The sequence below is a fragment of the Triticum aestivum genome, chromosome 2A, assembly GCF_018294505.1.
Source record: "Triticum aestivum cultivar Chinese Spring chromosome 2A, IWGSC CS RefSeq v2.1, whole genome shotgun sequence".
Lineage (NCBI taxonomy): Eukaryota > Viridiplantae > Streptophyta > Magnoliopsida > Poales > Poaceae > Triticum > Triticum aestivum.
Window position 1 is genome coordinate 749,648,793 of NC_057797.1, and position 72,089 is coordinate 749,720,881.

At 42.9% G+C, this 72,089-nt stretch overlaps 3 protein-coding genes across 4 annotated transcripts; 2 read left to right on the forward strand and 1 right to left on the reverse strand.

The window, feature by feature from the left end:
• The first annotated feature begins 12,540 nt into the window (after positions 1-12,540).
• Positions 12,541-15,522, forward strand: LOC123190850 (serine/threonine-protein kinase PCRK1). Its single transcript, XM_044603582.1, has 5 exons — positions 12,541-12,721; positions 13,436-13,914; positions 14,018-14,281; positions 14,391-14,513; positions 14,638-15,522. The coding sequence occupies exons 2-5, from the start codon at positions 13,483-13,485 to the stop codon at positions 15,145-15,147; spliced, it is 1,329 nt and encodes a 442-aa protein (XP_044459517.1). The 5' UTR covers positions 12,541-12,721; positions 13,436-13,482; the 3' UTR covers positions 15,148-15,522.
• A 5,767-nt stretch (positions 15,523-21,289) lies between these two features.
• On the forward strand, positions 21,290-24,862 carry LOC123190852 (uncharacterized). The gene is made up of 5 exons (XM_044603585.1): positions 21,290-21,850; positions 22,088-22,249; positions 22,439-22,482; positions 22,595-22,626; positions 24,278-24,862. The coding sequence occupies exons 1-5, from the start codon at positions 21,292-21,294 to the stop codon at positions 24,480-24,482; spliced, it is 1,002 nt and encodes a 333-aa protein (XP_044459520.1). The 5' UTR covers positions 21,290-21,291; the 3' UTR covers positions 24,483-24,862.
• LOC123190851 (linoleate 9S-lipoxygenase) lies at positions 24,855-28,975 on the reverse strand. Of its 2 annotated transcripts, XM_044603583.1 has the most exons (8): positions 28,533-28,975; positions 28,189-28,445; positions 27,665-28,106; positions 27,356-27,549; positions 26,643-26,998; positions 26,262-26,555; positions 25,807-25,935; positions 24,855-25,715 (listed from the first exon to the last, which is right to left on the reverse strand). In XM_044603583.1, the coding sequence occupies exons 1-8, from the start codon at positions 28,900-28,902 to the stop codon at positions 24,974-24,976; spliced, it is 2,784 nt and encodes a 927-aa protein (XP_044459518.1). In that variant the 5' UTR covers positions 28,903-28,975; the 3' UTR covers positions 24,855-24,973. The 2 variants fall into 2 exon arrangements, with proteins under 2 accessions (XP_044459518.1, XP_044459519.1); XM_044603584.1 differs by lacking the exon at positions 25,807-25,935 and having other exon boundaries at positions 28,533-28,974.
• Between the last annotated feature and the right edge of the window lie 43,114 nt (positions 28,976-72,089).

Here is a 72,089-nt window from a genome sequence, read left to right on the forward strand (position 1 = left end):
GGGACGATAATTTGCCATATGCAGAGTTTTCTTACAATAATAGCTATCAGACCAGTTTGAAGATGGCACCTTTCGAAGCTTTGTACGGAAGGAGGTGCAGGACACCGTTGTCATGGGACGAAGTTGGAGACCGCCAGTTGTTTGGACCAGATCTGATTAAAGAGTCTGAACAGAAGGTGAAGTTGATTCGCGATAGGCTCAAGGTAGCCCAGTCCAGGCAGAAGAGCTACGCAGATTCTAAACGCAAGGAGACAGTTTACGAAGTCGGAGACAGAGCTTATCTTCGAGTATCCCCACTTCGAGGGATTAAGCGCTTTGGAGTTAAGGGGAAGTTAGCGCCACGATTTGTAGGGCCATATCGAGTTTTGGAGCGTATGGGAGAAGTGGCCTACAAGTTGGAATTGCCAGAAGGATTGGCCGGAGTGCATGATGTGTTTCACGTTTCTCAGTTGAAGAAGTGTCACGCGGAGATGGCTGACATACCTTTGAGAGACACAGTGCCTTTGGAAGCAATTCAGTTGGATAACAATTTGACCTATGAGGAGAAACCAGTCAAGATTCTCGAGTTTGCCAGTCGAGTTACTCGCAAAAGGGTTATCAAGTTTTGCAAAGTTCAGTGGAGCCACCACATGGAGGATGAAGCCACCTGGGAGCGAGAGGAAGATTTGCTCAAAGACCACCCTCACCTATTTTCTAGCCAACCCGAATCTCGAGGGCGAGATTCATCTTAAGGGGGTAGGTTTGTAACATCCCAAATTTTCAATTTGAAATGTTATACATTAGATCATCATGCATATCATATTTTATTTCGCTTTTGGTTTTGATCCTAGAAAATCCTAAGCAACTCAAGGACCCACGGAGAGAGTTGGGGATTTCGTTATTTACATATTTGAGTTTTCCCAAATTATGTAAACAGGATCATTTGATTTTATTTATTTTATCATCAATTATTTCTATTACAAAAATATGAGAGAGGGAATAAAATGATTTTCCCAAAATATAGAAATATTTAAGATTTAATAAAAAAATCAAATAAGTTTTATTTCGGAGTTTTTCGGTATTTTTATTTGAATTTAGGAAAAATGCGCATTTTTCAAAGTTGTAGTTTGGGCCCAGATAAATGTTCACTTTATCAGGCTTGATTTTAGGAACCCGGCAAAATTTATATCATAATTTTTGGAGTCCGTTTAGTATTTCTTTTTATTTTTTCCCGAGCGGATTAAAAAAAAACGCGAACCGACTACGGGCCGTATTCGGCCTGGACTCTGCCGGCTGAGGCTATAAAAGCCGCCGCCCCGGGGCCCGAAAGCCCAGCCGCCCCCGCCACCTAAACTCTAACCCTAGCCCTGTCCCGCCGCCGTCGCCGCCCGCCGCCGCCGTCGCTGGAGCGCGTGCCTTTCGAGGTTCGCCGCCGCCACGTTTTCCGTGCAGTTTTTTTTTAAAAAAAAATCTGTTCGTCGTTTTTCTTTTTCGTCGGATTTTCCGCGGTTATTTTCTGATCGCGATTTCTGATCCGATTTTCGTTTTAGTATAACTTTTCGCTCGTTTATCGGAATCAGGCGATTCAAGCGCCTGGAGTTTCGTCTCGAAACCCTCTTTCCGAATAATCAACTTAAACAAGTTTTTGCTACAGTAAAATTTTCCCTAGATCCAGATTACTAGAACGAAGTTTTTTTCTTTCGCCGTTTGATTTCTTTCGCTTCGTTCGATTTGATTGTTTTTGCCAACCGGAGTTCTTAAGTTGAACCTTCTGGTTAGATCTTCTATTTGAGTTTTACCCGTGCATTAGATGAGTACTTATTGTATGCTTGTTGTTTGTCTGCGATAGAATACCCGGAGTGCGCCGCTTGTTACTTCGAATCTCTAGGTTTCGCGGATCATCAGCAAGGCAAGTAACACTTTGACCATACCTTTTCTACAACCCAGTTTTATTGCATTAGATCAACCCTCACACATTGCATGATTAGGATCTAATTAATCTGTGGGATGGGAAGTAGATGAGGTAGTACCTATTACCCATTTCTTATCAAACCTTTGGGAGTTACTTCTATGTTTGCTTATTATACAATGCTATGCTAGTAGACGTGGATTGGGTGAGTGAAATCCATGACAGATGTGAGATTGAAAAATTAAGGGTTTATCTAAGGTGGCAACCTAACACACATCTGGGTGGATTGAGGCACCTGGGGTTACCAGGACTTGCCTGTTTTATTGGACCGCCACCCAGGCCCAAAGGGATCATGAGATTATTCATACTAGAAACTTCCGTGTGCAGCCACAAGCCATTATGGGCTCTGGCATAGTTGACTAAGTTGTGCGAACTCTTACAGTGGTAGACTAGCAGATGTAGGGGAAAGTAGGTGTACCGGTCTACCCGTCGTAAGGTGCTAGCGCTTCTGAAAGACTGTGTCTCGGTCATCCGTCTTCTCAAACACCATGTAGTGCGAGAAACCAAACGGAGGCGATCGAGTCTTGTGGGGAAAAGTGCGCAAACCTCTGCAGAGTGTAACAAACTAATCATGGTTAGCCGTGTCCCCGGTTATGGACATCTTGAGTATCTAGTACCTGGATTATCATGTGAATCTCAACATGTTACTCTAAATTAATTTTGATGGGTTTTAATGATGTACTTTAATTGGGATTGAGAATGCTGTCAACCATTCTCAATGTTTCACAACCACCATGATAGTAATTAAATTTATTCCTTTGAAGTAGGGAAAAATTGGCTTTAGGCAAAAACTGTAACCATAGAGCTTTCCACCAGCCAAATATGCATATAGTATAGTTGTTGCATTCCATTACTCTCTATGTGTTACCTTGCCAGCATATTCCATGTGCTGACCCGTTTTCGGGCTGCAACGTTAATGTTGCAGACTTTTCAGACGACGATTAAGGAGTTTTTAGGTCGTGGTTCTATACTCAGTGATGCCGTTGGAGTTGATGGACTCACTTATCTTCCAAGCCTTCCGCTGTTATCGTCACTAGATGGCCTTAAGCCATATTTATTGTAATAAGTTCTCTTTTGAGACACTCGATGTAATAAGTGTGTGATTGCTACTCTGCTATAAATCCTTCGAGTACTGTGTGGTGTCAGCATTACTGATCCAGGGATGACACCGGAGCACAGAGATCAGACTGTTTGAGGTCTGGTCGCTACAGAGATGGTATCAAAGCACACGCTGACTGTAGGACACGACCACTAAGCTAAAGACCTAGATCACTCTCTTCTCTTCTGACTTCTCATCTTTTCTACTCTTTAGGATGGCAGATACAAGGAACAAGTTCACCCAACCGGATGAAGATACACCCTTTGGACGCCACTTGAAGGAAGTCACTAGATACCTGAACATAGGAATACCAAGCTTCACGGGAATCTACAACGCCACTTTACCTGAAGAAGAGCGCTGGATGATTCAAGTTCAAGTTCCAGGAAGGACGTTCATGCCAGTCACTGAGCCCATAGAGTTTTCTTTCGATGCACCAACTTGGAGTCTAGGAAAGAGCATGGCAGCTCACATCGCCATGGGACGCATTGGAGAAGTCTACCGCAAGGATCTCAAGGATACTATCTACCAGATTTGTGGGCGCCGAGATGAACACTGGGAGATGATCAACACCAGGAAAGACAGATCAATTGCAGCTTTTATTCAGGAGTTAAACCAGCACATTCGATGACAGGAGAATCAGATGTGCGCCGACATGATAGATCTGAAGAAGGCTAAGACTAGAATCAAGGAACTGGAGGAAGAACTCAAGGCTACACGTGAAGATTATGAAGAAGAAATTGAAGTATTGGTGGAGAAGAATGACGATCTGATCAAGAAGATTGGAATATTTATGGGAGGCCCGACACCAGTAGATGAAGACGAGGAACCCAAGGAGATTAGCCCGGAGGACTACATCATCATTGACGCCACCGACTCGGAACAAGATGGTAGCAATGATGACTATGTGGATGAAGCAGGAGCAGATATCATGGAGTCTACAACCGTAGGATATTTCTAGTAGACCACCTCATCAGTAGTAGTAGTCCACCATGTAAATATAGTAGTTCGAGCACTTTTTGCGATAGCTAGACCGATTGTATGCCTTTGTTTGATTGATTGAAGTGAATTGTGTGCTTTTGCCTCATGTGCATATGGGTAGTGTTTTCTCTTTAGACCCCCTCTATTCTTATATCTCATCCTTTCTAAAACCTCAGATGCCTCCGAGACGTGACCCCGGATTTGCCTTTCCGCCGGAGCTCACCCAGTTGATCCAGCAGCAGAACACCTTGATGCAGTTGCTAGTTCAGAATCAGAATCAGGGGAACAACAACAACAACCCACCACCACCACCACCTTTTGACCACTTAGCCCGTTTTCTTAGGATAAATCCGCCGGTGTTTTCCAGTAGCACCGAGCCGATAGTAGCAGATGATTGGCTCCGCAAGATAGCTAGGGAGTTGACCACAGCAGGATGCACAGATGTGGAGAAGGTGAAGTTTGCCGCACATCAGTCAGAAGGACCCGCATCATCTTGGTGGGATAATTTCACAGCCACCTTCCCAGTCGACACTGTCACATGGGACCAGTTTCAGCAAGCTTTTCGTACTGCCCATGTTTCAGCAGGAGCAATGGCCATGAAGAAGCGTGAGTTTCATAACTTGCGCCAAGGAGGACGGACAGTTGGCCAGTATGTGGAGGAGTTTAGTAAGTTAGCACGTTATGCCCCAGATGACGTTGCTACGGATGCAGCTAAGCGGGAGAAATTCCTGGAAGGATTGAATGATGAGTTGAGTATGCAGTTGATGGTAGCCACCTTCAACAACTACCAGGAGTTGGTAGATCGTGCTCTTATGATTGAAGGGAAGCAACAGCAAATTGAGAACCGCAAGAGGAAGTATGGACAAGGAAAGTATAACTCAGGAGCTCAGCAGAAGCCTCGTTTTACCCCTAGATCAGGAGGACATTTTCAGCATACCCATGGAGTAGGTAGCTCGCATAATCACAATGGCACCAAGAATGGTAATGGGAATGGAGGAAGCATTGGACAGAACCGCATCACCCCATCAAACCCAGCCAAGAAGGACTTGAGCCACATCACTTGCTATAAGTGTTCGAAGCCAGGACATTATGCAAATGACTGTCCCGAAGGACAAAACGGAAATGGAAGTTCTGGAAAGGAGCCGAACCCTTTCAACAGGGGATAGGTGAACCGCGTTAATGTGGAGGAGGTTGAAGCTCAGCCCGATGCAGTAATAGGTAAGTTTTTGGTTAAGTCATTTACTGCACTCGTTCTTTTTGATACTGGAGCATTGCATTCATACATATCAAGGGGGTTTGTGGAAAAGTATAGTTTGCCCACTAGGATTCTTAAAACACCTATGCTAGTAAGCTCACCAGGAGCGGAGTACATGGCCAGTCAAGGATGTTTTCAAGTGCCATTAAGTATAGGAAGGCATGTTTTCCCAACGGATTTAATTATTTTGAAATCCCAAGGTCTGGATGTGATTCTTGGTATGGATTGGCTGTCGATGTATGGAGGAAACATCGATTGCGCCAGTAAGACAATTTTGCTCACAACGCCAGAAGGAAGAAGGATCAAGTATGTATCCCGGCATGCGCCAAACAGGACACAAGTAAATTCCTTATCAGGAGTTGTGCAGGAGGAAGTACCAGTGGTAAAAGATTTTCCTGATGTATTTCCCGAAGAGTTGCCAGGCATGCCACCGGATAGAGATATTGAGTTTTTGATTGAGCTTTTGCTAGGCACTGGGCCAATATCAAAGAGACCATATAGGATGCCAGCAAAAGATTTGGTGGAAATTAAGAAGCAGATTAAGGAGTTACTGGATAAGGGATATATTCGCCCAAGTTCTTCGCCTTGGGGATCACCAGTACTTCTAGTGGAGAAGAAGGATGGATCGTTAAGGATGGTTGTTGACTATCGAGGATTGAATGAAGTAACGATCAAGAACAAGTACCCACTACCAATGATCAACGATTTGTTTGATTGATTGCAAGGAGCTAAAGTGTTTTCCAAGATCGATTTGCGATCAGGATACCACCAGTTGAAGATTCGAGAACAGGATATTCCAAAGACAGCTTTTACCACCAGGTATGGGCTGTATGAGTATACCGTTATGTCAATTGGACTGACTAACGCGCCTGCCTATTTTATGAACATGATGAACAAAGTGTTTATGGAGTTTTTGGATAAGTTTGTCGTAGTGTTCATTGATGATATCCTGGTATATTCGAAGAATGAAGAGGAGCATAAGGAGCATTTGCGTTTGATACTTGGAAAGCAGAGAACACCAATTATATGCCAAGTTCAGCAAATGTGATTTTTGGTTGAAGTAAGTAGGATTCCTCGGACATGTTATATCTGGAGAAGGTATAGCAGTAGATCCCGCTAAAGTTGAAACCGTGACCAAGTGGGAAGCACCAACAACAGTTGGAGAGATCCGGAGTTTTCTTGGACTTGCAGGATACTACCGGAGATTTATTGAGAATTTCTTGAAGATTGCAAAGCCTATGACGGAGTTGCTGAAGAAGGATACTAAGTTCAAATGGACTGAGGAGTGTGAGGCTAGTTTCCAGGAGTTGAAGAAACGTTTGGTTACCTCACCAGTGTTGATTTTGCCAGATCAAACCAAGGATTATGAGGTGTATTGCGACGCTTCACGTCGAGGACTTGGAGCAGTGCTTATGCAGGAAGGAAGAGTTGTTTCGTATGCTTCACGACAACTGAAGCCCCATGAATTGAATTATGCTACGCATGATTTGGAGTTAGCAGCCGTAGTGCATGCATTGAAGACATGGAGACATTTCCTCATTGGAAATCATTGTGAGGTGTACACGGATCATAAGAGTTTGAAGTACATTTTCACGCAGAAGGAGTTGAATCTCAGACAAAGGAGATGGTTGGAGCTCATCAAGGATTATGATATGAAATTGCATTATCATCCCAGAAAAGCTAATGTAGTAGCTGATGCATTAAGCCGTAAGAGCCATGTCAATACACTAATGACGGGAGAAATACCCAAGGAGTTAGCAGAAAATCTTCATGAACTATGTTTGCACACTAAAATCTTCATGAACTATGTTTGCACACTAAAGGAGAAAGGCCAAAAAAAGAAAGGCCAAAAAAAGAGAAAGGCCAAATAAAAAAAAGGCCCAAAAATATATATAAAGGGGCAATGCTACTATCCTTTTTTCCACACTTGTGCTTCAAAGTAGCACCATGATATAGCGAGTCTCATATATTGTGCTTCAAAGTAGCACCATGTTCTTCATATAGAGAGTCTCATATGTTGTCACTTTCATATACTAGTGGGAATTTTACATTATAGAACTTGGCTTGTATATTCCAATGATGTGCTTCCTCAAAATTGCCCTAGGTCTTCGTGAGCAAGCAAGTTGGATGCACACCCACTTAGTTTCTTTTTGAGCTTTCATACATTTATAGCTCTAGTGCATCCGTTGCATGGCAATCCCTACTCACTCACATTGATATCTATTGATGGGCATCTCCATAGCCCGTTGATACGCCTAGTTGATGTGAGACTATCTTCTCCTTTTTGTCTTCTCCACAACCACCATTCTATTCCACCTATAGTGCTATATCCATGGCTCACGCTCATGTATTGCATGAAGATTAAAAAAGTTAGAGTATGAAACAATTGCTTGGCTTGTCATCGGGGTTGTGCATGATTTAAATACTTTGTGTGGTGAAGATGGATAACTTTCTTTGGGATAACTTGCTTTGCCAGACTATATGATTTTGTAGGGATAACTTTCTTTGGGCATGTTATTTTGAGAAGACATAATTGCTTTGTGAGTATGCTTGAAGTATTATTATTTTTATATCAATATAAACTTTTGTCTTGAATCTTTCTAATCTGAATATTCATACCACAATTAAGAAGATTTGCATTGAAATTATGCCAAGTAGCACTCCGCATCAAAAATTCTCTTTTTATCATTTACCTACTCGAGGACGAGCAGGAATTAAGCTTGGAGATGCCTGATACGTCTCCAACGTATCTATAATTTTTGATTGCTCCATGCTATATTATCTACTGTTTTGGACTATACTGGGCTTTATTTTCCACTTTTATATTATTTTTGGGACTAACCTATTAACTGGAGGCCCATCCCAGAATTGCTGTTTTTTTGCCTATTTCAGTGTTTCGGAGAAACAGAATATCAAACGGAGTCCAAACGGAATAAAATCTTCGGGGACGTGATTTTCTCACCGAACGTGATCCAGGAGACTTGGACCCTACTCCAGGGGGTAAAAGAGGAGGTCACGAGGGTGGGGGGCGCCCCCCCCCCCCTAGGGCGCACCCCTGCCTCATGGGCCCCTCGGTGCTCCACCGACGTACTTCTTCCTCCTATATATACACACATACCCCCAAACGATCAGAACAGGAGCCAAAAACCTAATTCCACCACCGCAACTTTTTGTATCCACGAGATCCCATCTTGGGGCCTGTTCCGGAGCTCCGTCGGAAGAGAGCCGTCATCACGGAGGGCTTCTACATCATCCTTTCCCCTCCGATGAAGTGTGAGTAGTTTACCTCAGACCTTCGTGTCCATAGTTAGTAGCTAGATGGCTTCTTCTCTCTCTTTGAATATCAATACAAAGTTCTCCCCCTCTCTTGTGGAGATCTATTCGATGTAATCTTCTTTTTGCGGTGTGTTTGTTGAGACTGATGAATTGTGGGTTTATGATCAAGTCTATCTATGAATAATATTTGAATCTTCTCTGAATTCTTTTATGGATGATTGGTTATCTTTGCAAGTCTCTTCGAATTATCCGTTTGGTTTGGCCAACTAGATTGGTAGTTCTTGCCATGGGAGAAGTGCTTAGCTTTGGGTTCGATCTTGCGGTGTCCTTACCCAGTGACAGAAGGGGCAGCAAGGCACGTATTGTATCATTGCCATCGAGGATAACAAGATGGGGTTTATTTCATATTTCATGAATTTATCTCTCTACATCATGTCATCTTGCTTAAGGCGTTACTCTATTTTTAACTTAATACTCTAGATGCATGCTGGATAGCGGTCGATGAGTGGAGTAATAGTAGTAGATGTAGAATCGTTTCGGTTTACTTGTCACGGACGTGATGCCTATATACATGATCATGCCTAGATATTCTCATAACTATGCTCAATTCTGTCAATTGCTCAACAGTAATTTGTTCACCCACCGTAGAATACTTATGCTCTTGAGAGAAGCCACTAGTGAAACCTATGGCCCCCGGGTCTATTCTCATCATATCAATCTCCATCACTTTAATCTTGCTTTGCTTTTTTACTTTGCCTTTACTTTTTACTTTGCATCTTTATACCAAAAATACCAAAAATATTATATCTATCAGATCTCACTCTCGTAAGTGACCGTGAAGGGATTGACAACCCCTAATCGCGTTGGTTGTGAGTAGCTATCGTTTTGTGCGGGTACGAGGGACTTGAGCGTGGCCTCCTACTGGATTGATACCTTGGTTCTCAAAAACTGAGGGAAATACTTACGCTACTCTGCTGCATCATCCCTTCTTCTTCGGAGAAAACCAACGCAAGCTCAAGACGTAGCAATAATGCACCCTTTTATTTCGGACTAGGTTTGTATTCAGGGTCGGATTATCCCAAAAGTTTGTTTCGGTTTTCCAGGCACTTTCCATCGCACAGTACTTTCGTACTATGGACGCCAAGTCAGCGAAGCGTGTTATCTCGGTGATTTATGGCGTTAAGGATTCCCTTGTCCGTGCAATTATTGCAGAAAAATAGGATTGTGTCTTCCTCGCGACAGTCCTTAACCTTATTCATCGCAAGGAGGAATCTGGCCCAATAGTGATGTACTGTTTCCTGGGGCTCTTGCCTGATGTGGGAAAGATCGCTTATGTTTGGGTGGGTGGGTGGAATTGAATCCGAACCCTTACCTGATCTGGGATCCAGGGGCCGAGGAGTTTCCAATTTTGTAAGTTCCGGTTCCGGGGTGTTACCTGATAATCCTGGCCCGCTGCCTGACTCTAAGTTCAGGGATTGGATGTTGTCCTCCCGCGAACGGGCGTCCAGCTCGGAGAGCTCGGGAATCCGGATATAGTTGGTCCTCAAGATAGAGGAAAGGTCGTCGCATTGGTCCTCCACCACTGCAATATGATGGGTGACCGGTGGAGAGTTAATCTCCCTTTGATCGGGTTTAAGCCCAATCCGATCATAGTCCGTAGCGACTCCCAAGGCGGCGATGCGATCCAAGAGCTCGTTTAAGGAGGCGAGCTCCATTGGATCCATCTATTCAGCGAGTGCTGATTTGACGTGGATGCTGTTTTTGATGACCCGAGAAGTCATCGTTGGCGCGGCGGCCGAACAGGCGGTCATGATGAAACCGCCTAGCCGGAGAGTTTGGCCGACAGCCAAAGCTCCCCCAACAGTAGTACCATCTTTAAAGACGAGGCGAGACTTCCTTCCTTCTGGCGACGGCACAGAGGAACTCTCAATGAAAGCGCCAATGTCGGTGTCAAAACCGGCGGATCTCGGGTAGGGGGGTCCCAAACTGTGCGTCTAAGGCGGATGGTAACAGGAGGCAGGGGACACGATGTTTTACCCAGGTTCGGGCCCTCTTGATGGAGGTAAAACCCTACGTCATGCTTGATTAATATTGATGATATGAGTAATACAAGAGTTGATCAAGCTAGCCTATGGTATGATTGTATGTTGTCCTACGGACTAAAACCCTCCGGTTTATATAGACACCGGAGGGGGCTAGGGTTACACAAGGTTGGTTACAAAGGAGGAGATATACATATCCGTATTGCCTAGCTTGCCTTCCACGCCAAGTAGAGTCCCATCCGGACACGAGACGAAGTCTTCAATCTTGTATCTTCATAGTCCAACAGTCCGGCCAAATGATATAATCCGGCTGTTCGGATACCCCCTAATCCAGAACTCCCTCAATGATCGTGGGCTTCTTAACATGGTCATGATATTTTGGACAGTTCTTCCATCTTCAATGTATGCAGTCAAGAGATCCGAGCAAACATGTCCACGCTCTTGCTTCAGACATTACGCCTCTTGGTGTCTGCGGCAGTTGGTTCTCTCAAGTACCGAGGTCCAAACATCTCGACCGTGAAAATAGCAAATCTAACCATGGCGTCTCCGCATGTGCTCAGACATCCGGAGGTATTTGTCCCACCAATCTGCGGCCGTACCATATGCAAGCATCCGCAATCCGGTCGTGCACTTCTACTAACCAGAGAATCCAGTCCTTCCAATCGTACGCTTCTTCAAAATGAAGTAGTCATCAAAGGAGCGAACACCATGATATATGCGACAAAAGACATTTTTTCGCATCTGAAAGCGCCAACGGAAGTTATCAGCGAATAGCGCATTGGGGGGCAAACTAGTTGTCTATCAATGTCAAATGGCCTCGTGCCCCGTCCTGATTGAGCACTTGATGACTCCCTGAAATTGAGAAGCAGCTCTTCCGGACGCTTTGCTTAGTAAGGACCTCCTGTAGCATCGCCATTTTATCTGTGTAGTCCTTCTTGTCGGATGGGTCATCGGAGGACTCAACGTAGTGCTAGTATATGTATTCCGTGTCCGAATCAATTGCTACAAAGAAGGGACAAAAAGAAATTAGAACATACATTTCATCAAACACTTGTCAAGCGTGGTCACTACCATAGGGGTGGATGGTACTTGCGCGGTGGACGAACAAGAGGTGTGGACCGGCAGCGGAGGACAAGCGGCGTGGAGGCCGGGTGTAGCGGTAGGGGTCGCGGAGTTTCGGGAAGTGCTTGGCCGGCGGCCGGGATGGTAGAGCGGCGCCGTCGACGAGAAAGGAAGCAGATGCAGAGAAAGAGGGAAGTATGGAAGCGCGAGGTCCAGGCGGGGTTTTGGGTGTTAGAATCTTACGTGCTCGTGTCCGGACTCCTACAAAACCCCGATTTATTTTCGGTTTGCAGAGAAGTGGACGGCCGGGCGGTCCACTGACCAATGTAGGACACCGTTGGATGGTAAACTGTGTCCGGATAACTCGGTCCGGATGGTTCGCGGCCAGTTTAAGAGTCGTATTTGAACATGCCCTAGCTCCGATCTCACAGGAATGTTGTTAAAACGTTTGTGTGTCGTGGCGGTGCTTCATGTAGGAACAGGACCATGGACACACACACCACCTGGCATTGCGTTTGCTTGTCTTGTTGAATAATACTTTCTTCGTTTCAAAATAAGTGTTTCGATTAACTTTGATACAAAGTTATAATAAGATTGTGACACTTAAGACTGAGGAAGTAATTAAGAAAGAATTTTCCATGATTGGCCGTCTGATCGATCTGCGGTTGGCGCAGCTTTGCTTGTTTCATTGTTTGTACAAGTCGGCAAGTGGAATTCATTCGGTTTATGTTGACTAGTTGGCCGGACTAGCCTGCCTGCCGTGGATCAAGTTCAACGAGTCAGTCGTCAACAGCAACAGCGACACCGGCCGCAGCAGCAGGTGTCTGACTGTCTTCTTCCCCTTATCCGTCCCTTTCCTCCCTCCAACCCCCGCCTCTAGACTTATTAGATCCTCAATCGCTACAAGTAACACACACGCGCGCACACTGGCCGAGGAATCGTAAAAGCCACGACTTCTTCCTCCTTCGTCCACCTTCGTCTCCCTCCCTTCCGCGCAGGCCGCTCACCCCCTCCCCTGCCTCGCCCCGTCGGATCATCCGCGCCGCTGCCCGCCCCCCGAGGTAATCCACCATACATATGCTGCCAATTAGTTGATTGATCTTGCTCTTCCGTCACAGCCTTGGTTTGATTTTCCATGGAGGGAGGGAGGGAGTGAAACCCCCTCCCAGTAGCTAGCTGCCGCTGCCCTGCTCTGTTTTCTTGGTAATTGCCCCGCTCTCCTCTGCTTCCGGTAGAAGGAAGGAAGGGAGGAGTTCCTCTTTCTTCCTAGGGTACACTGCTCCACTGCTCAATCCGATCCGCAATTGCATCTGAACCTACCAACCGTGCGAACAGTAGCAAGTTTTTTTGGGGATTCATTCACCACGTACAGAACTGATGATACATTTGGCTGCTTGCCTGCTTGTGTTCACCAATCCCGTCCCTCTCCCTAGATCGCGCCCTAAATCGTGCGACAATATAATACTGTGCCTCCTTGCCTGCCTGCTTTAATTTGCTTGTGTTCATCTTCATCCACATCCACCATGTGCCTCGCCCTCTGCTGCTCTGCTTCTAGATCGTGCAACAATATTATACCTGCTTGATGGTGGTGTTTGTTGGAGAGAACCTTGACTTGGGGCCTGGCGGCTAAGCTACTTTACCATTCTTTACTACCACATACCAGTTCATCGTCCACCAGCTTTCTTGACTATCATGCCCCCGAATTCACACGCGCCCGATTACTCAACTCACTCACACTATTCTCCTACTGATCCATAAGCCTCCTTATCTATCAGGAAACCAAATCGGTCGGTCAGTGCTTCACCGCAGCGGCGCGGCGACGATGTGGTGGCTGCCGCCATGCTTCCACGGCGGCAACGCGGCCAAGGGGGAGGGCCGAGACCAGTTCGACCCCAACCCCGTGTCGCCGGCCGCGGCCTCGGCGCGGTCCATGAGCACGGCCACGTCGTCCACGATCACTGCCCCGTCCGGCTCCGACCTCACCGGCTCCATCAACGCCTCCGACATGAGCGCCGACTCCATCCAGCGCCCGCAGCAGTACCCGAGCTTCGCCGACCGGCCCGCCAACCTCCGGGTCTTCACCTACGCCGAGCTGCGGGCCGCCACCCGCAACCTCAGCCGCTCGCTCATGCTCGGCGAGGGCGGCTTCGGCTGCGTCTACCGGGGCGCCATCAAGGTCGACGCCGCCGCCGGAGACGGGACGCCTCCCCCGATGGAGGTCGCCGTCAAGCACCTCAACCGGAACGGCCTTCAGGCAAGATACATACAGATATACTCCACCAACTACATGTGCACATTGCTCTTCGGTGGCTCTGTCCGTCAGTAAAATTAATGGCGAATTTGATGATCTTGATCAGGGGCACAAGGAGTGGCTGACGGAGGTCAACGTCCTGGGCATCGTGGACCATCCCAATCTGGTGAAGCTGGTAGGCTACTGCGCCGACGACGACGAGCGAGGGGCGCAGAGGCTGCTGGTGTACGAGTACATGCCTAACCGGAGCGTGGACGATCACCTGTCGGGCAGAGCAATCGGGACGACTCTGTCATGGCCTATGCGGCTCAGGGTGGCTCTCGACGCCGCCAAGGGGCTCAAGTACCTGCACGAGGACATGGATTTTCAGGTACTTCTTCTTCTGTGCTTCGATTGAAGCCTGAAACATCCGAATGAATTGAAATGAAGCTCCATCTGCAGGGAGACATGAACTGAATTTGTGACATTGCGTTGCTCAGATAATTTTTCGGGACCTCAAGACGTCAAACATTCTGCTGGATGAAGACTGGAACGCCAAGCTTTCAGACTTCGGCATGGCTAGGGAAGGCCCGACGGAGGGCCTCACACACGTCTCCACAGCGGTAAGAAAATGAAGCTAGCATTCAGATACGCCATGTTTTCTAGACGAAAAATTAATTCAGATACAGGTCAGAAGTACGTACGAAATGGATTATGACATGTATGATGATATTGATGTATCTACAGGTGGTTGGCACCCTGGGGTACGCGGCACCGGAGTACATCCAGACGGGGCGGCTGAACGCCAAGAGCGACATCTGGAGCTACGGCGTGCTGCTCTACGAGCTCATCACGGGGCGGCGGCCCATCGACGGGGAGCGGCCGAGGGGCGAGCAGAAGCTGCTGGACTGGGTGAAGCCCTACATCTCCGACACCAACAGGCTGCGGCTGATCCTGGACCCCAAGCTGGAGGGCCGCTACAGCATCAAGTCGGTGGCCAAGCTGGTCACCGTCGCCAACCGCTGCCTCGCCAGGCTGCCCAAGGCGCGCCCCAGGATGGGGGAGGTGCTGGACATGGTGCAGAAGGCCGTCGACGTCGACGGCGCCGCCGCCGGTGCTGGCGCACCTCCGCTGCACCACTACAGCAGCGGCGGCGGCAGGGAGGAGGGGGGCAGCTCGAAGCTGAGGCGGGATGGCAAGAAAGGGTTTCATGGCCAGTGGCGAGCTGGAAGAGGAAAAGGACCCCTCATGTGCTGATGCTGATGCTAGTTTAATTCAGGTGATTGATTAGATTTTTCTAGGATCTCAATTAATCCTAGTACGGCAGTAGTATGTGTGTTGGTGGTGGTGTTCCCAGGAAGAGTCATAGTGTGCAGTGTCAATTGTGTGGATATGATATGGCTATATAATATGGTTAGGTGAGTGAGTCAGTGATTATCCTATCAACCATCATTATTAAAAAGAAAATCCCAGCCCTCCTTTTTGCTGTAAAATTCAGCATAAAGTCTTCGTAGACCTCTTTCCGATGAAAAATCATTTTTTTTGTGTAATTCCAAATGTGAAGCAAGTCTCCGTATCTTATTGGTGGGACTGAATACTTGAAATTCAATAGAACCCCTGTTTTCTTCTTAATCTCTTTGTTCTTCACCCCTTTTGCACAGCAGTGTTGTTTTCAGATTGGAAATTTGGAATACTTGTTGTTTCCTTGTTTTACTGACTACTCCCTCGGTCCCACAATATAAGATGTCATTACATATTTACATCCAATTTATTTTGGGGTTCTAGGATTGCTTACCGCTCATGACCCGTGGTAAGGATGTGAGGTACTTATAGTAGGCACTCTCCCTCTCCACTCGTCCCCTGGGGCGGGCATCCTCATTTGTTGTTGTTCCTCTCTGGAATTGCTATAGCTTAGATCAAACCAGTGGGAGCTCGTTTGCCATGTCTTCACGGTGGAGGCTTGAGCTGGAGCTCGAAACAAGGTGCTCCAGGTGCAAGCTCGGGAAGATGTTGGATAGAGAGAGGAATGGGTCCTGAGTTGCACAATCCGGCTCCGCTGGGACTCTCGCAAGCCCAAACTAAGGTCCGTGCCTCTATTGTTGATGCTGAGAGGCTACTAATTTGACAATAATTTTGTATGCTGGAAGTGTGCGTGTGTTTTGTTGTGTACACAAGGGCGGTTGTTGCAACCATTTACGATTATGGGTGCTACTACAAGGGTTTGTTTTAATGTTACAAATGTCTTGCGCATCGTTTTCAAATAATTTTTTGTGATGTTCTAAATGCAATTTTAGCGTTCCCTATTTTGATTTTCTATTGCATATGTTATGACCCATTTTCCGTCGTTCACAATAATTGGAGACCCTTTTGTATAATATTTTTTGTTGGATGTGTGTTGTAAGATATTATAATATTTTTTACACAAAACAAAAAAATTTACACCGCCAATTCCGCCCAGCGCGTTCACGCGCGTTGTGTCTCACCATCTCATGTTTGGATCGCACGACCTGAATATGTGCACTCGTTTTATCTAAAAAGTATCGGCGCATTTTGTTATCAATTAGTTTTATATTTCCCTTCCGATGGATATTTCAAAAAGGACTCAATCGAATTGTAATTCCAACGTTAGATAAAGGGTTTGTACTATTTCTCCCTAATCTCGCACGCGGGTCTAGGTATCTACTATTGTACTGCCAGGGAGTTACTGAAATCATCACAACCGAGGCATTTTTCAGCTAGAGTTGATATAAAATGCATTTATACTAAAATGTTATACCTATTTATAATTCATTTTATCAAGGAGGAACTAGTGTATATTTGGGCGACTACCATGTGTGGGTTTTTGTTAACAATTTTGGTGTCTATCATTCAAAATACATATGTGTTTCTTTTAAACAATCACCCCTTAAAAAAATTCCCATTCAAATATCACTACATGATAAAAGAAATGAAAAAAAATCCATGCCTCTTCCAGTTAGTGTGTGATAATTGTGTGAAATATTGTGTGTGTGTGTGTGTGTGTGTGTGTGAGCGCAGTTTAATAGCTTGTAGAGAACTCTCAAATGTATGATCGAGAGCTTTACGGAGTGTGATTAGGTAAAAAAAATATAGAAAACTTTTAGTGTATGTAATGTGTTTATTGAGAGCTTGTTGTGGAATTGCTAGCATGCTGATTAACATGTTTTTTTTCAAAGTCGCGTGTTTTCATGACGAGTTTGTTCTAGTCAGTTCAATAATCATTTGATAACACCCATAATGATCGAGAGGCCTAATGCCTATAGAGGGGGAGGTGAAGCATGAGGTGCTCATGGGGATGTGGTTGCGGGATGTCATGGGGATCCCAACTCACATGCATCCGCTGCACCACTATAGTATTGTTCACTGGTATAGCTAGTGCCCCTCCGCTGCACCACTACAGCAGCGGCGGCGGTAGGGAGGAGGGAGGCAGTTCGAAGCTGAGGCAGGATGGCAAGAAAGGGTTTCATGGCCATTGGAGAGATGGAAGAGGAAAAGGGCCCCTCATGTGCTGATATTGATGCTAGTTTAATTCAGGTGATTGATTACGAGTAGATTTTTTCAGGATCCTAATTAATCCTAGTACGGCAGTATGTGTGTTGGTGGTGTTGATCAATTCCAACAGGAAGAGTCATAGTGTGCAGTTCCAATTGTGTGTGGGTATGATATGGCTATATAATATGATTAGGTCGATGAATCGGTGATTATCTTGTCAAGCATCATTATTAGAAGAAAAAAACTCAACCTTCTAGTTTCCCTTTTACTGTAAAAATTGAGCATAGTTCTCTTTGTTCTTTCACCCCTTTTGCAGCAGTGTCATTTTAAGATTGGAAACTTGGAGTACTTGTTTCATTCATTATGACTACTAGGATGCGAGGTACTTTTTGGGGGAAATAACCCCTCTCCATGGATCAAAAGGAAGGAGATATTTAGGGCCTCTTTGATTCGCAGGATTCGAAAAACTGTGGGAACATGAAAAACACAAGATTGAAATTTCATGCCCATATGGTTGCTTTATAATTTAAAGCGGGGGAAACCCTTTTTCAGTAATCCTATAGAAGTTTGCTTTGTTTGATTGTATCATGGAAAAAAAACAAAAGATCATGTGAAAAGTAGTACAAATAAGTCCTTCGGAAAAATTCTACAGCATTCAATCCCATGAATCAAACAAACAATGTAGGAAAAATACCTAAGGATTCTAATACTCCAAAATCATATGAAAATCATTTAAATCAAAGAAGGCCTTATTGTGGACTGCATTTGGAGCCATTTATATTAAACCTTTGTGGCTTGGTCGACCTTCCGGGGAACCCTATTGCGCTTCTGAGCTGCCCCATTCCGGGTTCTTCCCGATTCCAGGTTCTAGAACCCTCGCCGAACCATTTTTTTCTTTTCTCATTGTTTTTTTTTGGTTTTTTTCTTTTGTTTTCTTTTTTCCTTTTTATTTTCCATTTGACCTTTCTTTTCTGTTTCCCCTTTTTATTTTTGGTGTAGCCAATATCTTTCCAAATTTGTGAACATTTTTTTCAAATATAGAACATTTTTTGGATTCAAGAAGATATTTTTCAAATTGCGAACATTTTTTATGAAACCGCGAACATTTTTCAAAAGCACGAACATTTAGTTTCAAATTCTGAACTTATTTTTGAAACTTGTAATTTTTTGAATCGGTGAATATATTTTGAATCGATGAAAATCTTTTTAATCGGCGAAATTTTTTGAATTGGTGAATTTTTTTGAATCGATGAACATTTTTGGAAATCCACTATCACTTTTTTTGTGAACATTTTAAAACAAAATTCATGAACATTTTTTGTTCAAATTCACGAACAACTATCCAATACACGTTTCTTCAAATTCACAAACATTTTTCCAAAATTTAATTTTTTTGAAATCCTGAATTATTTTAACAATGAAAAATTAAAAACAGAAAAAAACATAAAGGCCAAACAAAACGAAATGAAAAATACAGGACGGTCATCCCGACCCGCTCATGGGCTGACCAAATAGGGCGCGCTGGAGGAAGGACGTGCACGCTCGTTCGTTTGCCAGGGCATCACGCGTGGCATAGGAGGTCCCGACCCTTCCGACATGCCTTCAAGAGAAGAAAAACTAATCAAAAGAGCAAAATCTCGCCAAAAATTCTAATCCCTCTTACATACCCCCCTCGCCGCCGCCCCTTGCTTCTGTCCTCCTTCCCCTCCCCCTCCGCCTCTGGACAAATTAATCCGACCAATTCAACACCCCAAAGAGCTCGTCGTCAAATCCGCAAGCATGGGAGTACATTCGGACACCATCCCATGTTCCCTTCGATGCGGTGCCACCGTCGCTGCAGTTCGGGGATTCATGTGGGCACACATCACTGGTTTGCCCTACTGCGTGGAGGTACACCCACAACAATGACTCATACTTGGATGGAGAAGCACAAACCTTGAGGCCATGTTGAAAATTTTCCACACCATAGTGAAGGTGTCTGTACCAGAGTACCTAAGAGAACCAACTGTCGAGGACATAGAAAATCTATTGGCAATTGGCATAGCAAGAGGTTTCCAGGTATGCTTGGTTTAGTTGACTGCATGCACTTGCAATGAAAGAACTGTCCGAAAGATTTGCACGAGTACCGATGTCTTACCAAGGAGGCTACCATCATACTTGAAGTGGTGACATCAAAGGGCTTGTGGATTTGGCATGCATGGTTCTCACAACGACATCAATGTGCTTCGGCGATCTTCATTGTTCAAGAAACTTTGTAATGAGGAAGCTCCGGTGTGCAACTACATCGTCGACGAGCACAACTACAACATATAGTACTATCTTGCCAATGGTATGTATCCTCAGTGGGTGGCGTTTGTGAAGACTATATCCAAGCCCCGAGGTAATAAACAATGTCTTTTGCACAAATGCAAGAGTGCTAGGAAAGAAGCAGAGAGGACATTCGTGGTCCTTCAAGCTCGTTGGAGTTATTCGTGGAGCTGTGATGATGTGGGAACCAAAGATATTGTGACAGGTGATGACATGCTGCATAATATTGCACAACATGATTGAGAGGACGATGGGAAGAAGTAGCCCACACACCTGATTTTGAGAAGTCCGGAGTCTATGTCCGACTCCCAGAACAAGTTGAAGAGCATACTGTGAATTTTCTAGAGCTGTATCAATAACTGCAAAACCAATAGATGCAAGTGCAACTAATCAATGATCTCGTGAAGTACACAAATGTTTGAATTATGCTCTTCAAATAAATTTATGATTGAACTATGTTTTTTTCTATGAATAAATTTTGTGTACGATATTCGTTGTTATCATTCGATCTGTAAATCTCTAATGCCCACCCTTCCGGCACGCCCTCAAGAGAAAAAAAAAGTAACCAAAACAGCAAAATCTCGCCTAAAATCCCAACCCCCTCCTTCGATGCCTCCCTCGCCGCCGCCCCTTGCATTTTCCCTCCTTCCCCGCCTCCTCCTCCGGCAGAATTAATCCGACACCAGCGAACCCTCGAACATCTCGCCGTCAAATCCTCAACCATGGGAGCACATCCAGCCACCGTCCCCTATTCCCTCTGGTGCGGCACCGCCGTCCGCCGATCCGCATGGGCGCGCATCGCCGGTTTCCTCGTCCGCGAAAATGTACATTGTGTGTGGAAAAATGTTTATTGCCGCTAAAAGAATGTTCATCGTGTATTGAAAAATGTTAGTCATGTATTAGAATAATGTTAATCGTATATTTGGAAAATGGTAATCATGTATTAAAAAATATATTAGATAAATACCAAAAAATGCATATTGTGCATGGAAAAAGTACTCTAAAAATATAAGCTTTCAAAACATGATAATCATGTATTTTAAAAATGTTAAATGTGTATATAGAATGTGTTTTTGGCATATACGAAAATGTTGAACGTGTACTAAAAAAGTTGACATGTGTTGAACAGAAAACAAACCGATGAAAATCAAGAAAAAAACCCCAAGAAAACCAAATAAACTAATAAAGACAAAAAATTAAAACAAAGAAAACCAAAAAATATAAAAAAATGCACAAAAAAGAATAAAAATAGTGAAAACCGAGAAATAATAAACAAGGAAAAGCAAAGAAAATCGATGAAACCAAGAGAGAAACAAAGAAACGAAGAAGAATGAAGAAATAAAGAAAAGCAAAATAAACAGTGAAAACCCGAGAAAGAACCAAAGAACAAAAAGGAAAATCGAGTGAAAACAGTAAAAAAAGAGGAAGAAAATGGGAAATAAGAAAGAAAAAATAACCAGAGCAGAGCGAGCAGTGACACGAGCGAACTACAGAACAGTGAGCGAAAGGACCGGCCCATATACGCGCTGTTTTCCGTCCATAATATAGTCACACCCTTCTGGCCCAACCTTGAGGCCGGCCTATATGCAAAAAAAGAAGAAAAAAAAACTAAAATCTCATCCCCTCCTTGCCCTCCTTCCATTCCTCCCTCGCCGCCCCCCGCCTCCTCCTCCGGCCGAAATAACCCGACACGAGCGAACCCTCGCCGTCAAACCCTCAACCATGGGAGCACATCCAGCCACCGTCCCCTGCTCCCTCCGCTGCGGCGCCGCCGTCGCCGCTGTCCGCCGATTCACAGGGCCGCGCAGCGCCGGTTTCCTCGTCCGCGACGGCCGTATCATTGTAACCGGCTCGAAGCTGTCCTGCGTCGGCCCTACTTCCTGGAGCTACCCCCACAACTTCGACTCAGACTCGGAACCCATGCCGCCTGGCCCTTGGTGGGGGGAGGCGCTGCTCGAAGAAGACGCCGAGTTTTTCCCTCTTGCCGATTTCATCCCAGTCGGGCAGGGCAGGAAGGAACTGGATGCGATATGGCACGCCCTCGTCGCTGGCCCCCTCGAATCCGTCCAGCTGACCCTGCGCGAGATCCTGGCCGCCGGCAACCTGTTCCGCTGCCGCAGCTTCCACGTCGGCACCCTCTCAGGTATGAAAGGAAAGCAAAATGTAGGATCGAGAATGTTATTTACTAGCAATGGATGTTATCACAGTGTTGCTTCTTCTAGTACAATATGTTTTAGTCTAGACCACGCTCCTGCATTCAGGAAATTGTATGCTCTGCTTGATTTGTGTGTGTAGTATGAACTGATAATGCAACATCAGTAGATGCGCTGAAGTAATATGGCCTATGAGTTGCTCAAGATGTTGCTGTCGGTTCATGCAGGTGCTTTGCTGGTCGTTGCTGGGGTTTTCCAACTCTGCAAAACGACACCTACCCTTTTTGTGGACATCGTTCTTGGGTCTGTGTTCTACAAGCTAAGTGTTTTATCTGCGCAGCTGCAAAGGGATGGCAGGTCATTTAGCATATGTGCACGGATACAGCTAGGTGAGTTAAAGGCTTCAGTTTACCATACCGTTTTTCTTTTTGCGAGCTACTATTATTTCTCCAGATATGCAGTAACTAGCAATGGATAAAATCCATGGTTTGGCTATGTATTTGATTTGTAGTCAGTTTTCTGTGGTAGTTTTGCACTTATGCTGATATGATATTTTTCCTTGTTTCTTTTCGCTGCAGTCCTTCTGCTTGTTTTGTCTTTCAAGGATAACGGTGCTTCTCAGGTATAATATTTCCACCAATATGGCTTGACACACTTCAGATACTCTTGAGGAAGTTTATGCAGTTATATGCTTCAGTAATTAATGTTTGTATGTTTTTCTTTTCTGATGATAGGGCTTCTACCGCTTTCTTGTGGAATCAATCTGGTAAGTTTTTAAGACTTTGATTATCTAGAGAAAAATATCAATTTCTTGATGCTTCATATTTGAGTCGTGATTCTTAGTATGCTTCCCAATTGATGCATGATTGGTATACCTCTGATCCATTAATCAATGCCTTTTCTCCTGTTCTGTAATATAATTAATCAATTGCATTGAAATTGTAACAAGGTGCATGCACCTTTTATCTGCTTAAGTTTCATACTTTCTTGAGGCCAATCTGAAAAACAGTGTAGTGTTGCAAACCTCTGACATTCACCACCGAAGGTACATATATGTTTTGAAAACGAGTGGTGTATTTAGAGAATAAATTGAGTTCGATACAATGGATAAGTGATAGCTGCCACCCAAAGCGGAATATGAAGGCTGTTTCATATGAGGACCTTCACTGGTCTGCACACATATTTTTTTTCACGAGGAACCATCGTGTACAAATGTACAGAAAGGTCTCATGTGTGAGACGGTACTCCTCTATTGCATTCCAATATTTCTTATGGACTTCAGTTCTACAGTACCTTCTTTACCACTTTTGGCTTGGATTGAGGAGGCGTGGGTGTTAAAATTCTTCCTAGAAATTTAGTGTATGCTAGGTAGGTAGAATGCATTTGGAACATCCTGTAGAGCACACCAGTTGTTGCCTCTGTCCAATGAACTGGGTGTTTTGCTGAATCCAGGCACATGGAGAATAAATTTAGTTTTAGTCTTTTAGACAATGTCTAAGTGATAGCTAACCTCCAATGCAAATATGAAGGGGTTTTCATGGAATGTATGATTATATGTGCATTGTGGGAAAAAAGCACATAATTTTTGTTATATAACTTGTCGTTTTTTTCCACACAAGACATGCACCCAGAATTATATGTTTTCATGATTTTTTTTGTACATATACGAAAATTAACATGCACGAATTCACATATGTACAGCTTACTAAAGCCTACTCTTAAGAGTGCACTCATCTTTACCTTTCGGGTGTTTCTTATTGTTTTGGTACCTAGATACAGTACTTCCTTAGCTTGTATTGAGGGGGCATGGATGCAGTGGCAGAGGCAGGGGGACTGGCAGGGGCCGTGCCCCCCCACCCCCATGCTCTCACATATGCATGCCACTGCGTGGGTGTTAAGTTGAAATTTAGTGTATGTTAGGTAGACATGCATTTTGAACATCTTCTGGAGCATTAGCTGTTGTTTCTGTCCAATGAATTGTGTCTTTTGCTGAGAAGAGACATGCATTTGATCACTGACATAACTAGTGTAACTACTGAACACTGGCGGAGCTAGACAAGATGTTTTGGGGGGGCTAAGCATAACATAAGGATGTTTGGAGGGGCCAGAAAACTATATTATCTTAATTTAACCCCTCTCAAAAAAAATCCCTGTGTATTTTTCTCAAGGCTGGGGGGGCCATGGCACCTGCAGGAAGCAACATAGCTCCGCCGCTGCTACTGAATTTGGTAGTGTGGGTAGGATCTACTGGAATTTTTTGAGCAAAACACTCCTCCGCCTTCAGCAAAGGGTTGATCTCACATAAAGCAAAACATTTTTCGTTTTCTCTTTTATTTCTGCCTTGCATGCCTGTCAGCCTGTGTGAACATTCCCGTTTGCTTCGGCCCTATGTAATCATGAACATCTGTTGATCTCGGGTTGCCCAACATTTACGTGTATCTCATAATGGCCTACGATGCGACCGTCGGCGTGAAGCATGGCAGACTGGAGTGGCTTGGGGTCTATAGAATGGTGCGAACGAAGGGTGGCCTGATGAAGGTGCTGAAGCATACCTTTCTTGACATCTTCGGAGGGAACAAGATGCCAGTCTCGATAAAAAGAAGGAACAGAAAGGGCCAGTAAGGGGGGATGCAAATATGGTGCTCACTTGTGTCATCTGGTGGCAATTATTAGTAGAATCACTTACCGTATCTAGGCATATATATATATATATAGTTGGTTAAGCTGGTAGGCTCAGTGTGTTATTCACACCGTATCGTATGCTTGTGGTGTGGCTGCGCACTGAAGAAGATAGCCTGTTCTGCGTTTGGATGGAACGCTGGAGTTACCTTTTGCTGGTACAATTTCAGCGAAGTCGGTGAACTGGATCGTGTTTATGTCGAACTGAAGATAGGCTGTTCTTCTTTGGTTGTAGCAGAAAGTCAGGGGGTTAAGTGCAAAAAGAGTTGACAGTGATCGGTTAAGATGGGCCTGAAACTAGAAAATATGCCAGGATTATCAAAGGACTTCCCAATCATCCGTGCCCTTTTATTTATTTATTTATTGTTGACCAAGTCCACACTTTTGACATCCATCATACTGCATCCATGGCGCCGACGGACGCAGCGTGGTGCTCAAACGGCGATGCTGTTGGGAATTCCGCCGACGTGTGGCACCGCAGGGTCGGCCCTCGGCGCGAGGAGCGTGTAGGGCACCTCCACGGGCCCGTTCCGGTTCCGCAGCGCGCCGTCGGCGTTCCGCTTCTTGACGGCCTCCGCGACGGCGTCCAGCTTCGCGTTGAACTCGAGCAGCGCCTTGGCTGCCCGCTGCTCGCTCGTCCACCGTGCCGTGTCCGGCCGCTCTCCCATGAGCGGCTCCCCCGGCTTCACCGGCGGGCTCATGGTGAGCGCCATGAGGCCGAACGCCTCGTTCTTCGGGGTGATGTGGCCGAGGAACTCCGCCTCGGTCACGGCCGCCCCGGCGCCGGCCGGCATCTCCCCGGAGGTGACGGTGGGGCGGTTGGGGACGAAGCCGTTGTACGCGTACTGCCCGAAGCTGACGGCGGAATGGTAGGCGGAGCCGAGCCAGATGATGGTGGCGCAGGTCTCCACGAGGTCGCCGACGCTGTCCATCGCCGGCCACCACGGCGCGTCGCTCAGGTCGCCGTGGCCCACGTTGCGCACCTCGCTCCACCACGCCTGCAGCTCGCTGTCGCCCGCGACGGCGCCGTCGCCCTCGGCGTAGTATATCGCGCAGTAGTCCGTGACCCATTCCTTGATGGCTGTCCAGATCTCCAGCCCGTCGACTGCGTACGGGTAGTCCTTTATCAGCAGCTCCAGCTCCTCAGCCTTCTTCGGATCGCCTCTCGCCACACCTCTGCGTACATACAAATGCATCAAGTATTTCAGATTCTAAAGCTGTGCATGCATTGTAGGATTATCAATTTTATCAGCATTTTAGTCGGTACGTCTTGATGTGTTCGTTGGGGAAAAAGAGTTCGGTGACCCATTTCCAGATCGCCGTCAAGATGTTGAGCTCGTCGTTTCTCGGCAGCTCCAGCTCCTCAGGTTTCTTCGGAGCTCCTCTCACCATTCCACTGCGTAGTATGTGTACAAACAATAATGCTAGACCTATAAAGACTCCACAAACGTTTAACTTTTCTAACTAATACTAATTCTCTCCCCCCTTAATCTAACTGGGCTGGTCTCCTTCCACCCTCTTTTACCAATCATAATCCTCCACATCAGTTTGTGTTTAAAAAATTGAAATAACCTTTTGTAGATGTAGCATCACTCATGTACAAATGCATCAATTAATCATTCCAAATTCTCGGTGTGCCATTTGATTGTAGAGTTTACTTAATAGTACCTAGGTTTTTCGCAAAAAAGAATCAGTACATAGGTCAGTTGCACTTTTACTCACCGCTTGATGAGTTCGTTGGGGAAAGCGAGCTCGGTGAAGTTAAATGAAGCGTATGCCTTGGAGGACATCTCCATGCCGTACTTGCCGGTGAAGAAGTTGACCTCGTGCATGTTGCGGTAAAAGGCACCACCCTGTCGCTCGTCGCCGGAGCCGATGACGATGTGTCGTGCCGTGGAATTTGTGTCCAAGGTGTTTCGGAAGTGCGGCTTGAGAAGCTTGTGGATTGGGTGCAGCACGCTGAGCTGCCGGTTCGCCGCGATCACCACCGGCTCCATCGTCGCGTGCGTCCTCAGCCTACACACACCACACAAACCAGTCAACATGACATGAGCACATGCTATGATTCTCATCACACTGATTAGCGTAGTAAGGGTAGCGTACCAGTGAAGGACGTAGTTGTTCTTGCAGGCGTCGTTGGAGGCGGCGTGGGCCTTGGCGAGGTCCCACGCCGTGAAGGTGTCGGAGGCGGCTTCGCCGGCTTTGAGTTGGTCGGGAGGAGTGTACACGGTGCTGGTGGCGCCGAGGCGCTCATCCTCTGGGTGCGGCGAGCTGAGCTCGATCGCCAGCGGCTTGAGTGTGGAGTCGTCTTGCAAGAAGAAGAGGGTCCTTGTGGCGTACGACTTCCTCTCGGAGATCTCGCCCTTCTCCTCGTCGCCTGGCAGCTCGTTGATGCGCTTCAGGTACGGCATCACCCAGTCGTGGTGATCCACAACGTACAACCTGTCCTTTTCTATAGCCTGCACAATTCGCGCAGTGGTCCGAGAGCACACTTACATTTTTGTGTTTGAAGAGATATTAACGGTTTTGCCATTTCTTCTCAATTAAGAAAATCTTACTCACAATTTGAATGATTTCACGGTTGCTATTGCTATTGGACCATATATATTAGGAACATATTTTATCCAAACACTTTTACTTTCTTATTTTGCTTTTTCTATGAACATGTGTGTGTGTGTGTGTGTGTGTGTGTGTGTGTGTGATATGAACATATATTTCCTTTATAAACTTGGTCGAAATAATTATAATGTTTGACTTTGAAGAAATTTTACATGCCTTATAATTTGACAAGGAAGAAATATATAGTACGTAGGTACCTGCGCCACGGTCATGTTTCCCAAGTTCTTCTCAATGTGCTCTTTGGTTATCTTGCTGTCTTGGTCACCATACAGGGCCCGGTCAAGCTTGCTCGTGAGTGGGAGGCCGGTGACGAGCTCGATGGACAGGGGGTTTGTCCCCGCGAGTGTTTGCCTGGCGAACTCTTCATCGGTCCGCCAAGCTGTTCGATTCGCTATATATGTACACCAAAAATAGGTTTGATGAGTTCAACTTCCGTGGCATCACACATACATACTTGAAGCTGATAAGTTGATCGAGAGACCGGGGTGAGACGACAATTGCGGTACCTGAGATGACCTGTGGGACGGGGAATGCGATGGGCTTGGCGTTGGTGTCGAAGAGGCCGTGGACATCCGCCAAGGACCCGAAGTGGCCCTCGAGCTTGGGAAGGTTGGGCGCCTTGGCGACGGCGCCGGTCCGCTCGTCGCACGGGATGTAGACCCCTTCCTCCAGCGACGCCCTCGTCTCGCTCGCGGGGTCTGCCTTGCTCGGAGGCCGGCTGGTCCTGGTCCGGCGAGGGTACGGGTACTCTTCGGACCCTCCCAGCACCGGGCGCGCCAGGTCCTCGCGCAGGTCGGGGTTTCCCAGGTCGTTGTAGAGCGCGTAGTCGTACACGCGGTCCCATTTCTGCAGCGGCGCGTCTGCCGGCGCGCCCTCGCCCCGGAGCAGACGGAGCTCGTCTTCCCTGTCCTTGCGCAGCGCCGGCGGCGTCTTCTCCTTCACGTACGCCTGCACCAGAATCACCAAACGTACGTTGTAGCTTATATATGCAGGAAAACAGTTCACGGCAGCTGTGTGTTAGTGCACTCACGTCGTTGGTGAAGAAGAGGCGGTACGGGTGCTTCCCGACGGGATAGACCCATCCGTTGCAGACGAAGTGGACGGCCGGCGAGCTCAGGCTCAGCAGCTTCAGGTACACGGGGAAGTCGGAGTTGTTTGTCACGAGCACGGCGCCGGGCGCGCCCAGGGCCTCGTCCCACAGCAGCTCCACGTCGACCTCCGTCTCCCCGCTGGATATGACGGCGTCCAGCGCCGCCGCCTCCCCTCTCACGCCGCGCTCATCACGCCCTGTAGTATGTTTGTTAGAGTACTCACGGTGGTCTAACTTACGGCTGACCATCTGGTTAAGCTACAAACATGCTAGTACGTACGTACCGGCGACGGTGGCGCTGACGAGCTGGAGGGACAGCCTGAGCGGGCTGCTGGGCGAGTCGGAGCTCTGCAGCAGCAGCTTGCCTTGGACACGAGCGCTAGTGGCGGCGGACGTGGTCTGCACGTTGGAGCCGGCCACTGCACGCGTGGCCGTGGTGGCGCCATGGCTTGGGCTGGTGCTCGGGTGCAAGATTTTGAGCTGCGAGCGAGCCGCGGAAGGGACGAGCATTGGACGTGGTCCGTCCCGGCGCTCCAGCGCCCCTGCAGGACGGAGCATCTTCGCGGTCCATCCCGGCGCCCCAGGGCCCGTGGCTGACGGAGCATGCGGGCCGCGGGCACACGGACGTGGGCTGTGACGGATCTGCATCGGCATCGAGTCGGTCAGGCGAGAGCGCGCTGATCACAGGTATGCTTGGTGCTGGGTGGATGGCATTGTGACTCGGGACACACATATATATATACATCGTCGGGAGAAAAATGGCACCGATGATGCTGTGTTTTCTCTAGTTATTTATTAATTCTCTAGTCATTGATCCTAAAAAAAACCCTAGTCATTGAGTTTCATTCAAACAAATACGATGCGTAATACATTTTGAAATAAAATTTTGTTTTACTTCCCTTTTACACACATGTGTTTTTTCCAGCAAGATCTTTTTTAAAACAAGACCAAATTTGAAATCAATTTTTTGACAACTAAATCACAAGGCTTCAAACTTGTTTCGTCAAAATTCATTAATTCCATGCGAAAAATCAATAACGTTTTATTCCTTTTCGCATAAATAATCTTATTGTTTCACTATGGCCCGTGTTCCAGAGTGTACCATTATGTTTCACCTTGTTTTAAAATTTGAATTTGAAAACTTGTTGAAATATAATCACAAGTGGTCTCGTTTATACCTTCTCGTCATCATAAACACAAAGATGCAAACGGATGCTAACATAGACTTCCGGTTAAGAAGATAAAATAGATCTAGACTTGGGAATAAAATGAAAAAGCATGGGATGGTGGAGCATAGCTGAACAACAGTGAGAGAAAAGTCTGACCAACTATAAGCAGTAATCATGAATGCATGCGAATCTTCAAGAAAATCAATTGATGCTACATGCACGGGATATCTGGTGCATGGTAGACAGGCCTTTCTCTGTAAATGTACCGTTGCGTTATCTACACTACATCCTAGCTTCAGAACTCGTGCAGAGTCCAACCCATGATTTCCCATTTTGTATAAAATGGATACGAAAACCCTAGGTCCATCGTCGTCTCTTCCTCCCCCGCTCCCTCACCTCGCCGCAACCCAACGTGCCCATTGGCAAAGCTAGTGCAAGGTCCATTGATGGTGGATGCTAGGCACTTGGTTGCTTGGTCAGTTGGCGGGGCGAAGTGAGGTCACCTGATCTGGGATACTAAGGTGGACACTGCTCAGAGGTACGATGGCAAAGCAGCAGCATGGTTGGTGGAGGCTTCAGGCGCCTCGCGCGTAGGTCAGGTGGAAAGTGGTACATGTGTCGTTCCCCGCTGTTGGATCTCCTCATATCCACCCACTTCCTTTATCATGGTAGCGATTGGCCCCGATCTCCCATAGGGGTGGCGATCATCCGGTGTCTGTGCGCGGCGACATTATGTGATGTGCATGTGGTGCCTTCAGATTGTGGTGACGACTAAGAAGCAATGGTGTCATTCCGAGGCTCTTCAGCGAGGTGTCATCCTGACCCAGACCCTATATATCCTCCTCATTCCTACTTAACAACAGGAGTAAGTCTTTTTTTTTGCAATTAATCCAATGGTGGTTGGTTACTATCGAGAAGCATATTATCCCAATCTTTCCAAATTTACCAAGAAGATAACAAAATGACTTCAATAAACAATGGCATGGATGATACTTGTTGTTTTGTTACGTAGACATTAGTGACGATTATAAATGCTAACTAGCATAGTGACCATTTAATTGTGTAGCTATATTTGTTACGACTTCTATATTGGCATTGGTGTTTGTTCATTGTAGCTTTCGTATCTATGAATCAAATTTTCAACAATTTGATATACATAGTCCTTTACGATTTACAAGGCTTAATCCACACCATGCTTATAAGTTATAACTTAGATTTTCTACTGACCATTATATAATTGTATTATTGTTTGTTCACTGCAGCACTTCTATGTACAACTTAAATTCACATAATTCTTGGTGATTCATTTATTAGATTTAATCTACATAGTTATTAGATATGCAATATTTATTCCCCACCATCCTAGACTCAAATCGTTAACCATAATCAGAAGCAAGAGAGTACGTATGGACTTCAAGGTAGCTACATTTTCTTTTCCGACCAAACCTAGGACCTACAATTTTATTTTATTTTATTAATTATATATGTAAGCTATGTTGTTTTTCTTATGGACCGCGGTTCCTTTTGTATATTCACTGTTCTTTTCTATTTATTGCCAAAATAAATCTTATCCTATGACTTATTTTCTTAATTAAATTTCAATTGTCATTTATAACTTATTATTAAAGCAAGTTCTAATCCTCTGTTATAACTTCATAATAATCACATAATTTCTACTACTTTAATAATATAATATAATTCTGGATAGATACATGTGAATGGAGTAGTTAAGAGAAAATTTGTGAATGTCAGAGTGGGCATCAGCATATTCTTAGTGGGTAGGGAGTTCAACGGGTGGTGAAATTAGGTAGAGCCTCATAGCCTCATAGGTGTATATATACAAGGTAGCATGCTGCTTAGGGTTGATTAATGCTTCCCTTTAGGATGACCCAAGTGAAAAGGGAAGAAATTAAAGTAATGAGATATGGATCTCATGACATCGCTCGCAGCATACACTTAACTGCTCTTGACTTTGTATGCAATTAACGATAGATTTAAGCATGAATGACAAACATGAAGCAACTTCTTAAGATGGACTAGTGCTTTATTTAGTGAGGGCTCGGGAGGGGGGCGGGGGGGGGGGGGGGGGGAGTTACAATAATTGGATATGTATGTAGTGACATAGCTTAGATGTAGTGACATCGCTTGCAGCATATTCTTGACTTTTGTACATGGTTAACCATAGAATTAACTATTAAGCACACAGGAAAACCGTGAAGTATAGAAAAAAAGTTAAAGGTATGCTTGTAGCTTAATAATGCAGTTCGTACACCAAACTAACTAAAAAATAAATCATATAGTGGCATCGCTCCACCACGTACTCTTAACTCAATCTGTATGTGATTAATTAAATAAATAAGCACCCAGGAAAAACGTGAAGCAAAGTAACAAGTCAAAGTATACCTTTAGCTTAATAATGCAGTTCGCAGAGCTAGCCTTGTCATAGTCTAACAAAAATCTTACATCTTTAATTACATCGCTCACGACATACTCTTGACTTTGTATGCAATTAACTACAAGAATAAGCACTTAGGAAAAACGTGAAGCAAATCGACAAGTCAAAGTATACATTTACCTTAATATTGTAGTTCGTACGCCAAGCCTTATAATAGTCTAACAAAAATCATATGGATCTAGTTACATCGTTCACGACGTACTCCTAACTTCATACACAATTAACTATAGAATTAAGTACAGTAAAAAGGTTAAATCAAACAAACAGGTTCAAAGTAATACTTTTAGCATAATAATGGAGTTCGTGCAAGATTCCTTACAACTTTAATATGTAATATCAAACAAATTCAATATAATCATCTTATAGAAGGCCAAAAAAATATATTTATTATATTATTAAAATTAGAGGTAAAAAACACTACCTTCGTTCACACCGAGGCTAAATAATTTGCTTAGTTGATTGCATAGTAAGTTCTAGTTATGATGGTCAAGGTTTAAAAACTAGACATCAAATGTGGAAGGTAACTTATGCATGCTAAAATTAGCATTGGCATCAATTGAGTCAATCCGAATGACAAAACTTTTTGTAACGGAACAGATTTTAACAGTGCAAATAAGACCATACATACTCGTCCACTCTAGAAAAGAAGTTATTCTTACTTGGTTTGACAAAAATACTGAAGGACATAACATCCATGGCTAACCCATCTGAGAGATCACTTATAGGTTATATATGTTCAATAAAATCAATTACCTCATATGCAGAACGTCTATCAAAAACACTTATTTCCAAATTGTATATTTATGTGTATATTATCAATTGAAATTGTTTTATCATTAAAGGAACGAAATTTTAAGTGTGACAAAACCTTCTTGTGCTTATTATTCAAGTGAGGAGGATGTAACACAAAACTGAAAATCATGCTTGGGTCTAACCCGATTATCCTTAAAATAAAAAACCATTTTAGTTTTTTAGTGTAAACATAGATGTCCAGTTCAATGATGTGACATTGATTTACATATGAATTTTAGAATGAGAGCTAACGGTACCAGGCTTCATGGAAAAACATCATATGGAAACCTCAATACATAATTAAAAACAAAATGTATGACATCATCATCATCATCATCATCATCATCATTATTATTACACATATGAACAATGCATCTCCCTTTGTATATGACATTCGAAATACCAATAAAAAGGGAAGTAAAAAATGTGCTCCTTATAAAATACATCGATAGTCCATAAATAATTATGCTAAGAAGATTCTATATATAAGGAAACTAGTTGGTGGACAAACGAACACCTACTTTCTATGTACAAAATTTTAATATTACTTTAGATTAGGAAAGTATGCAATATATAACAACAGAGGAAAGAGGCCAACCTAACATGCATAAAAAATATTGACATGCATGTATGACCTGTGTCGATATATACGGTAACAAGAAGTGGCCCGACTCTGATGAAGGAGGGGCGATGACAGCGGCACACCTTCGGCTCGCTCCAGTGTTTGTAGTCATCGCTAGGTGTTCTACGGACATTGATGTAACTTTTATTGCTTTTTGTGTTCTTTGTACTGGCATGATAATTGATGAATAGATCGGAAGTTTTTCCGCAAAAGAAAAAGTGGTTGAGAAAACATATCGAGAAGATGGCATACATGCCATCGGTTCACACTCGAGCTAAGATTTGGCCACATTATTAGGTCAGTAGAGGGTACTCCTGAAACAAACCCAACGATGCCCCCACATCATCTGTTTGGGCAACACAGGAGGCTCTTCCACAGCTAGTCCAGAAAGTCCCCTCCCTGCCCGTCCTCTTCCTGCCGCTGCCGATTCACATCGCCGGGGTAAAACCCTATGCGGTGGACGACCTGATGGGCTACGACGGCCATCACTGGTGTGGCTCCTACGCCCAGATCTGGATGTGCCTCTGTGCGACCGCGGGCTTCCTACATCCTCGCGGAGCGCGGCAGCGTGTGACCCTGGAGCTGACATAGCGCTCTAGTCGGGAGGCGTTGTTCTAATATTGCGGTTGTGTCCAGTGGTGTGCTCCGTCATCGGTGTTTGTCCTAGTGGTGACCACTCCGGCCTGTGGCGGCGGACTTGTTGCAGATTGCGGTGGCCACCAAAAGATCTTAATGAGGGTACCTCCCTCCAGATCCGGCGGTTGACTTCAGCAAGGAGATGCAAACTATGGATGATGGCTTGACGCAAAGGGATGGTCGTGCAACGAAGGCTGTTGCAGATCGTGTATAGTTGCTGGAATGATGGAAAAATGGTTGCGAAAACACATAAGCAACATTGATTCTTGGTGCTACTCGGGCTCCTAGTCTCGAGCTCACGTGCGAAAGCCTAGGTCTGACCTGTGTTGGTTATACATGGCAATGGCAATGTTCTTACGTTGTTACCTTGTTGAATGCATTGTTCGGAATATACTTCGACTAATTCTTCTGGGTGAAAACCTAGTTTCTAACCTAGTGTGATTGAATGCGCTGATGCCAACATTTGTGTGTCGTTTCCTTCTTGTATGCGTTGTTGTTGAAGAACCTCGCCGTCCATGTGGTGTCATGAAGTATTTAGTGCGGATATGGTCATCGTTATAGCTTGCCATTCGCGAATTAGGTCGTTTTTTTTCTTTTCTCCTCACCTATGCATATCTTTGGTCTTATATGACTTTGCTATTTGTCGGCATGTTTTTGTGTGAGTGTGTTGGTGTTGGCTGTGTACATCCTACATATGCAGAGGCCGGATGTATGCTCACTGTGTTTGTATCCTCTTGATGCTTTATTTTGAGCAAAAACATTCATCAATTGTCAAAAAAGAAAATGCATGTCATCGGTGAGAACAACTGACGGATTCATGGTAATATGCTATGTGTGTGATCGAGATATCATACGAGACAGAGAACACGATGTTGTGGTGGCAACAATAAAGGTTGGAATCACAAATCATGTCAAGTATAGAATTAACCATTTTAGTTGTGCTTAAGAATGCAACTGACACAAACAACATGTGCAGAATCAGAATATATAAATACAAGCTCAAGTAGTTAAGTGCTAGAAAATGATTACATAATTTCGCCAGAGTATGCAACGATGAATAAATGAAGTTAGATGACAAGGGACAATATAGAGTAGTGTAAGGTGGGGGGAGACTAGTATATGATCAGTCCTTTAGGCGAGATCGTAGGATCAACCCAAACATTTCATATTTAGACAATCCAAAAAATTCTGAAAAAATGTACGACATACCTGCAGGGTATGTCTACAACTTCAAAAAAACATCAGCTCAAAACTTGATCTACAATTAGAGATTCGAAAAAGACAAATTCGACTATGAATAGTGCCAACTTTGGGGTGAATAGTATTTGATACTATTCACATGAGTTTTTGTCTTTTTTCATCGTCTAAGTGTAGTTTGAATTAGGAGCTGAAACTTTTTGAGCTTGTACATCACACATGAATGTGTGTCTTCAAAAAAATTCATAATTTTTGGTTTTATATCTTCAAATTTTTTGATCTCATTGTGTGGAGAATTTAGGTATATAAATTGCAATCCGTATTTTTTGTTAATTAATGTTGCAAAAGATGAGGCGGGTGTATGAAGAGAACGTAAGTTTGAAGTCGATCAAATAGTTGGTTGAAAATCTCCAGAAGATATTTAAAATCATTGTAACGATGTGATCATGCTTTTGTTTCTAACTAACCACCGTTGATGAACCATGCATAGATAGAGAAAAATGTGTGCACTCCAACTTTTCTACTACCATTCTTCTAAAAAAAAGTTTTCTACCGTCAACACAGAAAATTATTTCAATTTTTCAAGTAAAAACTGTATAGTTTTAGTCCTCCAAATTTATAATTTTGTCCAGGTATGTTCATATAGAAAACGCTCACCAAAGTTGTGCAGCCGGGACCAAGCCAAAATATATCTAAGACGTCACATATATGGCATGAATAAATATCTAGCCGAGAATGCTAGTTGCCGTAGAAAAAGCATAAGCAACGCAAAATATAATGACTTGGCGGAGTACCATTGAACGCCATCCACATCAGCAACTCAGCAACTGACAGTGCCACGACTTCTCGTACGATCATGCGGCCGCACTATTTTGGCACGCATTCAGCACCTGTGTATAGTACTATTATAGCAGCTGTGCAGTTTTGGTTTTGTGTGAAGTGGCCGAGACAGATTTGGATCATGCGGAATCGTGACCTCCACACGCAGAATAATGCAACGATGACAGAGTTTGTATCATGCGGGCGTGGATCGCGTGTGGCATGGCAGAGGATAGGGACGCCTTATCTCCACCGCGGAGCCGAGGCACCGCATGTTGCATCGCCACGTGCGTGTGTATGCCATCGGTTGGCAGCTCGTGAAACGTGCATCGCGTGTAGTAGGCCCACGACCACAGTGACCCTGAACGTGCTACCGCACCTTGCGCTACCGTGCTACGGGGTAACCAGGGCCGTTAGATCTGTGATCCAACGGAGAGCGTCGCTGGATGTGATTTCCTTTCAACCTTTTAATCTTCCTCCATCTGTTTCGTTAGTTCGTTAGATACATATTTCTCCAACACACTCGGTTCTTGCAATTGCAATGACTTACCTAAGGTTTGATTTCATTTTCGGCTCCTATGGTTAACCCCGTTTGTTCAACCAGGTTTTTATACGAAACTTAGAACGTAATATTTTCCGTTCTTCTTTTTGAAACTTACTGTCACTTATGGCGTGCATATTTATTTTGTTCATGGGCACACACAACTAGTGGGCCCTAGCTAGCCAACATTTGTTTTCGCTTGCGGAATCGAAACATGTCTTATCTTCTTTTTGGTTGCTCTCTTGCTCTCGCCTTCTTCCTTTCTACTACGATCCTGTAGATCTACTTTCTTTCGGCTTCTACTGAACGTTTCTACAACCGGTTGCCGCAAGTCGACGTCCTCGAGTATCGACATGTATTACGCTAGTCTCGGTGGTTCTTCCCATGTCGCTCCAATTTGTGGCAACCAAGAAAACCCCAATGGAGGTCGATGCAGTTCATGAAATGGAGGTAAATTACAACGTACAGATCTTTAATTTCCTGCAAATCACGAGTGCGATATTACCGCCGACTAAATTGGTTGTTCATTAATTTCTAGTCTGTAATGACTGTAGGGGATTGTGTCGCGGTCATTACGCTATTAGAAAGAAGTCTTTATCCTTGTTTTTCCCAGCGGCCTACAAAGAAAGAACGGCAAGTTTCTAATTGTAGTTCAAATATTCTTCATAACTTTTTTCCTCAATTTTACTGCACACTGCTAACCATACTGCTGAACAACATCTTTAATTAAATTTCTGTTCACTGGACAAGACGTTCATTGAGGAAAATATATGTCAACGTTCTCTTCCTCATAATTACTGAATTTTCACCCTTTGGCAAACACACATTTCCATTCATAACATTATGTAATTTTGCAAAATGGTACATCAGTGTATTCAGATACATTGACTCTGTTTTGCATACCATTTCTGTACTATCAATCGCCCAATTTCTAATGAAGTGTACATATCCTTCTCTCAAATAATGTTTTTAGTATATTCTCTCTTAAATTCAATAGGTTCTCTGAATGAATATAATCTTTATGTTCCTTTTTAGTAACATCTTTTCCTTTTGTTAATGTTTCCCAGGAAATCCCCTGCTTTACAAGAAAAGATTTCTTAAAAAAGATTGGTATTGCAAAATCTGCTTTCACTCAAGTCACAACTCCGCTTCAGACAAAAGAAGGGTTCACTTTTTTGTTAATGTGATCAACGAACAAGACACAACTTATTTTACCGGCAGGTATTGGAAACAATTCTTGGAATTGTACCGGCTTTGGGTGGTAAAGAAATGAGCGTCACTTTAGCTGGTGACACCGATCGATCAAACTGGATAAAGCACACAAAAACATCATTTAGAGCATTGATACTACATTTGGAACAACAAAAACCTGGGAAGACATTGGCCATGCTAACAAGTTTATTAAGCATATTCAGAATCCTGATGATACATTTGTTCTGTTCCTACACACTTTCATGAAGACTAACATTAAGAAGAAACTCCCGGTGCGCTTTCTATTGTATATTATGTTTCGAACCATCTTCTGTTACATTATGTACAACTTTTTTTATCATAATTTTCTTTTGACAGAGACTACCGAAAAGTGCGATGCCTAACATCACCAATGAAGCAGGCTTTATCAAGATTATTTTGGATCCCACTATAGAATTCACATGTATGTACACATGTTCAATCGATGATCGTGTCATTGTCAAAGGATGGCCATAAATACTCAAGCTGACAAGATTTAAAGTTGGAGAGAAACTCTTGTTCCTCAAGCAGGAGGATACTAAAGGGGGTCTCCTGTTTGTTGTTTCAATTTCTATGTCCACTTAGATTTATCTTACGATGTTCCAACTGTATGGAGAAACCCTATGTGTAGGGGAAGTTGCATGGAAAACAAAAAAAAAGTCCTATGGATTCACACTGGTAGAAAAAGGGTCATTTGTCCTGGTTCTGGAACCGGGACTAAAGGGTCGTTACTAAAGCCTCCCCCTTTAGTCCCGGTTGGTAACACCAACCGGGACTAAAGGTATTTTTACGATTTTTTTATTTTTTATTTTTTTCGATTTTCAAATTTCTGAATTATTTTCCAATTTAATCTCTAATCACCCCTCATCACTGCTCAATTTAACCTCTAATCTATAATCACCCCTCATCATTCCAAATCATCTAACTTCCCGACCGGTCACCGATCCTCTCACTACTCCAATCTGAGCACGCTTCACTTCCGGGTTCTATTTCCCCTCGTTTCCAAGTCTGCACTTATTGTTTTACTCACAATAGTAAGATGTCAATCCTATTAACCCTTAGGAGTTTAGCTTGAGCATAAAGTCACACGTTTCACTGTTTGAGTTTGAAACTATTATTCTAAAAATAATAATTATTTAGTAACACTAATATTTCTTAAATAAGTAGTTTGACCATAGTTTGACCACCGTTTGACCAGATTTGACCAAAATTCAAAAATTGAAATAATTATTTAGTAACACTAATATTCTTGAATAATTATGTAGTAACACTAATATTTCTTCAATAAATAGTTTGACCACAGTTTGACCAAATTTGACCAAAATTCAAAAAAACTGTAATAATTATTTAGTAACACTAATATTCTTGAATAATTATTTAGTAACATTAATACTTCTTGATAAGTAGTTTGACCAAAGTTTGACCCGATTTAACCAAAATTCAAAAAAAATTGAAATTTGAGCATAATTTTTTTCCTTTTAGAATTTGAGGATTCTAAAAATTTGCAAAAAGGCCGTAGGCTGTCAAAATCGGATGCGGATTTTCGTGCTGAACATTTTGATATATTATACTTTTTCGACCTCGTATGCAAAAGTTATAGCCGTTTTACATTTTCCCTACACTCTTTGCAAAACATGTCCAAATTTAAGTTTTTAAATTTTCCTAACTAGTAGATGTAGTAATATAACTACATCTCGAAGGATTTTATTTTTTGAAGTTTTTATCATTTTCTTTTTCTTTTTACAAAATTGAAAAGGCAATCCACTGGGGGGTAGAGTTTGAAAATGGGACCCCTTTAGTCCCGGTTCGTGTCTCAAACCGGGACTAAAGGGCTCATTTGAACCAGGACTAATGCCTTTAGCCGCACGAACCGGGACCAATGCTCACACTAGTCCCGGTTCGTGACTGAACCGGGACTAATGGGCTTATCTGGCCCGAACGAAAGCCCTGTTTTCTACTAGTGTCACCCAAGATCTAATCTAGGAGATGCTAGCAACGAGAGGTACTGTGTCTACATACCCTTGTAGACCGAAAGTGGAAACATTCAGCGAACATGGTTGATGTAGTCGTACTCTTCACGATCCAATCTGATCAAGCGCCGCACGAACGACACCTCTGAGTTATGCACATGTACGGCTCGGTAACGTCTCATCCTTCTTGATCCAGCAAGCGAGGGGAGGGGGAGATAGATGGGATATAGGCCAGCACGGCATCGTGGTGGTGGAGGAATTTCTGCAGGGCTTCGCCAAGCAACTACGGAGGAGGAAGTGGAGGGAGAGAGAGGACGTGACAGTGAGGTGAATGGGTGGGTGTTGAAGGAAATATGCCCTAGAAGCAATAATAAAGTTATTATTTATTTCCTTATAATCATGATAAATGTTTATTATTCATGCTAGAATTGTATTAACCGGAAACATAATACATGTGTGAATACATAGACAAACAAAGTGTCATTAGTATGCCTCTACTTGACTAGCTTGTTAATCAAAGATGGTTATGTTTCCTAACCATGAACAATGAGTTGTTATTTGATTAACGAGGTCACATCATTAGTTGAATGATCTGATTGACATGACCCATTCCATTAGCTTAGCACCCGATCGTTTAGTATGTTGCTATTGCTTTCTTCATGACTTATACATGTTCCTATAACTATGAGATTATGCAACTCCCGTTTGCCGGAGGAACACTTTGGGTGCTACCAAACGTCACAATGTAACTGGGTGATTATAAAGGAGCATTACAGGTGTCTCCAAAGGTAGATGTTGGGTTGGCGTATTTCGAGATTAGGTTTTGTCACTCCGATTGTCGGAGAGGTATCTCTGGGCCCTCTCGGTAATGCACATCACTTAAGCCTTGCAAGCATTGCAACTAAATGAGTTAGTTGCGGGATGATGTATTACAGAACGAGTAAAGAGACTTGCCAGTAATGAGATTGAACTAGGTACTGGAATACCGACGATCGAATCTCGGGCAAGTAACATACCAATGACAAAGGGAACAACGTATGTTGTTATGCGGTCTGACCGATAAAGTTCTTCGTAGAATATGTAGGAGCCAATATGGCATCCAGGTCCCGCTATTGGTTATTGACCGAAGACGTGTCTCGGTCATGTCTACATTGTTCTCGAACCCGTAGGGTCTGCACGCTTAAGGTTACGATGACAGTTATATTATGAGTTTATGCATTTTGATGTACCGAAGGTTGTTCAGAGTCCCGGATGTGATCACGGACATGACGAGGAGTTTCGAAATGGTCGAGACATAAAGATTGATATATTGGAAGCCTATGTTTGGATATCGGAAGTGTTCCGGGTGAAATCGGAATTTTACCGGAGTACCGGGAAGGTTACCGGAACCCCCCGGGAGCTAAATGGGCCATGATGGGCCTTAGTGGAAAAGAGAAGAGGCAGCCCTACATGGGCTGTGCGCCTCCCCCTTCCCCTAGTCCTATTAGGACTAGGAGAGGTGGCCGGCCCCCTCTCTCTCTTTTCCCCCTCCGAGAATCCTATTCCAACTAGGATTGGGGGGGGGGGGAATCCTACTCCCAGAGGGAGTAGGACTCTCCTGGCGCGCCACACCTTGCCCGGCCAGCCTCCCCCCTCTAGTCCTTTATATACTGAGGCAGAGGCACCCGAGAACAAACAAGTTGATCCACGTGATCTATTCCTTAGCCATGTGCGGTGCCCCCTGCCACCATATTCCTCGATAATACTGTAGCGGAGTTTAGGCGAAACCCTGCTGCTGTAGTACATCAAGATCGTCACCACGCCATCGTGCTGACGGAACTCTTCCCCGACACTTTGCTGGATCGGAGTCCGGGGATCGTCATCGAGCTGAACGTGTGCTCGAACTCGGAGGTGCCGTAGTTTCGGTGCTTGATCGGTTGGATCGTGAAGACGTACGACTACTTCCTCTACGTCGTGTCAACGCTTCCGCAGTCGGTCTGCGTGGGTACGTAGACAACACTCTCCCTTCTCGTTGCTATGCATCACATGATCTTGCGTGTGCATAGGATTTTTTTTGAAATTACTACGAAACCCAACAGTGGCATCCGAGCCTAGGTTATTTATGTTGATGTTATATGCACGAGTAGAACACAAGTGAGTTGTGGGCGATATAAGTCATACTGCCTACCAGCATGTCATACTTTGGTTTGGCGGCATTGTTGGACGAGACGACCCGGACCAACATTACGCGTACGCTTACGCGAGACCGGTTCCCCCGACGTGCTTTGCACATAGGTGGCTTGTGGGCGACTGTCCCTCCAACTTTAGTTGAACCAAGTATGGCTACGCCCGGTCCTTGCGAAGGTTAAAACGGAGTCTATTTGGCAAACTATCGTTGTGGTTTTGATGCGTAGGTGAGATTGATTCTTGCTTAAGCCCGTAGCAGCCATGTAAAACTTGCAACAACAAAGTAGAGGACGTCTAACTTGTTTTTGCAGGGCATGTTGTGATGTGATATGGTCAAGACATGATGCTGAATTTTATTGTATGAGATGATCATGTTTTGTAACCGAGTTATCGGCAACTGGCAGGAGCCTTATGGTTGTCGTTTTATTGTATGCAATGAAATCGCGATGTAATGCTTTACTTTATTACTAAGCGGTAGTGATAGTCGTGGAAGCATAAGCTTGGCGAGACGACAACGATGCTACGATGGAGATCAAGGTGTCACGCCGGTGACGATGGTGGTCACGACGGTGCTTCGGAGATGGAGATCACAAGCACAAGATGATGATGGCCATATCATATCACTTATATTGATTGCATGTGATGTTTATCCTTTTATGCATCTTATCTTGCTTTGATTGACGGTAGCATTATAAGATGATCTCTCACTAAATTATCAAGAAGTGTTCTCCCTGAGTATGCACCGTTGCGAAAGTTCTTCGTGCTGAGACACCACGTGATGATCGGGTGTGATAGGTTCTACGTTCAAATACAACGGGTGCAAAACAGTTGCACACGCGGAATACTCAGGTTATACTTGACGAGCCAAGCATATACAGATATGGCCTCGGAACACGGAGACCGAAAGGTCGAGCGTGAATCATATAGTAGATATGATCAACATAACGATGTTCACCATTGAAAACTACTCCATCTCACGTGATGATCAGTTATGGTTTAGTTGATTTGGATCACGTAATCACTTAGAGGATTAGAGGGATGTCTATCTAAGTGGGAGTTCTTTAATTAACTTGATTAACTGAACTTAAATTTATCATGAAACTTAGTACCTGATTAGTATCTTGCTTGTTTATGTTTGATTGTAGATAGATGGCTCGTGCTGTTGTTCCGTTGAATTTTAATGCGTTCCTTGAGAAAGCAAAGTTGAAAGATGATGGTAGCAATTACACGGACTGGGTCCGTAACTTGAGGATTATCCTCATTGCTGCACAGAAGAATTACGTCCTGGAAGCACCGCTGGGTGCCAGGCCTGCTGCAGGAGCAACGCCGGATGTTATGAACGTCTGGCAGAGCAAAGCTGATGACTACTCGATAGTTCAGTGTGCCATGCTTTACGGCTTAGAATCGGGACTTCAACGACGTTTTGAACGTCATGGAGCATATGAGATGTTTCAGGAGTTGAAGTTAATATTTCAAGCAAATGCCCGGATTGAGAGATATGAAGTCTCCAATAAGTTCTATAGCTGCAAGATGGAGGAGAACAGTTCTGTCAGTGAGCATATACTCAAAATGTCTGGGTATAATAATCACTTGATTCAATTGGGAGTTAATCTTCCAGATGATAGCGTCATTGACAGAATTCTTCAATCACTGCCACCAAGCTACAAGAGCTTCGTGATGAACTATAATATGCAAGGGATGAACAAGACTATTCCCGAGCTCCTCGCGATGCTGAAAGCTGCGGAGGTAGAAATCAAGAAGGAGCATCAAGTGTTGATGGTCAACAAGACCACTAGTTTCAAGAAAAAGGGCAAAGGAAGAAGAAGGGGAACTTCAAAAAGAGCGGCAAGCAAGTTGCTACTCAAGAGAAGAAACCCAAGCCTGGACCTAAGCCTGAAACTGAGTGCTTCTATTGCAAGCAGACTTGTCACTGGAAGCGGAACTGCCCCAAGTATTTGGCGGATAAGAAGGATGGCAAGGTGAACAAAGGTATATGTGATATACATGTTATTGATGTGTACCTTACTAATGCTCGCAGTAGCACCTGGGTATTTGATACTGGTTCTGTTGCTAATATTTGCAACTCGAAACAGGGACTACGGATCAAGCGAAGATTGGTTAAGGACGAGGTGACGATGCGCGTGGGAAACGGTTCCGAAGTTGATGTGATCGCAGTCGACACGCTACCTCTACATCTATCTTCGGGATTAGTATTAGACCTAAATAATTGTTATTTGGTGCCAGCGTTAAGCATGAACATTATATCTGGATCTTGTTTGATGCGAGACGGTTATTCATTTAAATCAGAGAATAATGGTTATTCTATTTATATGAGTAATATCTTTTATGGTCATGCACCCTTGAAGAGTGGTCTATTCTTGTTGGATCTCGATAGTAGTAGCACACATATTCATAATGTTGAAACCAAAAGATGCAGAGTTGATAATGATAGTGTAACTTATTTGTGGCACTGCCGTTTAGGTCATATCGGTGTAAAGCGCATGAAGAAACTCCATTCTGATGGACTTTTGGAACCACTTGACTATGAATCACTTGGTACTTGCGAACCGTGCCTCATGGGCAAGATGACAAAAACGCCGTTCTCCGGTACTATGGAGAGAGCAACAGATTTGTTGGAAATCATACATACAGATGTATGTGGTCCGATGAATATTGAGGCTCGTGGCGGATATCGTTATTTTCTCACCTTCACAAATGATTTAAGCAGATATGGGTATATTTACTTAATGAAACATAAGTCTGAAACATTTGAAAAGTTCAAAGAATTTCAGAGTGAAGTTGAAAATCATCCTAACAAGAAAATAAAGTTTCTACGATCTGATCGTGGAGGAGAATATTTGAGTTACGAGTTTGGTGTACATTTGAAAAATTGTGGAATAGTTTCGCAAGTCACGCCACCCGGAACACCTCAGCGTAATGGTGTGTCCGAACGTCGTAATCGTACTTTACTAGATATGGTGCGATCTATGATGTCTCTTACTGATTTACCGCTATCGTTTTGGGGATACGCTCTAGAGACGGCCGCATTCACGTTAAATAGGGCACCATCAAAATCCGTTGAGACGACGCCTTATGAACTGTGGTTTGGCAAGAAACCAAAGTTGTCGTTTCTGAAAGTTTGGGGCTGCGATGCTTATGTGAAAAAGCTTCAACCTGATAAGCTCGAACCCAAATCGGAGAAATGTGTCTTCATAGGATATCCAAAGGAAACTATTGGATACACCTTCTATCACAGATCCGAAGGCAAGACTTTTGTTGCTAAATTCGGAAACTTTCTGGAGAAGGAGTTTCTCTCGAAAGAAGTGAGTGGGAGGAAAGTAGAACTTGACGAGGTAACTGTACCTGCTCCCTTATTGGAAAGTAGTACATCACAGAAAACTGTTTCTATGACACCTACACCAGTTAGTGAGGAAGCTAATGATAATGATCATGAAACTTCAGAACAAGATACTACTGAACCTCGTAGATCAACCAGAGCAAGATCCGCACCAGAGTGGTACGGTAATCCCGTTCTGGAAGTCATGCTACTAGATCATGATGAACCTACGAACTATGAAGAAGCGATGGTGAGCCCAGATTCCGCAAAGTGGCTTGAAGCCATGAAATCTGAGATGGGATCCATGTATGAGAACAAAGTGTGGACTTTGGTTGACTTGCCCATGATCGGCAAGCAATTGAGAATAAATGGATCTTCAAGAAGAAGACTGACGCTGACGGTAATATTACTGGCTACAAAGCTCGACTTATCGCGAAAGGTTTTCGGCAAGTTCAAGGGATTGACTACGATGAGACCTTCTCACCCGTAGCGATGCTTAAGTTTGTCCGAATCATGTTAGCAATTGCCGCATTTTATGATTATGAAATTTGGCAGATGGATGTCAAAACTGCATTCCTGAATGGATTTCTAGAAGAAGAGTTGTATATGATGCAACCAGAAGGTTTTGTCGATCCAAAGGGAGCTAACAAAGTCTGCAAGCTCCAGCGATCCATTTATGGACTGGTGCAAGCCTCTCGGAGTTGGAATAAACGTTTTGATAGTGTGATCAAAGCATTTGGTTTCATACAGACTTTTGGAGAAGCCTGTATTTACAAGAAAGTGAGTGGGAGCTCTGTAGCATTTCTGATATTATATGTGGATGACATATTGTTAATTGGAAATGATATAGAATTTCTGGATAGCATAAAGGGATACTTGAATAAGAGTTTTTCAATGAAAGACCTCGGTGAAGCTGCTTACATATTAGGCATTAAGATCTATAGAGATAGATCAAGACGCTTAATTGGACTTTCACAAACAACATACCTTGACAAAATTTTGAAGAAGTTCAAAATGGATCAAGCAAAGAAAGGATTCTTGCCTGTGTTACAAGGTGTGAAATTGAGTAAGACTCAATGCCCGACCACTGCAGAAGATAGAGAGAATATGAAAGATGTTCCCTATGCATCAGCGATAGGATCTATCATGTATGCAATGCTGTGTACCAGACCTGATGTGTGCCTTGCTATTAGTCTAGCAGGGAGGTACCAAAGTAATCCAGGAGTGGATCACTGGACAGCGGTCAAGAACATCCTGAAATACCTGAAAAGGACTAAGGATATGCTTCTCGTATATGGAGGTGACAAAGAGCTCATCGTAAAAGGTTACGTTGATGCAAGCTTTGACACTGATCCGGACGATTCTAAATCGCAAACCGGATACGTGTTTACATTAAATGGTGGAGCTGTCAGTTGGTGCAGTTCTAAACAAAGCATCATAGCGGGATCTACATGTGAAGCAGAATACATAGCTGCTTCGGAAGCAGCGAACGAAGGAGTCTGGATGAAGGAGTTCATATCCGATCTAGGTGTCATACCTAGTGCATCGGGTCCAATGAAAATCTTTTGTGACAATACTGGTGCAATTGCCTTGGCAAAGGAATGCAGATTTCACAAGAGAACCAAGCACATCAAGAGACGCTTCAACTCCATCCGGGATCTAGTCCAGGTGGGAGACATAGAGATTTGCAAGATACATACGGATCTGAATGTTGCAGACCCATTGACTAAGCCTCTTCCACAAGCAAAACATGATCAGCACCAAGGCTCCATGGGTGTTAGAATCATTACGGTGTAATCTAGATTATTGACTCTAGTGCAAGTGGGAGACTAAAGGAAATATGCCCTAGAGGCAATAATAAAGTTATTATTTATTTCCTTATAATCATGATAAATGTTTATTATTCATGCTAGAATTGTATTAACCAGAAACATAATACATGTGTGAATACATAGACAAACAAAGTGTCACTAGTATGCCTCTACTTGACTAGCTCGTTAATCAAAGATGGTTATGTTTCCTAACCATGAACAATGAGTTGTTATTTGATTAATGAGGTCACATCATTAGTTGAATGATCTGATTGACATGACCCATTCCATTAGCTTAGCACCCGATCGTTTAGTATGTTGCTATTGCTTTCTTCATGACTTATACATGTTCGTATAACTATGAGATTATGCAACTCCCGTTTGCCGGAGGAACACTTTGGGTGCTACCAAACGTCACAACGTAACTGGGTGATTATAAAGGAGCATTACAGGTGTCTCCAAAGGTAGATGTTGGGTTGGCGTATTTCGAGATTAGGTTTTGTCACTCCGATTGTCGGAGAGGTATCTCTGGGCCCTCTCGGTAATGCACATCACTTAAGCCTTGCAAGCATTGCAACTAAATGAGTTAGTTGCGGGATGATGTATTACAGAACGAGTAAAGAGACTTGCCAGTAACGAGATTGAACTAGGTACTGGAATACCGACGATCGAATCTCGGGCAAGTAACATACCGATGACAAAGGGAACAACGTATGTTGTTATGCGGTCTGACCGATAAAGATCTTCGTAGAATATGTAGGAGCCAATATGGGCATCCAGGTCCCGCTATTGGTTATTGACCGAAGACGTGTCTTGGTCATGTCTACATTGTTCTCGAACCCGTAGGGTCCGCACGCTTAAGGTTACGATGACAGTTATATTATGAGTTTATGCATTTTTATGTACCGAAGGTTGTTCGGAGTCCCGTATGTGATCACGGACATGACGAGGAGTCTCGAAATGGTCGAGACATAAAGATTGATATATTGGAAGCCTATGTTTGGATATCGGAAGTGTTCCGGGTGAAATCGGAATTTTACCGGAGTACCGGGAAGGTTACCGGAACCCCCCGGGAGCTAAATGGGCCATGATGGGCCTTAGTGGAAAAGAGAAGAGGCAGCCCTACATGGGCTGTGTGCCTCCCCCTTCCCCTAGTCCTATTAGGACTAGGAGAGGTGGCCGGCCCCCTCTCTCTCTTTCCCCCCTACGCGAATCCTATTCCAACTAGGATTGGGGGGGGGGGGAATCCTACTCCCAGAGGGAGTAGGACTCTCCTGGCGCGCCACACCTTGGCCGGCCAGCCTCCCCCCCTCTAGTCCTTTATATACTGAGGCAGAGGCACCCGAGAACAAACAAGTTGATCCATGTGATCTATTCCTTAGCCGTGTGCGGTGCCCCCTGCCACCATATTCCTCGATAATACTGTAGCGGAGTTTAGGCGAAGCCCTGCTGCTGTAGTACATCAAGATCGTCACCACGCCGTCGTGCTGACGGAACTCTTCCCCGACACTTTGCTGAATCGGAGTCCGGGGATCGTCATCGAGCTGAACGTGTGCTTGAACTCGGAGGTGCCGTAGTTTCGGTGCTTGATCGGTTGGATCGTGAAGACGTACGACTACTTCCTCTACGTCGTGTCAACACTTCCGTAGTCGGTCTGCGTGGTTACGTAGACAACACTCTCCCTTCTCGTTGCTATGCATCACATGATCTTGCGTGTGCGTAGGAAATTTTTTGAAATTACTACGAAACCCAACAGGTGTGCCCAGCGCCTTCCCTCCCTTTATATAGGGTGCGAGGGGGTGCGGCCAGCCCTGTCCCCCGCTCCAAGCCAAGGGGCGGTGGCCCCCCTCCAAGCCTAGGGGCGCCCCCCTTTTTTTAGGGTTTGTCCCCCTTAGCTGGATGGGCCCTTGGGCTCTGGCACCTGGCCCATGTAGGGATGGTGCGCTCCCTCCCCTAAGGGTCCCTGTGGCTCCTCTGGGGAAGGTGAGCCCCACTAGAACACCCTTGGAACTTTCTAGAACCCCCCTGATACAATACCGGTAATTTCCCGAACTTTTCCAGTACCCTGAAAAACACTTCCCATATATGAAACTTTACCTCCGGACTACTCTGAAGCTCCTCGTGATGTCCCGAATCCCATATGAGACTTCGAACTACCTTCGGACTCACCATAATGAATATCACAATACTACCCTAGCGTTGCCTAATGTTAAGTGTGTGACCCTACGGGTTCGAGAACATCTAGACATGATAGAGACACCTCTCCGATCAATAATCAATAGCGGGACCTGGATGCCTATCATCACTCCCACATATTCAACGAAGATCTTTATCGGTTTGAACCACGATGTCAAGGATGATAATCCCCTATACAATTACCTTTCTCTCGTGATATATTTACTTGACTAAGATTTGATCGTCGGTATCGTCATACCTAGTTCAATCTCATTACCGGCAAGTTCTCTTTGCTCGTTCCGTAATACAATATCCCCGTGACTAAACACATTAGTCACATGTTTGCAAGCTACTTAGGATATCATGTTGTCTCGGGAGTTTCAGAGAGAAAACATGAGTCCAAGCCCGAATAGAGAGAGCGCAAACCCAATTCTTTGCTGAACTAACTACTAATGATTAGAGGAGAATGCCCAAATTATAAATTATACACTAAACCGACACATCTGAAACATATATACAATTTTTTATTGATTTATTTTATGTTTATATCATATTGGCATAGTTTGGCACCAATTTATATTATTTTTCCGTACTAACCAGTTAATTTAGTGCAAGTGCCAATTGATGTTTTCTGCATGATTTGGATTTTCAAGATATTCTATTTTTTCTGCCTCAAAAAAATCCAAGAAAAAATTAGCAAAAATAATTTCATCCAGAAGCTTCGGGTGGCAGCCAACGTAGGTCGGGGGCCACCCACATGCCCCACACGGCCAGTGGCGCGTAGGCTCCCTAGCGCTCCAATCCATTTCCTCTCGATCTCTGTGCCTCTATATATTCATGAAAACTCAGACGATTTTCAACTCTAATTTATCAACTATTGCACACCCTTGTTTCATGGTGATCCATTTTGGAGGCCTTTTCCGGAGCTCCGCTGGAGGGGGCGTTCTTGACATTGGCCGTCTCCATCAACTTGAAGGCTACCATAATCGCACGCGACTAGTTTTCTTTGGACTATGGGTCATGGCAGTAGCTAGATGGTTTTCTCTCCCTTGCTTCTCAACACAAACTACATGATTGTGATCCATCTGATGTAATCCGTTGGTGTTTTTGTTGGGATACGACGAATTGTCACTTATGATCAGATTTATTCATGGATCCGTTTAAGATCTATTTGGTTTCTTTGCTGCATAATTCTTATTCCTCTCTGATCCATTCTTCTTTCTTTGCCCAAGTTTGAGATTTGATCTCCAAGAGGGAGTTGTGTATGGTAGTTGGGTTCAATCTTACAAGGTAATCCATCGTAGTGACAAAAAGTGGGAAAAACTTGTATTGTGTTGTTGCCACTAGGGATAGAAAGGTTGATTAGATCAGTTTAAAAAAAGGTTGATTAGCAATCAAACATCGTTGACCAACCAATTACCTCTTAGATCAATCAAGGGTATCTGAATCTGCCGAAGTAGTAGAACACGACCTGCTAGCCTGTTGGCCGGAGTAGAAGCACGTGTAATCATCCAGCACCCGAGTGTCAGACCCGAGGCGCCCTCTAGAAGCCTGGCACTCACCGCACCAGTCGGCGCCGGCCTACCGTCGCACAGAGAACCCCGCCCTAACGGCGTCCCTGACGGTGGCGTACCGGCGTTCCCGGCGGTCAGCGCATCCGCCATGGCCGATGACCGACTCGTACGGCTGCACCTGCACACCACCCCAGGCCCAGTACGTCCTCTGGCGCCGACGTACCGGCCCTCTCCTTCTATGCCGCCGCCAAGCTCGCCTATAGTTGGATGCGATCTAGAGTGGTGCAGAGAAGAGGGAGGAGCAGAGAATTTGTTGATGGGACTGGATCCTACTGCCGACGGCCTGGAGCCCTGGACCGTGACTGCGGGCATACGAGAAGGGGAGAGTCAGATAATTTTTTTCTCGGGGGCGCCGGAGCAGGGAGAGAGACGGGATCGGGAGCGATGGGGTGCGGGAGATGAGGAGGCTGCGTGGGCGCGGGACGTGGGGTCGTGGCCTCGTGGGTCTTTTTTGTTTGCCTTTTTTTCGGGCGGGGATGGAAGAAGCGGTGGGAGGACGTAGCGATAGGAGGGGGAGGTTGAACGAGGTCGAACCATCACGACGTTCGATCCTCCTTTAATAGTAGAGATAACGCGTGTTGCCTAGAGCTACCATGATGTCAAAGCTCAAGCTTGCTGCAAGTATGATACTAGTAGGATTCACTAATAGCTGGTGCAATTCAGAGATGATTCAGAGCAAAATTTTGAGATTCAGAGAAGATTTTTGTTGGTGCGATTCACTGACTGATGTTTGATCGTTCGTATACTGAGCTATCTGATGCCCTGTCGTGTCATTTCATTCTGCTATTGATTATTGCTGTGCAACGCTGCTTCACATATATCTACTGTGCCTATAGTCTGTATCTTGCGTTCTTCGTTGGGAGTTGCTGTCTTGTTACTTTGTTGCTTATATTTCAAAATATTCCAAATATAGCCACTGTAAAAATCACTTTACATGCAGAATTGAAAAAATGTCAATCTTGTATTTAAAAGTCTTAAAGGTCGATAAAAAATTGTTACTACTGATGTATAAAAAAATGTACAATTTGTATGGAAAAGTAAACATAAAAACATATACATGAGAAAAATGTTAATCATGTATTTCAAATGTTAAATGTGTGTATGAAAACAGTAACTGATGTATACAAAAAATGTACAATGTTTACGGAAAATGTAAACATAAAAAGATGTAAGTTTTAAAAAAATGTTAATAATGTATTTGGAAAATATTAAACGTGTATGAATTATTTTCCTGATAAAAAATGTACAATGTTTATGAAAAAAGTAGACATCAAAAAATAACATTTTTTTACAAATGATAATCATGTATTTGGAAAATGCTAAACGTACGTTCATACAATTTTTTTAATGTAAAACGTACAAATTAAATTTGCATGGAAAAAGCAGACATAAAAACATTATATATTTGAAAAAATGTCAATCATGTATAAAAAATGTCTGTGTAGTTTAAAAAGAATGTTTCTTACCATAAACAAATATTCAATGTGTTTTTGAATAAATGTAGTCACCAAAACATGTATTAGAAGAAAATGTACATTGTATATTTGAACAATGTTCAACATGTTTAAAAAAATGTCTCCCATGTACCCTAGATATGTATATCGTGTACTAAAAAAAGTAGACATGGGTTGAATAGTAAACAAACCGATGAAAATCGACAAAGAAAGAATTAAAAAAATGAAGAAACCCAATAAAAATAAAAAATAAAAAATAAATCTATAAAAAAAGAAAATGGAAACCAAAGAAAACAAATGAAAAAAACCTGATGAAACCCGAGAAAGGAACAAAGAAAAACGAAGAAAGCCGAGAAAAGAACCAAAAAAGCAAACAAAGAAAGAAAAGCAAAAAACTAGTGAAAACTAAGAAAGAAACAAGAAAAACAGTAATAGCCCTGAAAGAAACAAAAAAACCGGTGAAAAAACAAAGGGAAATGAAAAAAAAATCAAAGATAACCATGAAGAATCAGATAAAACGAAAATGAGAAAAGAAAAGAAAAGAAAAAAACTGAAGAACTGAATGAACGAAGGGTAGCGATAGAGCCGAGGAGAAAACTGGAAATGTATAAAACCAAGAAGAGCCCTACACTGCATGTCAGATTGTGGCATATTGAGGTGAAAAGGCAGCAAGTACGACCAACCAAACGAAAAAAACCCAAAAATGCTAGACACATGGACTAAACCAACGTAACTTTACGGATCAACTAACTTGTCCTGTTTTAATTTGGCTAAATAACCTACTCCTAGGGAAAGACAACCCATATACCTAAATTTTATTGGGGAGATGAATTGAGTAGCAGAAGAGTTTACAAAACACAAAACCAACTAATTCTCGAACAAAACTGACCTTATGGCACTGCTTTGATGTAGATGTGGTCACCGAAACTAGCAGAGAAATAATACTAATTTGTTTTAAAGATCTTGCTGACACTAGATCTTGTTGCAAATCATGACGGGAAATTTAGGAAGCAATCTGTAACACATGAAGAGTCAGGAAGAGCAAGAAGGCATAGCAAGGCGAGACAAGATTAAACCCAAACTCAAATTCGCAATTGAAACAATCTAAACTGAAATGGTTTGCAAGAAGCGGCGAAACAACACATAACAATGTAAACAAGCAGGCAGGCATGGAGAAGCTCAGAGACAATCAAACATCACAGACAACTGCGGAATAGAATACTTGAGTTTAGATGATTATAATGTTGACAGTAGATACATGCCATTGCCATTGGTCCTTGGTCACATATTATTACTTGATAATACTAAGATCAAACACAAACAAAGATAAATGGATTTCTAGCATAGATGTCCTCTGGATCGATCAACTACTAGCGTAGATAGGTAACATTCTGTAACCTATGTCAATGCATGGCTTCTTCTCTGATTGTAGGAATATGCCAAGAGTGTTCAGAAAATTGGAAGCATCAACAGCTACGCGCTCTTCGAACACCCCAATATCCTGAAGGTAGCGGCGGAAGCCGCCGAGAGGTGCATCCAGGTTGTTGAGCTTGTTCTCAGTGTGGTGGTCAATGAGTTAGCCGGCTACCTTGTTGGGGAACGTTGCATGGAAAATAAAAAAATTCTACGCACACGCAAGATCTATCCATGGAGATGCATAGCTACGAGAGGGGAAGAGCATCTACGTACCATTATAGATCGCTAAGCAGAAGAGTTTATCATGCGGTTGATGTAGTCGTACTCTTCGCGATCCGGTCACGATCCAACTGATCTAGTGCCAAACGGACGACACCTCTGAGTTTAGCACACATGTGGCTCAATGATGTCTCCTTCTTCTTGATCCAGCAAGCGGGAGAGGAGAAGTAGATGGGATCACAACCAACATGACGGCGTGGTTGTGATGGTGGTGGTGAAGCACCGACAGCGCTTCGCTAAGCATCTCCGGGACAAGGCGGTGGAACTGCAGAGTAACAGGAGAGAGAGGGGTGCCAAGGGCTTGATGTATCCCCTTGGGTAACCCTCCCCTCTATATATAGGTGGAGGGGCGTGGAAAATAGCCCCTCCCAGCCCTAGGGCACAGTTAAGGGGGAGAGGACTTGGACTCCAAGTCCAATCCTATTCCTACTAGGAGTCCTTTCTTTTTCGCCTTCCCTAGCCACATGGGCTTTTGAGGACTTGGTGCGCCTAGCCCAATAAGGCCAGGGCACCTCCCCATAGCCCATGCTAGCCCTTGGGTCGTGGTGAACTGATAACCCACAAGTATAGGGGATCGCAACAGTTTTCGAGGATAGAGTATTCAACCCAAATTTATTGATTCGACACAAGGGGAGCCAAAGAATATTCTCAAGTATTAGCAGCTGAGTTGTCAATTCAACCACACCTGGAAACTTAATATCCGTAGCAAAGTGTTTAGTAGCAAAGTAATATGATAGTAGTGGTGACGGTAGCAAAAGGTAACGGTAGCAAAAGTAATATTTTTGGTGTTTTATAGTGATTGTAACAATAGCAACGGAAAAGTAAAATAAGCGAAGAACAATATATGGAAACCTCGTAGGCAATGGATCGGTGATGGAGAATTATGCCGGATGCGGTTCATCATGTAACAGTCATAACATAGGGTGACACAGAACTAGCTCCAATTCATCAATGTAATGTAGGCATGTATTCCGAATATAGTCATACATGCTTATGGAAAAGAACTTGCATGACATCTTTTGTCCTACCCTCCCGTGGCAGCGGGGTCCTAATGGAAACTAAGGGATATTAATGCCTCCTTTTAATAGAGAACTGGAACAAAGCATTAGCACATAGTGAATACATGAACTCCTCAAACTACGGCCATCACCGGTAAGTGGTCCCGATTATTGTCACTTCGGGGTTGCCGGATCATAACACATAGTAGGTGACTCTAGACTTGCAAGATAGGATTAAGAACTCTCATATATTGATGAAAACATAATAGGTTCAAATCTGAAATCATGGCACTCGGGCCCTAATGACAAGCATTAAGCATAGCAAAGTCATAGCAACATCAGTCTCAGAACATAGTGGATACTAGGGATCAAACCCTAACAAAACTAACTCGATTACATGATAAATCTCATCCAACCCATCACCGTCCAGCAAGCCTACGATGGAATTACTCACGCACGGCGGTGAGCATCATGAAATTGGTGATGGAGGATGGCTGATGATGTCGATTGTGACGGATTCCCCTCTCCGGAGCCCCGAACGGACTCCAGATCAGCCCTCCCGAGAGAGTTTAGGGCTTGGCGGCGGCTCCGTATCGTAAAACATGATGAATCCTTCTCTCTGATTTTTTCTCCCCGAAAGTGAATATATGAAGTCAGGGTTGAGGTCGATGGAGCGTCAGGGGGCCCACGAGGCAGGGGGCATGCCCAGAGGGGTAGGGCGCGCCCCCACCCTCGTGGACAGGTGGAGGCCCCCCTGACGTGGATCTTCCTTCCAGTATTTTTTATATATTCCAAAATAATTCTCCGTAGATTTTTAGGTCATTCCGAGAACTTTTATTTCTGCACAAAAATAACACCATGGCAATTCTGCTGAAAACAGCGTCAGTGCGGGTTAGTTCCATTCAAACCATGCAAGTTAGAGTCCAAAACAAGGGCAAAAGTGTTTGAAAAAGTAGATACTACGGAGACGTATCAACTCCCCCAAGCTTAAACCTTTGCTTTTCCTCAAGCAATTCAGTTGATAAACTAAAAGTGATAAAGAAAAACTTTTACAAACTCTGTTTGCTCTTGTTGTTGTAAATATGTAAAGCCAGCATTCAAGTTTTCAGCAAAGATTATGAACTAACCATATTCACAATAACATTTAGGTCTCATGTTTACTCATATCAATGGCATAATCAACTAGCGAGCAATAATAATAAATCTCGGATGACAACACTTTCTCAAAACAATCATGATATGATATAACAAGATGGTATCTCGCTAGCCCTTTCTGAGACCGCAAAACATAAATGCAGAGCACCTTTAAAGATCAAGGACTGACTAGACATTGTAATTCATGGTAAAAGAGATCTAGTCAAGTCATACTCAATGTAAACTAACAGTAATGGATGCAAATGACAGCGGTGCTCTCCAACTGGTGCTTTTTAATAAGAGGATGATGACTCAACATAAAAGTAAATAGATAGGCCCTTCGCAGAGGGAAGCAGGGATTTGTAGAGGTGCCAGAGCTCGGTTTTGAAATAGATATGAATGATATTTTGAGCGGTATACTTTCATTGTCAACATAACAACCGAGAGATGGCGATATCTTCCATGCTACACACATTATAGGCGGTTCCCAAACAGAATGGTAAAGTTTATACTCCCCCTCCACCAACAAGCATCAATCCATGGCTTGCTCGAAACAACGAGTGCCTCCAACTAACAACAGTCCCGGGGGAGTTTTGTTTGCAATTATTTTGATTTGATTTGCATAAAGCATGGGACTGGGCATCCCGGTGACCAGCCATTTTCTCGTGAGTGAGGAGCGGAGTCCACTCCTCTTGAGAATAACCCGCCTAACATGGAAGATACGGACAACCCTAGTTGATACATGAGCTATTCGAGCATACAAAACAGAATGTTTATTTGAAGGTTTAGAGTTTGGCACATACAAATTTACTTGGAACGGCAGGTAGATACCGTATATAGGTAGGTATGGTGGACTCATATGGAATAACTTTGGGGTTTATGGAATTGGATGCACAAGCAGTATTCCCGCTTAGTACAAGTGAAGGCTAGCAAAAGACTGGGAAGCGACCAGCTAGAGAGCGACAACAGTCATGAACATGCATTAAAATTAATCAACACCGAATGCAAGCATGAGTAGGATATAATGCACCATGAACATAAATATCGTAGAGGCTATGTTGATTTTGTTTCAACTACATGCGTGAACATGTGCCAAGTCAAGCCACTCGAATCGTTCAAAAGAGGATACCACCCTATCATACCACATCACAACCATTTTAATAGCATGTTGGCACGCAAGGTAAACCATTATAAGCTCCTAGCTAATTAAGCATGGCATAAGCAACTATAATCTCTAATTGTCATTGCAAACATGTTTATTCATAATAGGCTGAATCAGGAACGATGAACTAATCATATTTACAAAAACAAGAGAGGTCGAGTTCATACCAGCTTTTCTCATCTCAATAAGTTCATCATATAATCATCATTATTGCCTTTCACTTGCACGACCGAATAGTGTGGATAATAATAATAGTGCACGTGCATTGGACTAAGCTGGAATCTGCAAGCATTCAATTCAAGAGAGAAGACAAGGTAATATGGGCTCTTTGTTAGATCAACAATAATGCATATGAGAGCCACTCAACATTTTCATTATGGTCTTCTCCTCTCGACCCCCAAAGAACAAGAAAAAAATAAAACTATTTACATGGGAAAGCTCCCAACAAGCAAAAGAAGAACGAGAAATCTTTTTGGGTTTTCTTTTTAATTATTACTACTACAGCATGAAAAGTAAACTAATTAAAAGCTACAAGTAATTTTTTTGTTTTTCTTAAGGTTTATTAAACACACAAGAAGAAAGCATAAAAAGGAAAATGAACTAGCATGGATGATACAGTGAAAAAGTATGAGCACCGACAACTAGCAATGAGTGTGTGAACATGAATGTAATGTCGGTGAGAAATATGTACTCCCCCAAGCTTAGGCTTTTGGCCTAAGTTGGTTTATGGCCACGACTGGCCTGGCGGATATCCAAAGTTATAGTTGGGGTCATACTGAGATGCAGCAGCTATTGCCTCATGAGCTACCGCTTGGAGATGGGCCGTCTTCGTCCTCCTCTTATACTCGTCCGCCTCCTCCATGGTTATAATATATCTCCCTTTTGCCTGAGAGTCAAAGAAAGCAGGAGCAGGGAGAGCAACGTGATAGGTGCGTCGTCTGTCAAAGATTAGTCGGTACTGGAGGAACTGATCGTTCCTCTCAACAAACAGATGACGAACCATGGCCTCATAATCTAAATAAATAGGAGGCAACTCAATATCATACCCACGTATGGGTATATCAAGAAAATTAGCTAGACGGGTTGCATAAATTCCACCGAAGAAATCTCAATTAAATCTATTATTATGCAACCTACGTGCAACAATGGCTCCCAAATTATAATGTTTATCTCCTAATACAGAACTCCTGAGAACACTGAGGTCAGGGACACACATGTGGCATGCTTCATCCTTACCATTTATGCACCTACCTCTGAAGAGAGCAAAATAATGTATAGCAGGAAAATGAATGCTCCCTATGGTAGCTAGTGTTATGTCTCTAGATTCCCCCATAGTTATACTAGCAAGAAAACCTCTAAATTCAGATTTGCGAGGTTCATTAGGACTACCCCATTGTGGAAGTTTGCAAGCAGTGTTAAAATCCTCTAAGTCCATAGTATAAGAATTTTCATAAAGATCAAACAAGACAGTTTGAGAATTGCGTGATGATGAAAATTCAAACCTTCTCACAAAGGAATCAGTGAGATAGTGGTACTGGCGGCACTTATCTGCCTCGAAGCTCTCAAGATCAGCATTACACACATATGCGTTAAATTCTTCCTTGATTCCTGCTCGATCCATAAAGTCCTCTGAAGTCCATTCACAAGCCCGCACTTGAGCTTCCTTCGGTGGTTTATCGTCGGCATCGCGTATTGCGAGCCTGGGTCCTTGCTTCCTTGAAGGACCACCTTGGTACATTTTCCTAAACATATTTCTTCCTCTGAAAAATTTCTGAAATTTTAGTAACTTCAAAATAAAAGCGAACCAAACTCAACAAAATTGATAGCAACTACTCCCACAAGTGCCTAGAGACTATATCATGCATTAAAACTACTTTTGACCGTATAAATTTGACATGCAAGCTCAAGAACATGGTCACCTAGGCAGCACAAATTTGCAATGAATAAAGCACTAGAACAAAAACTAATTGGACCATTGGAGGAGTCACATACCAAAGAACAATCCCCAAAGCAGTTTTTTGAATGAAGCTTTGAGAAAGGAGATCGAAATTGGCAGCAAAATGATCTTGGACTCTGGTTTGAGCTGGTTGGTGATTTTTGTGGGAGGAAGAAGGAGTGTGTGGTAGCTGGAATAAGTGGAGGGAAGCCACCGTGGGCCCACGAGGCAGGAGGATGCGCCCAGGGGGTAGGGTGCGCCCTGGACCCTCGTGGCTAGGTGCTTGCTCCCCCTGCTGTGTTCTCAGTGCCAGATATTCTCAAATATTCCAAAAAAAATCATATTTAAATTTCAGGGCATTTGGAGAACTTTTTTTCGGGGTATTTTTATTGCACGGGTAATTCAGAAAACAAATAGAATATACTATTTTTGCTTTATTTCAACTAAATAACAGAAAGTAAAAAGAGGGTACAGAGAGTTGTGTTTTCTAAATTCATCCATCTCATTCTCATCAAAAGGAATCCACTAACAAGGTTGATCAGGTCTTGTTAACAAACTCATTCCGAATAACATGGAACCGAAGAATTTTCGAATAACACTAGGTTGCCTCAACGGGGATATGCATGTCCCCAACAATAAGAATATCATATTTCTTCTTGACAGTAGGAAGAGGAAATTCAAAACCTCCAATAGTAATTGTTGAAAATTTTCCAATAGAATTGATACTGTGGACTTGAGGTTGTTTCCTCGGAAAGTGTATCATATGCTCATTACCATTAACATGAAAAGTGACATTGCCTTTGGTGCAATCAATAACAGCCCCTGCAGTATTCAAAAAGGGTCTTCGAAGAATAATTGACATATTATCGTCCTCGGGATATCAAGAATAATAAAGTCCGTTAAAATAGTAACATTTGCAACCACAACAGGCACATCCTCACAAATACCGACAGGTATACCAGTTGATTTATCAGCCATTTGCAAAGATATTTCAGTAGGTTTCAACTTATTCAAATCAAGTCTACGATATAAAGAGAGAGGCATAACACTAACACCGGCTCCAAGATCACATAAAGCAGTTTTAACATAGTTTCTTTTAATGGAGCATGGTATAGTTGGTACTCTGGGATCTCCTAGTTTCTTAGGTATTCCATCCTGAAAAGTATAATTAGCAAGCATGGTGGAAATTTCAGCTTCCGTTATCTTTCTTTTATTAGTAACAATATCTTTCATATACTTAGCATAAGGATTCATTTTAAGCATATCAGTCAACCCATATGCAAAAAGATAGGTCTAATCATTTTAGCAAAGCGCTCAAAATCCTCATCATCCTTTTTCTTGGATGGTTTAGGAGGAAAAGGCATGGGTTTCTGAACCCATGGTTCTCTTTCTTTACCGTGCTCCCTAGCAACAAAGTCTCTCCTGTCATAACATTGATTCTTTGATTGTGGGTTATCAAGATCAACAGTAGGTTCAATCTCTACTTCATTGTCATTACTAGGTTGAGCATCAACATGAACATCATCATTAACATTATCACTAGGTTCATGTTCATTACCAGATTGTGTTTCAGCATCAGAAATAGAAATATCATTGGGATTCTCTGGTGTGTCAACAACAAGTTCACTAGAAGCATGCAAAGTCCTATCATTTTTCTTTTTCTTCCTTTTAAAAGGACTAGGTGCATCAATATTATTTCTCTGAGAATCTTGCTCAATTCTCTTAGGATGGACCTCAGGATACAAAGGTTCCTGAGTCATTTTACCACCTCTAGTCATAACTCTAACAACATTATCATTTTTCTTACTATTTAATTCATTGAGCAAATCATTCTGAGCCTTAAGTACTTGTTCTACTTGAGTGGTAACCATAGAAGCATGTTTACTAATAAGTTTTAGTTCACCTTTAACACTAGCCATATAATCACTCAAGTGTTCAATCATATAAGCATTATGTTTCAATTGTCTACCAACATAAGCATTAAAATCTTCTTGCTTAACCATAAAGTTATCAAACTCATCTAAGCATTGGCTAGCAAACTTAGTAGCAGGGATTTCAACTTCATCATTTCTATAGAGAGAATTTACCTTTACTACCTGTGCTGGGTTATCAAGACCATGTATTTCTTCAACAGGCGACAAATTAATACCATGTATTTATTCAATAGGAGGTAAATTCTTAACATCTTCAGCTTTAATACCCTTTTATTTGATAGATTTGTTTGCCTCTTGCATATCTTCAGGACTGAGAAATAGAATACGCCTTTTCTTCGGAGTTGGCTCATGAGTTGGTTCAGGAATTGGATCAGGGATTGGATCAGGAAGTGCCCAATTATTTTCATTAGTCAACATATTAGTCAATAGAATTTCAGCTTCATCTGGTGTTCTTTCCCTGAAAACACAACCAGCACAACTATCCAGGTGGTCTCTAGAAGCATCAGTTAGTCTGTTATAAAAGATATGAAGTATTTCATTTTCTTAAGAGGATGATCAGGCAAATCATTAAGTAATTGGAGAAGCCTCCCCCAAGCTTGTGGGAGACTCTCTTCTTCAATTTGCACAAAATTATATATTTCCCTTAAAGCAGCTTGTTTCTTAAGAGCAGGGAAATATTTAGTAGAGAAGTAATAAATCATATCCTGAGGACTACGCACACAACCGGGATCAAGAGAATTAAACCATATCTTAGCATCACCCTTTAATGAGAACGGAAATATCTTAAGGATATAATAGTAGCGAGTTTTCTCATCATTAGTGAACAGGGTGGCTATATCATTTAATTTAGTAAGATGTGCCACAACAGTTTCAGATTCATAGCCATAGAAAGGATCAAATTCAACCAAAGTAATTATATCAGGGTCGACAGAGAATTCATAATCCTTATCAGTAACAAAGATAGGTGAAGTAGCATAAGCAGGATCATATTTCATTCTAGCATTCAGAGTTTTTTGTTTCAGCTTAGCTAATAATTTCTTAAGATCACTCCTATCATTGCAAGCAAGAAAGTCTCTAGCAGTTTCTTCATCCATAACATAACCCTCAGGAACAACAGGCAATTCATATCTAGGGGGAGAATCTTCATCACCACTTTCATCAATATTATCAGTTTCAATAATTTCATTCTCTCTAGCCCTAGCAAGTTGTTCATCAAGAAATTCACCAAGTGGCATAGTAGTATCAAGCATAGAAGTAGTTTCATCATAAGTATCATGCATAGAAGAAGTGGCATCATCAATAACATGCGGCATATTGGAATTAATAGCAGAAGCAGGTTTAGGTGTCGCAAGTTTACTCAAAACAGAAGGTGAATCAAGTGCAGAGCTAGATTGCAGTTCCTTACCCCCCCTCGTAGTTGAGGGATAAATCTTGGTTCTTGGATCTTTCAAGTTCTTCATAATGATAAGAAGATATAAATCCCAAGTGACTCAAAGAAAAGAGCTATGCTCCCCGGCAATGGCACCAGAAAATAGTCTTGATAACCCACAAGTATAGGGGATCGCAATAGTTTTCGAGGGTAGAGTATTCAACCCAAATATACTGATTCGACACAAGGGGAGCCAAAGAATATTCTCAAGTACTAGCAGCTGAGTTGTCAATTCAACCACACATGTAAACTTAATATCTGCAGCAAAGTGTTTAGTAGAAAAGTAATATGATAGTAGTGGTGACGGTAGCAAAAGGTAACGGTAGCAAAAGTAATATTTTTGGTGTTTTATAGTGATTGTAACAATAGCAACGGAAAAGTAAATAAGCAAAGAACAATATATGGAAAGCTCGTAGGCAATGGATCAGTGATGTAGAATTATGCCGGATGCGGTTCATCATGTAACAGTCCTAACATAGGGTGGCACAGAACTAGCTCCAATTCATCAATGTAATGTAGGCATGTATTCCGAATATAGTCATACATGCTTATGGAAAAGAACTTGCATGACATATTTTGTCCTACCCTCCCGTGGCAGCGGGGTCCTAATGGAAACTAAGGGATATTAAGGCCTCCTTTTAATAGAGTACCGGACCAAAGCATTAACACATAGTGAATACATGAACTCCTCAAACTACGGTCATCACCGGGAGTGGTCCCGATTATTGTCACTTCGGGGTTGCCGGATCATAACACATAGTAGGTGACTATAGACTTGCAAGATAGGATCAAGAACTCTCATATATTGATGAAAACATAATAGGTTCAGATCTGAAATCATGGCACTCTGGCCTTAGTGACAAGCATTAAGCATAGCAAAGTCATAGCAACATCAATATCAGAACATAGTGGATACTAGGGATCAAACCCTAACAAAAGTAACTCGATTACATGATAAATCTCATCCAACCTATCACCGTCCAGCAAGCCTACGATGGAATTACTCACGCACGACGGTGAGCATCATGAAATTGGTGATGGAGGATGGTTGATGATGACGATGGCGACGGATTCCCCTCTCCGGAGCCCCGAACGGACTCCAGATCAGCCCTCTCGAGAGAGCTTAGGGCTTGGCGGCGGCTCCGTATCGTAAAACGTGATGAATCCTTCTCTCTAATTTTTTCTCCCCGAAAGTGAATATATGGAGTCAGGGTTGAGGTCGGTGGAGCGTCAGGGGGCCCACGAGGCAGGGGGCGCGCCCAGGGGGTAGGGCGTGCCCCCACCCTCATGGACAGGTGGAGGCCCCCCTGACGTGGATCTTCCTTCCAGTATTTTTTATATATTCCAAAATAATTCTTCGTTGATTTTCAGGTCATTCCGAGAACTTTTATTTCTGCTCAAAAATAATACCATGACAATTCTGCTGAAAACAACGTCAGTCCGGGTTAGTTCCATTCAAATCATGCAAGTTAGAGTCCAAAACAAGGGCAAAAGTGTTTGGAAAAGTAGATACGATGGAGATGTATCATGAACCCACTTGTGGACGTCCGGACCCCTCCGGAACCTTTTGGAAGCTTCCCGGTACAATACCGAAAAAACTGCACCTTTTCCCGAAACCCAAAATATGACTTCCCTTATATAAATATTTACCTCTCGACCATTCCGATACTCCTCGTGATGTTCGGGATCTCATCCGGGACTCTGATCAATATTTGGTTACCACTCATCAAATATCCCAATACTATTCTAGCGTCAACAAACGTTAAGCGTGTGACCCTACGGGTTCAGGAATTCTGTAGTTATGACCGAGACACCTCTCTAGTCAATAACCAATAGCGGGACCTGGATGCCCATATTGATTCCTACATATTCCACAAAGATCATTTATTGGTTTAACCTTTATAACAACATATGTAATTCCCTTTGTCTGTCGGTTTGTTACTTGCCCGAGATTCAATCATCGGTATCTCTATACCTAGTTCAATCTCGTTACCAGCAAGTATCTTTACTCGTCCCGTAATACATCATCTTGCAAACTAACTCCTCACTCACTTTGCTTGCAAGCTTCTTGTGATGTGTATTACCGAGAGGGCCGAGAGATACCTCTCCAATACACGGAGTGACAAATCCTTATCTCAATTCACACCAACTCAACAGACACCTTCGGAGATACCTGTAGAGCATCTTTATGATCACCCAGTTACATTCCTATGTTTGATAGCACACAAGGTATTCCTCCAGTATCTGGGAATTGCATGATCTCATGGTCGAAGGGACATGTGTATTCGACATTAAGAAATCAGTAGCAATAAACTGAACGATCATATGCTATGCTAACGGTTGTGTCTTGTCCATCACATCATTTTCCTAATGATGTGATCCCGTTATCAAATGAAAAATCATGTCTATGGTTAGGAAACCTTAACCATCTTTGATCAACGAGCTAGTCTAGTAGAGGCTCACTAGGGACACCGTATTTGTTTATTACCCACACATGTATTTAAGTTTCCGGTCAATACAATTCTAGCATGAATAATAAACCTTTATTATGATTAAGGAAATATAATAATAACCATTTGTTATTGCCTCCAGGGCATATTTCCATCAGTCTCCCACTTGCACTAGAGTCAATAATCTAGTTCACATCGCCATGTGATTAACACCCAAGAGTTCACTAGAGTCAATAATCTAGTTCACACCGCCATGTGATTAAAACTCAAAGAGTTCTAAGGTGTGATCATGTTTTGCTTGTGAGAGATGTTTTTAGTCAACGGTCTGCAACATTCAGATCCGTGTGTACTTTGCAAATATATATGTCTACAATGCTCAGCATAGAGCTACTCTAGCTAATTTCTTCCACATTCAATACGTATCCATATTGAGACTCATGGTCATCCAGATCAGTGTCAAAGCTTGCATCGACGTAACCCTTTACGACAAACTCTTTATCACCTCCATGTCCGAGAAATATTTCCTTAGTCCTCTTTAGGTACCTAAGGATAATTTTGACCGTTGTCTATTGATCCACTCCTGCATCACTATTGTACCCCCTTGCCAGACCCATGGTAGGGCACACAACAGGTCTAGTACACAGCATGGCATACTTTATAGAACATATGCCTGAGGCATAGGGAATGACTTTCATTCTCTCTCTATCTTTTGCCGTGGTCGGGCTTTGAGTCTTACTCAACTACACACTTTGAATACAGGCAAGAACCCTTTCTTTGACTGATTCAATTTGAACTCCTGGAAAACTTTGTCAAGGTATGTGCTTTGCAAAAGTCCTATTAAGAGTCTTGATCTATCTCTATAGATTTTGATGCCCAGTATGTAAGTAGCTTCACCGAGGTCTTTCATTGAAAAATTCTTATTCAAGTATCCTTTTATGCTATCTAGAAATTCTATATCATTTCCAATCAGCATATGTCATCCACATATAATATCAGAAATGCTATAGAGCTCCCAATCACTTTCTTGTAAATACAGGCTTCACCATAAGTCTATATAAAACCATATGCTTTGATCACCTCAGCGTATATTCCAACTCCGAGATGCTTGCACTAGTCCATAGATGGATCGCTGAATCTTGCACACTTTGTTAGCACCTCTAGGGTCGACAAAAACTTCCGGTTGCATCATATACAAATCTTCCTCAAAAAACCTGTTAAGGAATGCAAGTTTTTGACATCCATTTGCCAGATTTCATAATCATAAAATGTGGCAATTGCTAACATGATTCGGACAGACTTAAGCATCGCTACGGGTGAGAAAGTCCCATCGTAGTCAACCCCTTGAACTTGTCAAAAACCTTTTGCAACAAGTCGAGCTTTGTGGATAGTTATATTACCGTCAACATCCGTCTTCCTCTTAAAGATCCATTAATTCTTTATGGCTTGCCGATCATCCAGAAAATCTACCAAAGTCCACACTTTGTTCTCATACATGGATCCTATCTCAGACTTCATGGCCTCAAGCCATTTTTGAAAATGTGGGCTCATCATAGTTTCTTCATAGTTCGTAGGTTTGTTGTTGTCCAACAACATGACTTCCATGACAGGATTGCCGTACCACTCTGGTGTAGAACGTGTTCTGGTCAACCTACGAGGTTCAGTAGTAACGTGATCTGAAGTTTCATGATCATCATCATTTGCTTCCTCTCTAGTTGGTGTAGGCACAACAAGAACAACTTTCTCTGATGTACTACTTTCCAATTCAAGAGAAGGTACAACTACCTCATCAAGTTCCACTTTCCTCCCACTCACTTCTTGCGAGATAAACTCCTTCTCTAGAAAGGAACCATTCTTAGCAACAAAGATTTTTCCTTCGGATCTGTGGTAGAAGGTATACCCAATAGTTTCTTTCGGCTATCCTATGAAGAAGCACTTCTCCACTTTGGGTCCGAGCTTATCAGGCTAAAGCATTTTGACATAAACGTCACATCCCCAAACTTTTAAGAAATGACAGCTTAGCTATCTTGACAAACCACAGTTCATACTGTGTCATCTCAACGGATTTAGACGGTGCCCTATTTAACATGAATGCGGCTGTCTTTAATGCACAACCCCAAAATGATAGTGGTAAATTGGTAAAAGACATCACAGACGCACCATATCTAATATAGTATGGTTACGATGTTCGGACACACCATTACGCTGTTGTGTTCCACGTGGCGTGAGTTGTGAAACTATTCCACATTGTTTTAAATGAAGGCCAAACTCGTAACTCAAATATTTGCCTCCGTGATCAGATCGTAAAAGCTTTGTTTTCTTGTTATGATGATTCTCCACTTCACTTCAAAATTCTTTGAACTTCTCAAACTTTTCAGACGGCTTGTGTTTCATCAAGTAGATATACCCATACCTACTCAAATCAACCGTGAAGGTGAGAAAATAACGATATCCGCCGTGTGTTTCAACACTCATCGGACCGCATACATCGGTATGTATTATTTCCAATAAGTCATTAGCTCGCTCCATTGTTCTGGAGAACGGAGTTTTAGTCATCTTGCCTATGAGGCATGGTTTGCGAGTATCAAATGATTCATAATCAAGTGATTCCAAAAATCCATCCCCATGGAGTTTCTTCATGCGCTTTACACCAATATGACCTAAACGCCAGTGCCAAAAGTATGTTGCACTATTGATACATCTCCAATGTATCTATAATTTTTGATTGCTCCATGCTATATTACCTACTGTTTTGGACTATATTGGGCTTTATTTTCCACTTTTATATTATTTTTAGGACTAACCTATTAACTGGAGGCCTAGCCCAGTATTGCTGTTTTTTTTGCCTATTTCAGTGTTTCAGAGAAACAAAATATCAAATGGAGTCCAAACGGAATGAAACCTTCGAGAACACGATTTTCTCATCAGATAAGACCCAGGAGACTTGGACCCTCCGTCAAGAAAGCCACGAGGCGGTCACGAGGGTGGAGGGCGCGCCCCCTTAGGGTGCACCCCTGCCTTGTGGGCCCCTCGAAGCTCCACCGACGTACTCCTTCCTCCTATATATACCTACGTACCCCCAAACGATCAGAGACGGATCCAAAAACCTAATTCCATCGCCGCAACTTTCTGTATCCACGAGATCCCATCTTGGGGCCTGTTCCGGAGCTCCGCCGGAGGGGGCATCGATCATGGAGGGCTTCTAAATCATCATCCAAGCCCCTCCGATGAAGTGTGAGTAGTTTACTTCAGACCTACGGGTCCATAGTTAGTAGCTAGATGGCTTCTTCTCTCTTTTTGGATCTCAATACAATGTTCTCCCCCTCTCTCATGGAGATCTATTCAATGTAATTTTCTTTTTGCGGTGTGTTTGTTGAGATCGATGAATTGTGGGTTTATGATCCAGTCTATCTATGAATAATATTTGAATCTTCTCTGAATTCTTTTATGTATGATTGGTTATCTTTGCAAGTCTCTTCGAATTATCAGTTTGGTTTGGCCTACTAGATTGGGTTTTCTTGCCATGGGAGAATTGCTTAGCTTTGGGTTCGATCTTGCGGTGTCCTTTCCCAGTGACAGAAGGGGCAGCAAGGCACGTATTGTATTGTTGCCATCGAGGATAACAAGATGTTTTTTTATCATATTGCATGAAACTATCCCTCTACATCATGTCATCTTGCTTAAGGCGTTACTCTGTTTTTTACTTAATACTCTAGATGCATGCTGGATAGCGGTCGATGAGTGGAGTAATAGTAGTAGACGCAGGTAGGAGTCGGTCTACTTGTCTCGGACGTGATGCCTATATACATGATCATACCTAGATATTCTCATAACTATGGTCAATTCTATCAATTACTCAACAGTAATTTGTTCACCCACCATAGAATACTTATGCTCTTGAGAGAAGCCACTAGTGAAACCTATGGCCCCCGGGTCTCTTTCTCATCATATCAATCTCCATCACTTTATTATTGCTTTTCTTTTTTACTTTGCCTTTTACTTTTCACTTTGTACCAAAAATACCAAAAATATTATTTATCATCTCTATCAGATCTCACTTTCGTAAGTGACCATGAAGGGATTGACAACCCCTAAGCGTGTTGGTTGCGTTGAGCTATTTTTTTGTGTAGGTACGAGGGACTCGCGCGTAGCCTCCTACTAGATTGATACCTTGGTTCTCAAAAACTGAGGGAAATACTTACGCTACTTTGCTACATCATCCTCTCCTCTTCGGGGAAATCCAACGCAGTGCTCAAGAGGTAGCAAGAAGAATTTCTGGTGCCATTGCCGGGGAGTCTGCGCAAAAGTCAACATACCAAGTACCCATCACAATCCCTATCTCCCGCATTACATTATTTGCCATTTGCCTCTCGTTTTCCTCTCCCCCACTTCACCCTTGCCATTTTATTCGCCCTCTCTCTCTCTATCCTCCCTCTCTATTTGCCTCTTTTGCCCATTTGCTTTTTGTTTGCTCGTGTGTTGGATTGCTTGTTTGTCGCGATGGCTCAAGATAATACCAAATTGTGTGACTTCACCAATACCAACAATAATGATTTCCTTAGCACTCCGATTGCTCCTCTTACCGATGTTGAATCTTGTGAAATTAATGTTGCTTTGTTGAATCTTGTCATGAAAGTTCCGTTCTCCGGCCTTCCTAGTGAAGATGCCGCTACCCATCTTAATATCTTCGTTGATTTGTGTGACATGCAAAAGAAGAAAGATGTCGATAATGATATTGTGAAATTGAAGCTATTTCCTTTTTCTCTTAGAGATCGTGCTAAAGCTTGGTTTTCATCTTTGCCTAAAAATAGTATTGATTCATGGAACAAGTGCAAAGATGCTTTTATCTCTAAGTATTTTCCTCCCGCTAAGATCATCTCTCTTAGAAACGATATTATGAATTTTAAGCAACTTGATCATGAACATGTTGCACAAGCTTGGGAGAGAATGAAATTAATGATATGTAATTGCCCTACTCATGGTTTGAATTTGTGGATGATTATACAAAAATTTTATGCCGGATTGAATTTTTATTCTAGAAATCTTTTAGATTCGGCCGCGGGAGGCACTTTTATGGAAATCACTTTAGGAGATGCTACTAAACTCCTAGATAATATTATGGTTAATTATTCTCAATGGCACACTGAAAGATCCACTAATAAGAAAGTGCATGCGATAGAAGAAATTAATGTTCTGAGTGGAAAGATGGATGAACTTATGAAATTATTTGCTACTAAGAGTGTTTCATCTGATCCTAATGATATGCCTTTGTCTACTTTGATTGAGAATAATAATGAATCTATGGATGTGAATTTTGTTGGTAGGAATAATTTTGGTAACAACGCGTATAGAGGAAATTTCAACTCTAGGCCTTATCCTAGTAATCCCTCTAATAATTATGGTAATTCCTACAACAATTCTTATGGAAATTATAATAAGATACCCTCTGATTTTGAATCTAATATTAAAGAATTTATTTCTTCGCAGAAGAATTTTAATGCTATGATTCAAGAAAAATTGCTTAAGATTGAAGATTTGGCTAGGAACGTTGATAGAATTTCTCTTGATGTTGACTCTTTAAAGCATAGATCTATTCCTCCTAAGCATGATATCAATGAGTCTCTCAAAGCCATGAGAATTTCCATTGATGAGTGCAAGGAAAGAACCGCTAGGCGCGTGCTATGAAAGATGCCTTTATTAAAGCGTGTTCTTCCACTTCCTATGAAAATAAAGATGAAGATCTAAAAGTTATTGATGTGTCCCCTATTAAATCTTTGTTTTGCAATATTAATCTTGATAATGATGGTACTGAATATGATCCACCTTTACCTAGAAGGCGTTCTAAAAATTCGGACTATTTAGATCTTGATGGTGAAATTGATAAAAGTGGGATTAAAAATTCGGACTATTTAATTATGAAACTTGCTATTTAATTGATTGTATTTCCTTGTTGCAATCCGTGCTAAATTCTCCTCATGCTTATAGTCAAAATAAAGCCTTTACCGAACATATCGTTGATGCCTTGATGCAATCTTATGAAGAAAAACTTGAGTTGAAAGTTTCTATCCCTAGAAAACTTTATGATGAGTGGGAACCTGCTATTAAAATTAAAATTAAAGATTATGAGTTTTATGCTTTGTGTGATTTGGGTGCTAGTGTCTCTACTATTCCCAAAACTTTGTGTGATTTGCTAGATTTCCGTGATTTTGATGATTGCTCTCTAAACTTGCATCTTGTGGATTCCACTATTAAGAAACCTATGGGAAGAATTAATGATGTTATTATTGTTGCAAATAGGAACTATGTGCCCGTAGATTTTATCGTTCTTGATATAGATTGCAATCCTTCTTGCCCTATTATTCTTGGTAGACCTTTCCTTAGAACGGTTGGTGCAATTATTGATATGAAGGAAGGGAATATTAGATTTAAATTTCCATTAAAAAGGGCATGGAACACTTCCATAGAAAGAAAATAAAATTACCATATGAATCTATCATGAGAGCCACTTATGGATTGCCTACCAAAGATGGCAATACCTAGATCTACTCTTGCTTGTTATGCCTAGCTAGGGGCGTTAAACGATAGCGCTTGTTGGGAGGCAACCCAATTTTATTTTTATTCCTTTATTTTTGCTCCTGTTTAGTAATAAATAAATTATTTAGCATCTATTTTGGTTGTGTGTTCTTGTGTTTAATTAGTATTTGTGCCAAGTAGAACCGTTGGGAAGACTTGGGGAAAGTCTTGTTGAACTTGCTGTAAAAAACAGAAACTTTAGCGCTCACGAGAACTGCTGTCATTTTTATTTTGAGAGTGATATTTAGTTAATTATTTTTGCAGATGATTAATAGATAAATTCCTCACGTCCAGAAATTTATTTTAGAATTTTTGGGGTTCCAGATCTTACATATATTTTCATATCTAATATTACTAAATAACATGGTAGATATTTTTATAAATCATATAGACAATAATAATTTATTTAACATAATAGTGGTTTCTAGTGTATATTAGGCAACTATATTCATAAAAATTTCTAGGGCATAACAAATGTGACTTTCAAATTGGGTTTAGTAATGGAATTATGGAGAACCGAAAATGTTGTTGCTTCTACATTTGCGCATCACTCAGTTATTTGGCATGCTCATGTGGATTCACTTG

What these genes read in the sequence shown, in the direction of transcription:
- LOC123190851 (XM_044603583.1), bottom strand. Translation starts at nt 28,902, where the DNA reads ATGCCGATGCAGATCCGTCACAGCCCACGTCCGTGTGCCCGCGGCCCG. An exon ending in GAAACATGACCGTGGCGCAG is followed by an intron (nt 26,999 to 27,355) that starts GTACCTACGTAC and finishes CGAATTGTGCAG; the next exon opens with GCTATAGAAAAGGACAGGTT. An exon ending in CCCAACGAACACATCAAGAC is followed by an intron (nt 25,716 to 25,806) that starts GTACCGACTAAA and finishes GTATGTACGCAG; the next exon opens with AGGTGTGGCGAGAGGCGATC.
- LOC123190850 (XM_044603582.1), top strand. Translation starts at nt 13,483, where the DNA reads ATGTGGTGGCTGCCGCCATGCTTCCACGGCGGCAACGCGGCCAAGGGG. An exon ending in TCAACCGGAACGGCCTTCAG is followed by an intron (nt 13,915 to 14,017) that starts GCAAGATACATA and finishes GATCTTGATCAG; the next exon opens with GGGCACAAGGAGTGGCTGAC. An exon ending in TCACACACGTCTCCACAGCG is followed by an intron (nt 14,514 to 14,637) that starts GTAAGAAAATGA and finishes ATGTATCTACAG; the next exon opens with GTGGTTGGCACCCTGGGGTA.
- LOC123190852 (XM_044603585.1), top strand. Translation starts at nt 21,292, where the DNA reads ATGCAAAAAAAGAAGAAAAAAAAACTAAAATCTCATCCCCTCCTTGCC. An exon ending in ATGTGCACGGATACAGCTAG is followed by an intron (nt 22,250 to 22,438) that starts GTGAGTTAAAGG and finishes TTTTCGCTGCAG; the next exon opens with TCCTTCTGCTTGTTTTGTCT. An exon ending in TTTCTTGTGGAATCAATCTG is followed by an intron (nt 22,627 to 24,277) that starts GTAAGTTTTTAA and finishes TGTTGATCTCGG; the next exon opens with GTTGCCCAACATTTACGTGT.